This window comes from Motacilla alba, chromosome 13, assembly GCF_015832195.1.
Source record: "Motacilla alba alba isolate MOTALB_02 chromosome 13, Motacilla_alba_V1.0_pri, whole genome shotgun sequence".
Taxonomy (NCBI): Eukaryota; Metazoa; Chordata; class Aves; order Passeriformes; family Motacillidae; genus Motacilla; species Motacilla alba.
Window position 1 is genome coordinate 15,636,023 of NC_052028.1, and position 70,482 is coordinate 15,706,504.

Consider the following 70,482-nt stretch of genomic DNA (forward strand, 5'->3'; position numbering starts at 1 on the left):
ACCAAGAGTTCCTCGTGTTGGACACAACACCCACCAACCCCAACCCCCCTGAGCTGGTGCTTTCCATCCCCAGCAAGCCCCAGGCACGAGGAGGTTTGTGTGCACTCTGGATTTTGGGGGAATGAGTGATCAGGGAGGTGCTGGAGCAGCCGAGTGATGGTTTCTGTCTAAGCTGGGATCAGTTTGCACCTATTACAGATATTCCTCATCTCTGCTCTGCTCCCAGCTCGGTATTTGGAGTTCCAGATGATTCTCCTGCATGCTAAAACCTCTTGTGGTGTGTGGCCAGGCAGTGGGGTTTATTTATCAGCTGGAAGCACCTGCAGGGAGCAGCTGCATTTCCCATTCTGCTGTGCTGGGAAGTGTCCCTCTGATTGATTCTTTTTAATAAACATCACACAGATGAGGGAAAATCCACATGGAAAATGCTGCTGTTTTCATTTACACAGCCCAGTGCAGCAACTTTTAAGAGAGAGAGATAAGGAAATTGTACCACTGTGTCAAAATCTACTTGGAAAGGGAATCAGAAAACAATCACAGTTTAAGGGAGAACTGCATCAAATTCCAGGAATAAAGGGCACCTTTTTATGAGCTGAAGGTCTCTGAATAATCCATTATCTGGAATCTGCAGAGGATTCAATAGGAGAGCCATTGCTGTATTTCCTTTATACTTACTGGAATTCAATTTCATTTTGTATTCTTCTTTGACATTAAAATATTGATGTTTACATCACTGCTACACCTCGGTGCCAAAGCTGGGAATGGGAAGACAGTGGACTGCAGATAACATGTAAATTAGGGGGAAATAAGTCCCCTTCTGGGAGATTTATGGCTCCCAGTGGTTTGTACTGCTTAGAAAAGGAATCTCCTGTTTTTACAGCTCAGGATGGGAATCTGTTTAGGATTTCAGCCCTTGACTGAAAGAGCCTTGCACTTTCTTTTTAATTTCCTTGCAGTCAATGTTTCTGGTCAGGATAATCCTTGAATTGACAGGGCTAGAGAATGTCATCTTTCTGACAGAATAATTCAGGTTCTGTGTGATCCACATCAAACCTCCCCACCAGCCACTGCCAGCTCCCCAGGCTCTCCAGAGTGAGCCTGGATTCAGCTCCCATCTTCCCAAGGGACAGCCTGGGATAGTGGAAGGTGTCCCTGCCCAAGGGGGGATTTTTGGGGTCTCTCCTCACCCAAACCACTCTGGGATTCCATGACCCACAGTCAGCACTTGCCAACCCTAACCCTGAGCAATTCTGGGAATGCAGCACAGCAGTTCACCTCATCCTGATCTAAATCAGGATTTCCTGACTGCCTCAATCACTTGTTACAATGGTAAAGTACCCTGGTTAAAAAAAAATAGATTGATAATTTTATTTCTAATTTAATTTTGCTAAATCCAGCCGGTAACTCAATGCCTCTGCTGGTTAAAGGATGCTCTTGTATCAAATGTTCTCCCTGTGTAGGTGCTCACAAACTGGGATTCAATTGCCTCTTAATCTTCTTTCAATGAGCTTCATTGAACATTGTAATATCAGTTAGTTGAATCTCCCCCAAAAAAGGCCATTTCTTGATAACTGATTTTCCAAAGAACCTTAAAGCCACAGGAGCAATGAAAGTGTCCCCATTCCTCCCTCTTCTTTTTTATTTCTGGCCTCTACTAAATAATAATAAAAAAAAAAATTGGCAAGGAATTTCTCTCATTTCCAAGGCAGGTTGATGATGTGAGGAGTCAAAACATTGGAAGTCCCCCATGGAGCCAAGGCTGGCACTGAATTCAGAATTAATTGGAAGAATGAAAGAAATGGAATAAATTCTGAGAAATGTGGACAGGAGAGATCCTCAGAGATCTCTGGGAAGGGCCATTAAATGCTGGCTGGTTCTCCATTAGCACTTTCACACTTTGTAATTGCTTTTCCCTCTTTGGGGCTGTTTTAAGGGATCTCTGTCCCCCTTTCCTGGTGGCAGCAGAGCTCCTGCCAGGCTCCCTCTCCTCTCTGAGTGGGAAAATCCTTCCTGAGCGCCTCTGAGTCCCTCCCCTGGGATTTCCTGGGGCAGGAATCCAGGGCTGAGTCTGGAATCACAGTTTAATCAGAGTTCTGTGGTGTGGCAGGAGCCACACCTGGTCTTTCATGTTCCATTTCCTCAAGGACTCACCTCAAGGTGCTTTTTCTTCTTTTTATTTTTTCCCTCTTTTTGCCTCTGAGGTCTTCGCAAAGTCTCTCTTTTTCTGTTTGCACTTTTAAGAGACTCCAAGGCATCCAGTGCTGGGTGTTGCTGCCTCTGCAATTCCAGGTTAGACACAGCAAGGGATGGGGTGTAAACATCAGGAGCGGTTTCATTCCCCAGAGAGCCACCAAAGCTCAGCAGAGCTCAGCTCCCAGGCAGCTTTGTCAGGTGTTTTATTGACTCCTGGCAAAGAGGGGAGCCTGCTGACCTCTTCCACTGCTGATCAATCCCAATCCCACTGCTCAAACAATCCCAGCGCTGGTGAGGTTGGAAAAGAGCTCCAAGGCTCTTTGTCACATCCCCACCTTGTCCCCAGCCCTTCCTAGGGCACCTCCAGGGAAGGGCACTCCAAACCTCCCTGGGCAGCCCCTGCCAACCTTTTCCATGGAGAAATTCTTCCTGAGGGAGAATGAACCCTTCAGGGAAGTCCCCAGCCTGGCTGCAGGGCTGGGAGCTCCTGGTGCATGAACAGACATCTTCCTGCCCTCTTAAAAGAGTTTTTTTAGTTTTAAATTTTAGTTTTTAGAATTGTTTTCTGTTTCAAATCTCACAGCAACGCTGTGGAACACCACCAGTAGCAAATGAATCAGGGACTTGGGAGCAATGCTGGGCTGAACCTTGACTGTCAGCTTTGCTCTGCTGCCTCTCCCTCTTTCCTCAGTCGTTTTGCTGAGGTGTCAAAAGTGACAGAGCCAGTGGATGTGTGAAGTCACAGCCCCTCGCAGGGGTGTGTCTGGCTGGGAATTGACAGTTCCCTGGGGATAGACAGTTCCTTGGGAATCTGCTTCCCTGTGGAGCCCTGCCCTGCCACGGGGAGGGTTGGAAATGGGATCACAAGCAGTGTCTGATGGAGAACACTCCTGTCCCTGTCCCTGTTATTCATCCTCTCTGTGTTCCCAGCTGTCATGAGGATATTTTCCTTCAGGTGTTGCTGGGTTTGGAGTTCTCAGTCCCACAGAGCATTTCAAACCCATGGAGTTATTGGTGTTTTCCCATCTTCACTCCTCCCCAAACCTCTCACACCAATCCATCCCCAAAAACAGCCTCTTGCTCTTCCACTCCCACTTCCACCTACTGCCAGGGGCCAGCAGCAAAATAAAACAAAATAAAACTTCCATTCCATTTCTTTGGGATGTTCTGAATGCAAAAAGCCTTGGTGGAAAAGAAAGGTTGGGAGCCCGTGGAATTGCAGGTCTTACATCTGTGCAGCCCCAGGTGGCTTTGAGGGAAGGCTGGGGGAAAACAAACAAACAAACAAACAAACAACAACAAAAAACAAAAACCAAAACCAAACCAAAACAAAAAAAACCAACAAAAACCCCCAAAACCCCCCGCAAAAAACCCCCCAAAAACAACAAAACAAAACAAAACAAAAAAACCAACCAGGTGTAAACATTGACAAGTCAAAGATGTGCTGCTCTGAAAAGTTTAAGGATGCTTAGAATAGATTCAGGAACATATCACTGCACACTGGTGTCTTTTTTCCTTGCTGATATGTTTCTTATTGCCCATTCATCTTCTAATGAGCAAACTGGTGGAATAAATCACTGTTTCCAGCAGCTTGGTGTGTCATTCTTGAGGGAATGGCCTGGAAATGCAGCACAATGCTGTTTATCAGCTGTTTCCCATTCTCTGGCAGACAAAGACAGATTCCTGGAAAGGGCTGCTGGAGCTGTTCAGTAAAGTTGTTGCCCATTTTTTGGGGGTATTTGAAGTTCTGAATCAGCCCCTGGGCTGTTGAGGCTCCACTACTCATCCTCACCCCTGGGAATATTGATTTTTTTACACCTCAGCTGCCTTAAAATGACAGCAGGTGAGAAAGTGAGGGGGGAAACCAGGATTCCCAATGGAAGGGCTGAGGCAGGTTCCTTTACACTGCCAGTGCCCTTCAGGAAATGAGGATTTGGATCTGTTGTTCTTGAGGGAAACACTTCATCACAAGCTGAAATGCTTTGCTGGATTTTCTGACTGAGGGGGAAAAAAGAAGGTGGGAGCAAAGAAAACAGCACTGAGGAGTCCAAAATAATAAAAGAAAAAGGGAAAAAGAAATATCAAGGATGACACACAGAAGAAACGCAGAGCTGCAAGGAGAAATAAAATGTTGGGTATTAAATTGGGAGGGGGAAAAGGAGAATTCAGCCATAACTGAAGGAAAATAAGAGCAGCACAGGCCAAAAAACACTGGGAATCAAAGGCAATATATCCCTGTCTTAAACATTAATTAATATTCCAGTGAGTGAGAATGAATTATTTGTGCTCCACAGCCCATTTCATGTTTTCCTGGTACACACCCAGAATGCTGATGCTGGTTATTGTGATTATTGCCATTGTTAGGAGCAGTAGCTGCTCTCTGGGGAGGGCTGAGAGCAGAACTGTCCTGTCCCTTCCTCCTCCTCCTCCTCCCTGCTGAGCCCCTGCAGGATGGGATGAAACCAGGGAATGGAATCAGAGATTTCAGCCCCACTGCCCCCAGCCCAGCCCTGGGGTCACCCTGGTGTGGCACCGGAGTCTGGGGCTGCTGGGCAGCAGCTGAGCAGCCACTGCTGCCACTGTCACTGCCACTGCCACTGCTGCCAGTGCCACTGTCACTGCTGCCCCTGCCAGGGTCACTGCTAGCACAGGGCTGGAGCAGAGGAGGAGGAGGGAAAACACCCTGTGAGGGAATCCTTATGGAAGTGCAGAGTGGTTTGGGTTGGAAGGGACCTTAAAGATCTTCTCATTCCACCTCTGCCATGGCAGGGACACCTCCTGCTATCCCAGGTGGCTCAGAGATGCAGGCTCCAGGTGGGGCAGCAGGGCTCGTTCTGGGAGCTGGCAGGGCTCATTTTGGGAGCTGGCAGGGCTCATTTTTGGGGAGCTGGCAGGGCTCATTTAGGGAGCTGGCAGGGCTCATTTTTGGGAGCTGGCAGGGTTCATTTTTGGGGAGCTGGCAGGGTTCATTTAGGGAGCTGGCAGGGCTCATTTTTGGGGAGCTGGCAGGGCTCATTTAGGGAGCTGGCAGGGCTCATTTTTGGGGAGCTGGCAGGGCTCATTTAGGGAGCTGGCAGGGCTCATTTCTGGGGAGCTGTCAGGGTTCATTTTGGGAGCTGGCAGGGCTCATTTTTAGGGAGCTGGCAGGGCTCATTTCTGGGGAGCTGTCAGGGTTCATTTTTAGGGAGCTGGCAGGGTTCATTTTTGGGGAGCTGGCAGGGTTCGTTTTTGGGGAGCTGGCAGGGCTCATTTTTAGGGAGCTGGCAGGGTTCATTTTTGGGGAGCTGGCAGGGTTTATTTTTGGGGAGCTGGCAGGGCTCATTTAGGGAGCTGGCAGGGCTCGGGTCAGCAGCACAGGGGTGAGTGGGCAGTGCCCTGGGGAAGGAGGGCTCTTGGGGATGCTCCCTGTCCAGGCTGGGAGCTGGGGGTGCAGGTGGGGGAGCAGCAGGGGAGCCAAGCCCATCCTGCAGCTCTCAGGCTGCAGCACCACGGGCTGGGGCAGGCAATGACACGGGGACACGGGGATACGGGGACATGGGGACATGGGGACACAGTCCAGGCAAGGACACGGGGACACGGGGACACGGGGCAGCCAGAGCCAGGGACCTTCATTGCAGCACCAACCTGACCCTCCTGGACACCAAAACACAGCTGGGAGAGCAGCAAGCAAAGCACGGGGAGCTGATCCAGAACTCTGCAGCCCCACTCAGGGCTCTTTGCCCCCGGGGAAGGAGCAGAGAAGGACAAGGAAGATGTTCCTCTCAGCCAAGAATTTAATTACATGCCGTCTTTTGAGCCTGTCCCGTGCTCTGCACCCTCAGGGGCTTTGCTGATTTCTTTCCTCATTGAAATTAATCCCAATCACATTGTTTGGATGGTTGAACTCCTTGGCTGGCCCAGATGCCTCCTGCTCCTGCCAAGAGGCTGCTGCATACTAAAATTCATGTTCGTGGCAGGAGAATCCTGGTGATACAGATGATTTTTCTCAATAGACCAGAGCAATTGGGAAATAAGGAGGAGCCAGCAACAGAAAAGAGCAGTGCCAGATGGTTTGGAGGGTGGCCTGGCCATGGATGAGTCTTTTTCCAGAGGGTAAATACTGTTGTAAAACAGAAAGAGTGATGTTCAGGGTGTTTCCCTTTTTTTCCTGGGGATTTGTTCTCATCCTTGCACAGCTGAGCAGCTGCCAGCAGTGCCACCCTGCCCTGGCAGCACAGGGGTGGCTGTTGGACCCCGGGGATGTGGGTAGAGCTGCCCAGGAAATCTTTGATAGGAGAGCAGGTCAGGGAGATCTTTGGTGCTGCCTGGGATCTGGGGCTGGCCCCAGGGAAGGACAGGGCTGGGAATGCAGCTGATCCCTTGTGGCTCAGAGAGAATCACACAGAACCACAGAATCACAGAGAATCACAGAATCCACAGAATCAGAGAATTTACAGAATCACGGAATCCACAGAATCCACAGGATCACAGAATTCACAGAATCACAGAATCACACACAATCACACACAGAATTCACACATTCACAGAATCTCTGCGTTGGAAGAGACCTTCAAGATCATCGAGTCCAACCCAGCCCCAACACCTCAACTGAACCCTGGCACCCAGAGCCACATCCAGGCTTTGTTAAACACACCCAGGGATGGGGACTCCCCCACCTCCCCGGGCAGCCATTCCAGAACTTTATCTCCCTTTCTGTAAAAAACTTTTTCCTGCTTTCCAGCCTGTATTTCCCTTGGTGCAGCTCGAGGCTGTGTGCTCTGGTTGTGTCAGTGCTGCCTGGAGACAGAGCCCAGCCCCAGCTGAGCACAGGCACCTTTCAGGAGCTGTAGAAAGAAGTTTTAAACCCTTCTCTCCCCCCAGGGACATGGCTCTGGTGGGGTTTGTGTCCAGCAATCCCCAGTGCACGACTGCAGCTTTGTCCTTGCTCTGGGTTTAAATTGGGTTAAAACGCAGAAACTTCAGCTCTGCCCAAAGAGAGGAACCACCTGGGGAATTCTGCTTTGGGATCCATGAGGGAGCTGTTTCCAAGTGATGGTTTGGGTGGGTTAGCTCCCAGCTAAAGCCCTGATTAGTGTGAGCTGGCTTCCTCTGGCCCTCCCAGCTGGCTCCTGGCTGTCCCCACGTTCATCCCCTGCTCAGCCAGTGCTGAGCTCTCATTACAGCTCTGGCTTGGGCTCCAGGTTTTGCTGGAATTTGAGAAGGGAGACACCAACACTGATATCCATGGGCCAGGGGACATCTGTGACCTCTGCGTGTGTCGCAGCTGCTTGGAGCAGGGGCTGCTGTTTGCTTCAGAGCTGAGGCAAGCTCCTGCACAGGTGGCCAAAGCCTTCCACCAGCACAGGGAAGAAAATATTGGAGAGTCCCTTTTTTCAACTGTACGTAACCAACCATATCAAATTTATCACTAAATGTCACATTTTATCATAATCTAATCACCAGAGAGCAAGAAAAATGAGCAGACTTGTCGCCGTCAATAAACAAACGATTACTCAGACAATAACCAGGTTTATTTTCTTTATTTCTGGAAATATTTGAAGTCTTATGAAGATGCTCTGGAGAAAGGATTATTATTTATTTTGGCATCCAGACAGTTCGGTGATGGGAGGCTTAGAAAAGCTGAGGATGTTGATTTAGAAAGGATCTTACTCATTTTCATTCTGCAGGAAGAATCTGGGACATCAGATTATTTATCAGATTACAAATGCACTGCCTGTTCCATCTTGTAGCACGCAAGTCCTGTGCAGAATTGCATCCCTGGAAAGCCAGGGACGAGGAAAAACCAAAATTTCTACTTTGGCTTTTATTTTTAAGCTCACCCAGCTGTTCTGCTGCCAACTGGCCCTTCTTCCACGTCCCATTTTTGGGACGTCAGATGCTGGTGCTGCCAAAGGCAACCCCTCCACTCACAACAGGAAAAACGGATTTGACCAGCATCAGGAAAAGAAAAAATATATAAATATGGCTGTGGGAAATGGATTTTTAGAGAATCGTTATGGCTTGATGGAAGATTTCCATGGTGTTTGCATTTGTGAGCTCTCTATCGAGCTTTGAAAAATTTCGAATCAAATTTGAAAATTCTCTACAAATCCATTTCCCACATTTGGCCACAAGTCCTGAGGATGTTCTGACAGGAGGGAAGCCCTAGCTGGTCCCCAGGGGGGTGACAAAGGGCAGCCCTGGTGCCAGAGCAGACCTAAGGCTCCTCTGCTGTGGAATTTCACATGTCCCACTCTTCTGGGGACACGGAGATGTCAGGGAAGGAAAAGCATTTCCCAGTGAGCTGCGTGCCTTCATAACCTAAAGAAGATCAATAAAATAATTAAAAACATAAAACCTCTTCAACCTAAACTTCCTTCTTTATCAATAATCCCAAAACCCTCTAATTTTAAAAATTCCTCACACCCCCAGGGAGCCCCTGAGGGCCTCAGGAGGCTCTGGGGGTGTTGGAGGAAGGATTTTTGTGGTCAAAAGAGGGATTCATCAGCTGGGGCGAGTGATGGCAGAGAAGGACTCGTTTGTCTGGCTCAGGTAGAGACAGCAGTGACAGCAGCCAGGGAACATTGGCCAAATTCAGCTCCCACAGAGCTGGCAGGGCACTGCTGGTTCATCAGGGAGTCAGGGAACGGCTGGGCTTGGCAGGGACCTTCAACCTGAGAGCATTTCCCCTCCTTTTCCTTGGGAACACAGGGAAATCCCAGGAGCTCCTCACCCCCTCTCCACAGTGAGCTCAGAGTGGAGGGAAAACCCTTCAATGTTTCCTTCTCCCTTCACAAGTTCTGTCTCTCCTGCCCTGAATTTTGAAGCCCCTCTAGACACAAGATCCCAGCCCCAGTGATGGGGAAGAGCCAAAATGACTCCTCCCTGTCCCTGCTCTATTTTTTCCTATTTCAAATCGAAGAAGTTCTTAGCAAAAAAAAAAAAAAAAAAAAAAAAAAAAGTTCTTTTCAGTGCTGCTCTGACACAACAAGACTGTTCTGTGTATCTCCTCCTAAGGTTTTCTGCAATTTTCTGTGGCTCTGGTTTTCCTGGAAGCACTTGAGCTGGAAAATAGAGCCATTAGTCCTTAGAAAAAGTTAAATTAGAACTGAGAGAGGTTGAAATCTGGGTCTAGATTCATGGCTTGGGTCTGTAGCTGCTGGGGATCTTTGAAAATGACCTTTAACCCCTTTAAAACATTCATTTTAAAGCTTCTGCTACCTGACATTTCTGTGATAACATCACTGCCACATTTCCTCTAAACAGCTGCTGGCTGCTCAGGGGGTCTTGGTGACCTAAAAGCTGGTTTTGTGCAGCACTGACCTGCAAACAGCAAATGCTCTGGATTATTTTACACTTCCTGAAGTAAAATAAGATTAAAAAGCTGCTGGGAAGAGGGGAAGGGTGACAGAAGAGGGGACAGGAGGCAGTTCTGCCCCAAGAAGCAGAGTCTGCCCCTCACCTGGGCCAGCAGAACAAAGACCAAGGGGATTTCTGCTTTCCTCTTTTTAATTCCCTCATGCAAAATGAGCTGAATGTCCATTTGATCTTGCCAGGGAACAATGCTTTTTAAAAAGGCAGACAGTGCTTTCTTCTTGCCTTTTTCAATTAAGTTTACAACTATTTTCTACTGCATTTACCAACTACTTCAAAAGCCTGGAATTCATTCACCCCCAGAGTGGTTTTTGGCTCTAGTACAAACCAAGAAATGGAGGGGGGGGGGGGGGAAAAATAGTGCAGTGAAAAAATAATTAAAAAAACCCTCGACAACTTGCAGGTTAATAAGATTTCAGGTGGTGGAAAAAAGCAATAGCTCAGAGCTGCTGTGTGAGAGACTTTGGGCCTCTTTATTTCTGTTCTCTCTCTTATTTTAATGCAGCAGGGCTGAATTAGCCGTGGCAGATTTTACAGCCCGTTTGGTTTGCTGGGTCTGTGATGGCCCCAGTGGTTCTGGGCTCTGTTCCTCACCTCGTGGCAGGCAGAGCTCTCCGGGGCTGCTTCCCTAAAGAATTCCTTGTCAGGATCAGGATGAGAGGGAACAGCCTCGGGGCAGGCTCAGGGTGGACAGCAGCAGGAATTTCCCCATGGAAAGGGGGCTCAGGCCCTGGAACTGCCCAGGGAGGTTTGGGGTCCCCATCCCTGGATGTCCCAGAAGGGCTCTCCCACCCCAGGCCAGCCCCAGGCTGTGTCCTGCCCATCCCTCTCCATCAGTGGGGTCAAATGGGAGGGACAAGAGGATTTTTGGGGTATCCCCCATTTCAGAGAAGCACAAGTGCTTTTTGAATCTCCTGGGTCTCATCCTGATATTTACCAGGGCTCACGCAGGCTCTGCAAGGCAGATCAGGCTGGAACAAAAGGCAACCACAAAAAAAAAATCCTCTTTTTTTTTCCTAACCCCCCCGCTGGCAGTGGGTGGAAGCGCTCAACTTCCCGGCGCTCGGAGAAAAGGGAGAAGGGTGATGTGAAAAGGAGAGTGTCAAAGAAACATCCTCCATCCCCAGCTCCTCCCCCGACTTTGTACCCCCTTCCACCGCCTCCTCCCGCCGTGGAATCGCTGAGAACTTTCAGACTTTAAAAAAAAACCATAAAAAATGAGCTGTTCTTCTAAAAAAAGAAGAAGAAGAAGAAGAAAAAAAAAAAAAAAAAAAGTAGTGGGAGGTTTTCCCGCAGAATTTCCCAAAGTGCTGGGACTGCACATCCTGGTTTGCCATGGCAGAGGAGGGAGAGATCCCATCAAATTCCATAAACTTGGAATTTTCACAGCTGAGCTGGAGACTCCCGTGGCTGCAGCAAACAGAGCAAGGTCAGAGGAAATGTGTCATTTCAGGCCTCATCAGAAATCCTTTCAGCTCCTTCCCTCTGGAATGCCAGGGGTTTAACCTTGAGCATTAATGCAATTAATATGGGATCAAAGTGTTTGCTCTGCTACCTTGTGTTGGTATTTTCAGGGAATAAAAAGACTTTAATGAACAGGGGGAATAATTGCTCTTTATTGTGAACCTCTCCAAGTTAAACCATTTCCTTTCAGTTTTCTCAGCTCTCGAGTAGGAAGATTGCAGAAAATGGACAAAACTATTAAAGAGAGTTACAGCTGGCATAAAGGGACCTTGGAGGGCAGAAATGATGGGGCTGCATTAGGAAAATAGATCTGAGTGCAGCCCGGTTTGGGTTTACATCATAATTTGCAAAAGCTGCAGGTGACTGCAGGAATACAGACAGGGGGGAAAAAAATCAATGGTGTGAATTATTAAAAACCAGAGGGCCTGTTCCTCTGTTAATGTGGATTCACTTGGTCCTCAGCATTGCTAGGACACACAGAGAGCTACAAGGAGCTTCAGCAAGACAATTTTGAAGGGGAATACAGGAGTGAGTAAAAAACCTGCCTGATTGTATTTGGGATGAGCACAGAATTCGTTAGCAGGGAAGCTGGGAGTAAATCACCCTGACTCTTACAAGAAGCTGAAAATTTCCTTCAGCCGCTCTGCTTCATCACAGACATTGTGTGTGGCACCAAAAACAAATTTGAAAGATGTTTTGTAAAACTAAAAATAAATCCTTGGTGCAATTTGCCACCGAAGCCTGCAGCAAGGTTTCTCAGCATCAGGCAGGAGCCAAAGGAAAGCATTTGAAACACCTGAAATTCCTTTAAAACAGTCATTCTGTATCTGGAAATCAGGCAGGAAGCAATCTGGGGGGGTTTCAGTCAATGGAGGCTTTTCTGCTGATCTCAACACATCCAAGAGCTGCCTCTCTGTCTTAGAGCAGGACAAAAGCTCCCCCAAACTTCCCTCTCCTCTTGCCAGCCAGTCAGTGTGGAATTATAGGAGTTAAATGGGATTTTTTTTTTTTTTCCAATTCTGGAGCCAAACCTTGTTCTTATGGTGTTCCCAGTCCAGGTGGGTGAGATCCTGGGATGAAAGAAAAAGGAAAGAAAAAGGAGGGGATGCCTCTCCTTCAGCTTCCTGCTGTGAGCAGCCCTCGGAGCTAAAGGGATTCATGTGGCAGCCTGGGGTTAAATGGGCATGGAAATGGTCATTCTGTGTCTCACAAATATTAAAATGTTCACTCACAACTAAGGAAATCCAGTGTCAGGTGAGAGCTTGCAGCAGGCTCAGCCTGGTCTTCAGCAGGGAAAGGAGAGTGTGGCTGTGCCTGGCTTAGGAAAACCCAGCTCAGGGCATCCAGCCCCGAGGGAATGGGTTTGGGGCAGACACAGACGTGTAGTTGGTGATTTCTCATCCCCCCCGGTGTCTAAAGGAATTGGGATTGGGACCAAAAGGGGCTCTTTGCCTTCTGTTCCTTGGGCTGTTTTTAAATCCTGATCCAGGGAGAGGAGGAAGAGCAGACTCACAAAACAAGGGGGAGGCAGAAGTGATTTCTGTCAGAGCAAGTGGAACCGTGCAGCAGCAGGGGAGGAAAATAAACTGGAAAGAAAAGGAAGGAAAAGAAAATAAACCGAAACAGACGGAGCATTTAATCTCAATTCCAGTGTTCTTCTTTCCAGTGGAAGCTGAAGTGAGTGGTCTTCAAACAGCTCAAAGAAATAGAATTCGAAATGAAATTTCCCATCCCCTGCTGGCAGCCTGCTGTGGATGCAGGGGCTGCTCCTGCTCCCAAACCTGCCCTTCCAAGGCTCTTCCAGCCCCTGGGAGCCGCAATCCCGACCCTTCCCTTTCACCTCGAGCTGTGTTTCTTCACCAGGAACGACTGTGGCCCCAGGCTGCTTCCCTAAAACCGGATTTGTTTCTCTCAGCAGGCAATTCCCAGCCCAAGCCGCATCCCAGGCGATCAGGGATGCAGGACCAGCAATCAGGGATGCAGGACCAGCAATCAGGGATGCAGGACCAGCAGCATCCCCGCACCAGCTCCCCCCTGCCATCCCCCAATTACAGCCTGGGAAATGCTCTCCCTGCAAGTAATTAGGTTGTCTTGTGTAGTCCCTGCACGAGTGATTACAGCGGGATCCTCCCTCCCGTGAGCGGTGAAATTACCCTGGCAGCTCCAGATGAAAGCACCCTCGGCCAAGCCTGGGCGCGTCCTGAGGGTTTTTTGGCACGGTTTGATTTTAAAGAGGCACCAAAGCTCAGGCTCGTGGCACTTCAGGGCACTCACTGCCCCCAGGGCCCCCTCCCTGCCCCGAGCAGCAGAGAGCAAGTGCCTTTCAGGGAAAAAAAAAAGGAGAAAAAGGGGGAAAAACACAAAAAAAATTGAATACAGCATCATTTAAATGTCCCTAATCCCAGGGGAGCCAGCAAACCTGACCCCAAGAGCCGTCCAGCAAAATCCGTGGGGTCAGCAGCATTCCTGGGGTCTCACTCACAGATTGCCAGATTTTTGTCCCCATTTCAGGATTTATGAACTCGTGCTGGCTTCAGGACTGGGAGAACCTCTCCCTAAAGGCGGAACCAAAGCAGAGAAGGGCTGGATCCAAAGCTGGGATTAAATTTGGGGCCCAAAAGCGTGCCTGGGTCCGTGCCCTGATCCCTGCGCTGAGGTGGCTCAGTGACCTCAGTCAGGGCTGAGCCAGCCTGTGCTGGATGGAATTCCAGAGGAATTCCAGAGGAATCCCATGGGCCGTGCTCCTGGCAGCCTCAGCAGCACCCCTGAATTCCCCCCACCCTTCCAGGCTGCCCAGTTTAACTCCTCAGCCTCAAAAAGCAGAGCCCAAACAGCGCCCAAATAAATGCAGGTGGTTGGGTGGGACAGAATTTCTTTAATTATGTCTTTAATAATTGTTAGATTTCTTCCTGACAGTGGATTTCCTGATCTTCCTGTGATAGATGAGTAATGCCATGGCTGAATCCCACAATTAAAAGGCAAATATCCTGTGTATAGGTTAAGAGAAGTTTTATAGATTTATAGCTATTGTTTCATAGATTTATAGTTATTTTTTATAGATTTATAGTTATTGTTTCATAGATTTATTGTTATTGTTTTATAGATTTATAGTTATGTTTTACCCCCTCGTGTTGTTATCAGGGGGTGCCCTGGGTTTGGGACATTTGGGAGGGTGGGATTGTTACCATGGCAACAGCTGACCTCCAATTGAGATTTAAGGAATGATCTCCACCACTGGGCAGTGGAGGAGGAGTGGATGGACAGAACTTTGGGAGGGGTTAAAGGGTTAAAAGGCCAAACCTCCATTGTGTGGGTGAGCACAATGTGGGAAAGGTCCTCTGCTCCTGGTGCTGTAACATTTTCTCTACTCAGTCTTGTGTTGTGTTCTTGGTAAGGTTTTAATAATCCTTTTACATTTCTGTAGTGAGCATCATTCCTCACGTTCTCCTCCTTGGGGAGCTCTGGGAATGGGGGCTGCTCCTGGATTTCACATCCAGGCAGGGCTGCCCTGCTCTCTCATCCCTGCCCAGGCTGTGCTGACCAACCCTCTGAGATGTGGAGCTCTGAACACCACCCTGGCTCTCCTCCAGCCCCACTCCTTCTCTTCCTACCCTATAAACTTCCCCCCTGCCTCCACTCTCCCACATTTTGCTGTCTCGTGTCAATTTTAAAGGGTTCCCCAGGTGCAGTTTCGTTACCCGAGGCAGAAGTGAGGCAGATTTAACCACAGATTGCCAGGACAGCCCTTCTTCCCCCGTGGGGCTGTGGGGTTTGTTATGGATGTCCCTGAGGGGCTGCCTGTGCTGGGGCTGGGATGGAGTTAGGGGATCCAGGACTTGGAGCATTACAGAGCTTTTTTTTGAAGGTGTGCACACTTTAAAGGGAGGGAGGGAAATTATATTTAATCAGTTTAATAATGGGATAGATAGAGATATATGAATATATTTATACAAAATATGTGAATTTTCCCATCACAATCCCTTGCCCCATCCCTGGAAGTGTCCAAGGCCAGGTTGGACAGGGCTTGGGGCAATCTGGGATAGTGGGAGGTGTCCCTGCCCACCCCAAACCATTCTGGGATCCCGTGATTCTGTTATTAATGTGTGCCCACACGAAAATCAACAGCTTCTCCATCACGTAATGCCAAAATTTCACTGGAAATAAAAGGGCTGAAGAGCCTTTTTCACAGGCTGTGCTGTGCACGGTGGATGCAGCAGGGAAAAGCAATAAACCCAGAGCTGAGGAAGGCATGGAATAGATTTTTCTCCCCTCCTTTGTTTATTTAGCTTGGGGAGGTTAACGTGGCACATCTTAGTTGGTTTTTATTTTCAGAAAAAGCCTCACTGGTGTTTTTTAAAGCACGGCCAAGGCACAGAAGGGAGCAGCTCGTGGGGTGGGCTGCAGGGAGGGGTGGCACAGATTAATGCAATTTGTACGAGCCCAAGACTTGAACGTCTTAATTACTCATCTGAAGGGCTCGGTGATGATGCCAATTGATCAAAAAACCACCGGAAAAATTCCTTCTCAAGGGATGGCATGGAGCAGGGAGGGAATGCTGCATCTTTAAACATGAAGTGACTGCAGCACCTCGGTGAACTGAGCCTGAGTCTGAGCTGAGCTGAGCCCCGCGGGAGCCTCTGCTGCTGACAGAACCTTTTCCTCTGCAAAAACCCCAAACCTGCTCCTCTGCCTCTGCTGTGCTCCTCCAGACCTTCAGCCTGAGGAGGATGTGGGGGGAAAAGGGGTCCTCTGGAATATCCTTTACTCCAGGCACTAAAAATCTGCTCCACCTGAAACCTGCTCCGAGCCCTCAGCCCCTGCCAGTGCAGGCTGTGCTGGAGCTCTGCTGAGTCCTTGTCCCCAAATCACTGCTCACAGGTTCCCCAAGGATCCACCCCCATGGCAGGAGTGCAGGGACAGCCCTGGCACCCCCAGGTTTGGGTCACCAGCAGCAGCTGGGGGGATGTGGCTCAATGTCCTGGGGTTGACTATATGATGGCTTTATATAGTCAATAAAATAAAAAATAAAATAAAAAATAATAAAATAAAATAATAAAATAATAAAATGAAAACAAAATAAAATAAAATATTTTTATTTATAAAAGAAATATATTTTTATTTATAAAAGAAATATATATTTAAATTAAAATAAAAACATCATATAGTCAAGCCAGGACATTCATTTACACCCCTGGCTGGGTGAGGCAGCTGGAATTTGCTGAAGGTAAAGGGGGAAAAGTGTTGGGAGTGTTGGTGCTTCAAATGTTTTTGGGAAAAACCAGGTTCAGCTTCCCCTTCATATATATGAATTTATGAAAACATATCTGAAAAAAAGCTGGGTTTTTTCTCACTGTCGAGGTACTTTCATTCCTTCCACTATAATTTCTGAATTCCCTTCATCTTTTATTTTTTTCTCAGCATTTATACTTGTAAATTCCCAAAGATTCTTCAGCTCTACCACAAAAATCCTGTTTTTAGCAGGAGAAATCGTCTTCCTCCTCACTGCAACAATTCCTTTTTTTTTTTTTTTTAATTGATGGTAGGCAGAAGTTGTTTTTCCAGCGAGCCAAAACTCCATAATTCACCCAGTAATTCTGCTATAAAAGTAGCCCCATCTTCCCCTTGGATTCAGCTCTCTTGCACACCAGACCAGCCAGTCTGTCCTGCTGCCAAATGCTATATTTACATTTCCAAACTAAAATCTGTTTCTAATACATTTTTATGGGGAGTTGTGACCCTTTATATTTATTGTTAATGAGCGTTCATCTCTGTAATGGCCTTTCATCCCAAAGGATGCTGAAGAGTAATTGTAATAACCTGGCATACAAAATATACACAGAAATCAATTCACCCAGCACTGCAACGTGGCCATGGCTGGTGGGGCAGGCAGGGGGGGCTCAGCAGAGGGACAGGGTCCCAGGTGACAGGGACAGCTCGTGGCCTGGGCTGGCTCTGCTCCCCAGGCCTGCAGGGCAGAGCGTGGAGAAGGAGTTCCACAGAATGACGGAATCACAATCTCTGGGTTGGAAGAGACCTTCAAGATCATCCAGTCCAACCCAGCCCCAACACCTCAACTGAACCCTGGCACCCAGAGCCACATCCAGGCTTTGTTAAACACACCCAGGGATGGTGACTCCACCACCTCCCCGGGCAGCCATTCCAGAACTTTATCTCCCTTTCTGTAAAAAACTTTTTCCTGCTATCCAGCCTGTATTTCCCTTGGTGCAGCTCGAGGCTGTGTGCTCTGGTTGTGTCAGTGCTGCCTGGAGACAGAGCCCAGCCCCAGCTGAGCACAGGCACCTTTCAGGAGCTGTGAGAGTGATGAGGGCAGCCCTGAGTCTCCTTTTCTCCAGGCTGAGCACCCCCAGCTCCCTCAGTGGTTCCTCACAGGATTTGTGTCCCAAGCCCCTCTCCAGCCTTGTTGCCTCCTCTGGATGCAAATTTGGTGACTGCAAGGTTTGGGGGCTTGGATTTTGGTGCTCCAAGGCACACACTGACCGGCAGGGACGCGGCACAGGCGGAGCCCCAGCTCCAGGCACTGGGTGCCACCTCTGCCTGCCCCAGGGGCTGGCATCTGCTGGAAGTGCTGCTGGCATTGCCCCGTTTGCCCCAGCAAATCCTCCCTGGGTTTGCACTGAGCTGTGCTCAGTTTGCCCTGCAGCAGCCTCTGGCAGGGAGCTGTGGGCTCCAGGGCTTGCTGGCACCTCACAGCCCCAGCAGGGTGGCTCGTGGTAGCCCCAGGGGCTGGTTCTGGCCACTTGTGCTGGAGAACGCTGTCCTTGCACAGCCTGAGAGGATGGAGGGACAGGAGCAGTGAGGGACAATGCCACAGGAACCCTCCACAGGTGATGTGTCCCAGCCTGTCCGTGTAGGATCAGTATTTTCCTAGGGGCTGCTCTGTTTGCAGGTTCCCACTCCTGCTCCCCCCAGGGGCTCACACTCTGTCAGAGCAGGGGAAGTCCCAGGGCTGCTGTTGCTGCCCCTGGATAGAGGCAGCACATCCAGCACACAGATCCCTGCAGTGACATTGGCATCAGGATCGGGATCAGGATCGGGATCGGGTCGGGACCAGGCAATCCCTTTGGGGCAGGGCACTGGCTGTGCAGGATGAACTGTGTGCCCTGTTGCTAAGAGGCTTTTCCATGTCCCCTCTCTCTGCTTTTCCCCATCACCATCTGCCTGCTGCAGGACAAATCCTGCCCTAATCCTGCCCAGCCTTCCCCAGCAACAGCAGTTCAGCCACAGTGGAGCCGCAGTGCCCACCCTCCTGAGCTTCCCGTGGATTATTTCCTGTGAGGAAACAACCCACAACCTCTCAAATGACTTGTCATCCACCTCCCCAGTGAAAAAATCATTTTAGCATTTGAAATCAAAAGGATTTGACTTTCTTTTGCCCCTCAAAGGGCATCAGTGCAGGTGGGAAGGAGAACTGAGTGCCAGAGACCCCAGCCCTGCTGGGCACTCCTGCCCCAGTGCTCCCAGTGGCATCCCTGTAGTGCCCTTGCCACTGCTGGCATTTTAAAAAACCAAAGGCCAAGGAGATGGAAGGAAAGAGCCTTTCCTCCCCCATCTCCTCCAGTAAGTCATTTTCCCTGGCCTATTTTACAGGAACTGAAAATCTATTAGAGGAATGGCTTAATCCGGTTTGACTGTAATAATTAGGGTGCTTTAAAAACCCCTGACTAATCGTATAAAACGTGATTGTAGACAGCTCAGTGCACGACCCTTACACTTATCACTGGAGGTATTATTACAAACCAGAAACAGCTGGCAAGCACGGGGGAGGATAAAGGGAATAAAAAATCACATGCAAAGGGACAGGGCCTGTTCCTTTTCTGATCTCAGGGCAGCGCCTTGAGCCGTCCCTGGAATCCAGAGCACAGAGTCACCTCCAGTACCCCGGCAGACACAGCTCAGCTGTGTGTGCCACTGTGCCCTGCCAGCCCTGTGGGCACCTCTTTTCCTCGCTGCCCTGGTTTTGCAGGCAGTCCAAGAGGACTGGAGTCAGTCGCTCCCCTCAGGGCACTGCAGATGTTTGGAGGGGCTGTTCCAAAGCAAGGCAGGCTCCAGCAGGGAGGAGGATGCAGTGGCTCAGGGTCATGGGGTTACAGCACAAAAGCAGCTCCTGCTTCCACGCCTTGCCTGGTGCCAGTCTCCTTTCCTCTTGCTCTCCATCTTCCTCAAGCTCCAGCAGTTTCTCCCTTCCCTTCTCTTTCTGGCTCTGGGCTCAGCTGAGTTCCCACCACGCCATCTCCATGCCTTTGGTGGAGTTGTTTTTTTTCCCACCTGTCCTGCCAGTGGTTCCCCAGGATTGCTGCCTGCCCAGGATGCCAGCTCCTGCCAGCTGAGCTCATCCCTGTGCTGCCAGCTCTCCTTCCACCCTTCCCACTGCTCCAGGGGGGCAGACACACGGCCCAGGCACCCACCCTGCAGCACTGACAGCTCTTCCAGGCCCAGGGGCCCACAAGGGAATTTTGGGGGGTGTTCAACCTCTGCCATAAGGGAGAAGATCACCCAAAGAGTGATCTGGCCAAGTCCAGAGCAGCTTCCACCCTGCTGCAGCAGGGTCAGGCACAGGGTGGGAGGCTGGGGCTGATGGACTTGGCCAGCACAGAGGCACAGGGAGGGCTCTTGTTCTCAGACCAGCCAGGGCTGAGCCTGAGCCTGAGCCTGAGCCTGAGCCCTCACCCAGCACAGCTCAGGAAAACATTGCTCTCCAGAGCCCCTCAAGGCTGCACAGAGAGCCCACAGCCCTGATGAGCCCAGGCTGTCACCAACACGCTCTCTAATCAGAGCTGAAAACTCACTGTCAACCTTGAAGGAGGCTTTTAAAGACTGAAATAATAAGATGATGCACTACAATTCCAATTTTCTCCCTGTTCCTGTGATTAAAATACGTGGCTGAATCTTGGAAGCTCAACTGCAGCTTGTTGAAGCTGTAATGACAATATTCACAGTGGTGGCACTTGCAGCAGGAGTTTCGTTTCTTTTACTTTCCCCCTGAGTCTTTCTTAGTTGGTTTTTTTTTTATTCTGCTCTATACAGATTTTGATCTTTCCCTTATTAAATAGGAATGGTTATCCCCACTGACTCACTTATCTAGTAATAGCTAGAACCCTTTTAATTCAAGTGATTTGATTCCTGGGTTTTTCTGATTCAAGTAAACACACAGAGTATTACTGGGAGACTGGCAATAGAATTGCATGGTTAAATTATCCCCTGACTCAATCCTGCACAGCTCTGGATCCTTTCAATATATTTCACAAGTACTCAGTGCTGACCTCTAACACCAGAGTGGTTTCTCTCCTGTGGTAGCTCAATTTCACAACTCTGAATACACTTTTTTTTTTTTTATTTGAAGGAAAGCTATCCGAAGGTTTTTACAAAATGTTCTTTAGCCTTTGGGAATGAGTCAATTTAATGCCAGGCTATCATTCCATTTCAAAGAGCCAAAGGATTTGAGGCAACACAATCTGCTTTGTGAAGCATGTGAGATGAATACAGCTGTGGGTTTGTTACAAACCAAGCTGCAGAGTTTGGGTACAGAGCTCAACTTTCCCAAAGTTCAGCTGTGACCCTTGGTTTGCCAGCTGGATTTCCTTGAACCCCCCCATTCCAAGGAATGCCTGCATCAAGAAAAGATGGTTAGGGGGACATTGCTGCCAGGCAAAGTTCCTGTAATCCATTGGTTTTAAAATGGGGAGGAAGTCCATGGGAAGGAATTCCCACTAAAATGGAACGGAGCTCCACTGTAAAGCAGGAGAAGATGAGCTGCAGTTTGATTACTATTTTCCTACTGGAAATGGGTGAGAACATGTCAGGTCTCAGCCCTGGATTGGGGTGACCCTGAAAGATGGAAAAGTCTCTGCTCCAATCCGTGCCTTCAAAGAAAGACTCAGCAGTCCTCTGTTGTCCGGTCTCAAGGTTGTTTGTTGTTGGTTATCTAAAGATTCTTCTCCTGAGCTGCTGTGGCCCGTTCAGCAGCTCAGACAAAGGCACACTGCCCTCCCAGGGGCTGCTGCCATCTTTTATATCACACATTCCGTGTTACATGTTTAGACTTTTTCCCCAGTGCCTGCTATCTATATTGAATGGTGACTTTCTACTCTAAACCAATCTGTGAGTGCCAACATCACCAAAGACATGGAGGCTAGGAAGGAGAAAGAAGGAGGACAGGGCACACCCAAATCCCTCCATCTTAGAATCCCTTACCCCCATGTACAAAACTTGGACCCCTGCGTACAAGGCTTAAATCCCCCTGTACAGCACTCAAAAATCCTTCCTTTCACTTTGTGATTATCTCTACTATACTACCTAAACTTTTGTGTGGCTTGTGATTCTTCACACAGAGCTGGTGATTTGCTCCACGGGCTCAGATCCAAACCCCACGTGTGTCTTTGGCTGCTGCCAGGGTCTCAGAGCCCCCTGCCAGCGGCTCTGCCCATCCAGGGCACCCAGAGGGATGTCCTGGGTTCCCACAAGAACATAGGGAATAAAATCCAGGCATTAAAGGGGAAAATGGGAAGCTCTGGAAATGCCTCCTGAAATCCAGAGTCACCTTGGGGTTGGTGCACCACACAAATGCCACCCACCAGCTGCAAGAAAAGCCACAGGAGCCACTCTCAGTCACATCGAACTTTATTTTAATCCCGTCAGAAAAGTTCAAGAATTACACCAAAAAATACTTCAGTCTCTGCTACCTACTGACAAAAAATACACCACAAAATTATAAACTGTTCAGTGGTTTTGCTGGAGTTGGGGTTGTTGGTGGAGGGGGTGGTTTGTACATTTTGAGTGAGAAATGAATTTACAGGTGGAAAGGGAAGGGAGGAGAGGGAGTCAGACAATGGTGTTTGGCACTACAGTTTTAGCTACACTATACAGTTATTTATCATGATGCCTGCAGGACTGAGGAGTTCTGCCCTCACACACTGCCCAGAGCCTCTGGCATGGAGGACAAAACTGCCCAATGCGAGGGAAGAAGGGGCCAGTTCCTAATTTCCATCCCAGTCTAGCCAAAAATCTGAAAAAGCAGCTCAGACAAGGTGAGCCTTGCCCTGCCTGTGCACTCTGCTCTTGCAGCTCTGGAAAAAGAGAATCCTTGGGGGTTTTTGAAATCCCACCAGCCTGCACTAATCTCAAGTGCCATTTGTGGGGAGAGGATGTGTTACTCTGGGCAGGACTGGACTAAATTGGGGTCTGCTCTGGGTTTGCAAGCAGAGATTTATTTTTATCTCTCTCTAGTGACCTGGAATGACAGGAAATGCTGAAGCTGAAGGAGGGAAGCAGGAGCAACCCATTTTGTGGGAAAATCAGGGGCTGAAAATTAGATGCTCAATACTATCAGAATTTTTGAGAGGCTCTTCTGATCATAATGGCATTTCTTTGAGTTTTGGTGACCCTCAGGAGAGAGGTCCCAAAGGATGAAGCCTCAAGGAAATTGCCAAAGCTCATGCAGGGAATCTATGCCAGAAGCAGATGCAGAGTCCTGAACTCCTGACTCTGAGTCCTGTGCTCAAAAGTTTATTCAAGATTTCACTACAGCAGCCTCTGCCTGCTCCCATGCTGCTCCATCTCCAAGCAGCAGCCTGGATTTCAGCCTCAGAGCCTGGCCATGGCCAGCAGCACTCTGGGGGCTCATTAGGAATGCCAGGAACTTTCTGGATTTCCTTGGGGCACTGTGCAGGGTTGGTGTTTGCACGTGAGCATGTCTGGGGAAGGAGGGGATGCTTGTGTTTCTCTATCAGTGAATGAACACTGACACTGGATTCAATCTGACAGCAAAATATCTCCCCTTTGGCAAACCAAACAGCACCACAATGTCTTTGTACCAGGTTCTCTCTACCCCTCCTGAAAGGATTCCAGCTCTTCCCTCACTGCACGTGGAGCCTCTGTCACTGCTTTCCAGCACTGACAAAACTTGGTGGGATTCTTTTCGCTGCTTTTATCCTCTCTGGCTGTTTACCTAACTTGCTTTTTTTGTTTTTTAATTTATTTTTCTAACAAATAGTTAAGCAATGATTTAAAAATATTTTTACATCGTTAAGGTACAGTCAACATCAAACATGCCTTTGTACAAGAGCTCGACTCGGTTACAAATCAACGAGAACAACGCACAAAAAGAAATATCCATGGAGCTGCTCCTGCACTCGGGTTGGATTCCCTCCTGCCCCGCAGGGCACGCTCAGGTGTCGTCCCCCCGGCCCTCCCGCTCCAGCTCGTTCCCTTTAATGCCCTTCTGTCTTGGCAGCCTTGTTGTCGTGGCTGGCCGAGCCCGAGGGCAGCCAGGGGGACACGGCCCGGGAGCTGCTCTGCTTGGCCATGCTGTAGTGGCTGATGACGGTGTAGAACCGGCCCCGGGAGTTGGAATCCTGTGCCGAGTAGTAGGCGTCCAGCGAGGCGGGGATGCAGCGCTTGTGCTGGGAGGGGGAAGCACAGAGACAAGCACAGGGATGTCATCAGCGATGCTCTCAGGGCTCCCGTTGGCACTCACGCTGCCCTGGAGAGCACCGAGCCGGGCTGGGCACTCCAAACCTGTTGCTATTGGCAACAGATGGCAGCAGATCTCAGAGATGCGGGGCTGTGCAGGGAGGGAGGGACCGAAGTGGGCAGGCTGAGCTGCTCTGCTCACCTGCTGGCCCCAGGCCAGAACTCATCCCCAGGCAGGCAGAGGCAGCAAAAGCTGCTTTGTGCTGCTCTGTTAGAGAGTGTTACCCTGAGCTGTGGGATGAGCACCTGGTTGGGGATGGCAGGAGGCACAGCCCAATGGGGCAGCTCTTTTCACAAGTTCAGGTTTGGGTTTGATTCTGAAATTCGTGACTCCATGAAGGCACCTCAAAGCTCATCTCATTCCAAGCCCCTGCCATGGGCAGGGACACTCTCCACTATCTCAGGTGACTCCAAGCCCTGTCCAGCCTGGCCTTGGGCACTGCCAGAGATCCAGGGCCAGCCACAGCTGCTCTGGGCACCCTGTGCCAGGGCCTGCCCACCCTCTCTGGGAAGGATTTATTCCCAATATCCAACTAAACCTTCTCTCTGACACTTCGAAGCCATTCCCCCTCGTTCCCCCTTGTGAAATGTCTCTCTCCATCTTTCTTGTAGCTCCTTCAGGTACTGGAGGCCACAATGAGCTCACCCCAAAGCCTTTTCTTTTCCAGTCTGAACAATCCCAATTCTCCCTTTTTATATAACCTCAGAGAATAATTCACAATGATTAATACACCAACATTTTACTCTGTTTTCCAGCTCACATATTATCCCCAGTGTGGTCAAGACTCCTGTGAATTTATGAGTTTATTCACAGCGAGAAGTCAGTGAATTATTTTGCAAAATATGTTTTTTTATCTCAGCAGACCAGGCAACCAGTTCCGTGAATATTCAATCCAAAATCACTGGGTTTTAGCAATTGTTACACGGGTTTGCTCTTGATAAAGGCTCAAGAGCACCTAGAAGTGAACTACTTGGGCAAGTTTGGATTTCCTTCACAAAGGACAGAGTGTCAGCACTGCAGCAGTTTGCTTTGCATTACAATGTATGCCAGTAAACATCAGTTACTCGGGAGTGTGGGAAGCAGGATCCCAGCTGCAATAAATCCATTCACAAATATGAGGGATTGTTGCTGAACATCTGTCTGCAGTGTTCACCAAATGCTAATCCCAACAATTACACTGTAACAGTAGCTGATGGAGTCAGATGCATGTCCACATTTCCCAGAACACTTTTTCCATTTCAACACATTCCTGCCAAATGTTCTGTTTGGCCTGGTCAAAATCAAAAAAAAAGCAGCCTGGGCTGTAACCATGCAGGCAATTAGAGCCTGTCATTAGCTCAGGCAATTCATCCTTCTGAAGTTCCTTACCTTATAAACAAATCCATCTGGGCAACTGTGGTCGTAAGTGAAGGCTTTGTACACCACAAGGAACACTATGCAGGCAAGGAATGCAAGAGCCAGGCTTATGAGGATGGTGACCTAGAAAAGAGGGATAATGTTACTGTACATATGTTAAAATGGCATATGAGCAACTCATAATTAAATGACTTATAGGAACAGACACTGGAACAGACTGCAGCCTTCACTCCACCGTGCAGTACTTAACTAAGCATGGTAATTGACTGAATGCTGGATCCAATATCCTGCATTCCCACATCATTCCCATCCCCCCACAGACTTTCAACATTCCTGTGTTTAACCCCTTACAAATGTATAGATTTTGCTGCAGTATTCGCTGCTCTCAGCTCTGGCTCAGCAGGACCCAGCAGCAGCCAGAATTCCCATTCCAGCTCTGATGTGTGAGGATGAAGTGCTCCATGGCCAGGGCAGATCCCACTTTTCTGGGAGCAGAGCAGGTGAGCAGGGAGGAGCAATGAGCTCTTTGTAGCTCACATCCCTTTGTGCCTCCTGGGCAGCTCCACCAGGATAAATTGTGCCCTGCAGGGGAAAGGGGATCCTCCTCTGTTTCTCCAAGCTGTAAAAGGACAATATCCTGACTACTGACAAAACCCCACAGCATGTCCAAGAGCAGATGCTGGTGCTGGAGGTACCAGACACAATTCCCTCTTTGGGGCTCAAATATTTCCCCTCTCCTCATTGCCCAGCAGGTCACCCTGTCTGTTCCTTTGCTGGAGCTCCCTTCTCTCCAGCTCTTCCAGCTCCCTCCTAAATAGTTCATCCAAGAGCAAGTTTGCTGTCCCTACTCCATGTCTGGATGGAGGCCCTGATCACTGATTTTTGCTGAGCTGTCTGCTCCTCAAGGACTGAGCAAGGAGCTGTAAAACACTCCCATCCTCCCCTTTCCCAAAGCTTTCTTGGGTTTTATTCCACAAAAACCCCTCACATCCAAAACTCAGGCAAGAGAGAGCTGTGGAGACTTATGTAGCAGGAGAGATTCCTGGATTCACTGTTTAATCAGAATATTTTAGAATAAAAGGTAAAAAGGTGAGACTGGGGCTAAGAGGCTTTGCCAAGGACAAAGAGTTCACTGAAGCCCAGACCTGCCTTTGAATGTTCCTGCTTGGATTAACCTCTCCTTGGGGCCTCATCTGCTGCAAAATGGGTCAATTAAGCCAAAGGCAGCAACAGAGGGAGCAGAATTTACTGCTGGCTCCAGGAGAACACTGTTAGGGAGCCCTGGAGGGCTGCAGAGGGATCTGGCACTAAAGGAGTGCAGTTGTGTGAACTGCACCAGTCCGACCAAGGAAATTTGGGATCCACCTCCACTCAGAGCCCCCCAGAGGGGTGGATAGAAATGTTTCAGAGCAGCTTTATGGCAGCCCTTGGGTTCCCAGCCTAAGGGAGTCTGTCCCTTTTCATGGTGAGAAAGGCTCAGCTGGAATCAAGGCAGATGCAAATGGAATTTGACGTGATTTGTGTCCCCAAAAGAAGTTGTATTGCATATTAAAAAAAAAGTCCCTTTGGTATGGTAAAAAAGAGAGACTTCCTGGATTAAATATACTCTACTTTTTCCAACAGGAGGCCTGGGAAAAACAGATCCCTCCCCAAAAAGAGCCACCACAATCCTGATGGCAGGTCAGTGTGGAGCAGCATGGCCCCTGTAGAACACATGTAGAACACAGGGGCATCACCTCCTCCTCATCTGACAGGGGAGCTGCCGGGCCTGGTACTCCCTCTCATTCCAGTGTAGGTACTAACCACGATGACAAGGACACAAGTGTCCTCTGAGGTTAATTCGAAGGCACTAGAGCAAGATGTTCATCTTGTTCTACCAAAGCCAATGCTGAGGGGCAGCCCTGGCTAGAAATTCAGAAATAAGAAATGCTCAGCTCTCCAGTCTGGCTGCTGTGCCCCCAATTAAATGTACAATGAGAAAAGAAATGTTGCTTGAAACTCAGCCTGCAGAGGAAGCAAGAACTGAGCTGTCTGCAGTGAGAATAAATGTTTCTCCGTGGTTCTTCTGCTGAAACCCACGTGCATGCACAGCCTATGCAAATAACCATCAGAACTGCAATTTGAGGGGTTCTTTCCTCTTGTCCTCCCACCGAGTCCCTAAAAATAACAAATTCCCCTCTGCTCTGGCCAAGTGCTGACAGCCAGTTGATCATGGCCCTGTGCTGAGCTCTCCTCTCCCTCCAGGCTGTAACTGAGCCCGTTTTCACCCTCCTGCCTTTCCTGCTCTCACAGAATTGCTGTGACAATATTACACCTGCTGATAAATGGTGGAAAATCGCTCCAGATGAAATGTCATGTAAGATGTTAAAACCCAAAGGAAAGGGAAGAGAAATCCACCCCCGGATATTCTGGCATGCCAGAGCTAAGATCCACCTCTCCAACTATTCCAGAGCATACAAAGCTTCATTAACATTCAAACACCAAAGAATCACAGAGCTGCAATACCTAATAAACCTCCACTTTTTTTTTATGATTAACATGAACCTTGGCAGTCTCTAAGCAATATAAACACTCACAGAGGGGAAATAAAATTTAGTGAGCAGATAAAACCTAGAAGTGCTGCAGGCATGAATCTGTCACATGTGACTGCTCAAGTGGGTGGAAGAAGGGGGGGATTCGCCTGCCCTCTCCTCAAAATCTCACATGATTCCCAAAGGTTCCCTTAAGAAGGAACAGAGAAGAGAGAACATCGTTACCACACCAAAACATTCCTCCCATCCTCCAAAAAATGTTGGAGAGGCCCTTAACATCCATGAAGGATGATGTCGAGCTCCCATTAACAGCAGCACACTTGGGGTGGTTCCCCCTTTTCCCACAGATAAAGAACATTTTTTGCATTTTCACTCAGCACAGATGAATAAAAGGATCCATCCTCATCGGGCAGCAGGAGATCAGGTGCCAGCAGGTTTTGTGCCAGGCAGAGGATGCCTAATTGCAGTGGTGTTCCAGCTAACCTGGCTTTCATGCAGCCCGTGGAAGCATCCTCCCTGCTCTCTTTGATTTCATCAGCTGCCCAGGATCTCTTTTTTCATCAAAAATTCCCTTTTTCCCTCTCTCACTCCAGTACAAAGCCTTATTTAAAAGGCAACCAGAGAACAATGGCACATCCAAACAGCAGGGCATTTATTTAACAGCTTTTTTCCATTGCAAGGCTTTTACAGTTTTATTCCTTATTCATGTAATATATAATCATGGAATGGCTTGGCTTGCAGCAAGGAGCTTGGAAGCTTGGAGCTTGGCTTGGAAGGGACTCCAAGATCATCTCATTCCATGGGCAGGGACCCCTTCCTCTGTCCCAGGCTGCTCCCAGCCCTGTCCAGCCTGGCCTTGGGCACTGCCAGGGATCCAGGGGCAGCCACAGCTGCTCTGGGCACCTGTGCCAGGGCCTGCCCACCCTCACAGGAAAGAATTTCTTGCCAACATCCAACCTAAATTTCCCCTCTTTCAGAGCAGGTGGCACTTCTTAGATACCAGGCATGATTTTATTTCTAAATTTCTGGTAAATCAGTGTTTGACTCTGGACACTTTTCTCCCTGCTTATACACTTAAACCAGGAGCAGAGCCAAGAAGATGCCAACCAAGAAAAGCCCTGCTGCCCACAGGAAAAGCAGCCAGGCCCAGAGAAGAGATAAAAATCATTTATCACAGAAAAATCCCTCCAAAATGCTGCACCATTTTCCTACTTTCTGCAGCTGTAATGTGAATTAGGGATCTCAGAAGCCTCTGCTGCCCATTTTTGTTCCTGCACTCTTGTCAGCCTCTTCACAAAACTCCAGTTTCTCAGGAAAGGATCCCACTGCTGCTGCCATGTCTGGTTCTACAAGATACCTTCAGTGTTGCTGGGTATTGGGAAATTTTGTGACCTTTAATAGGCAATTCAGCTGAAGAAGTTCTCTTGGTTTTAATTTTTCTCTTTGTTGAAGAAGAAAGGCAAAGAACAAGGCAAAATTCGTTATGAATGAAACTGGCAGAAATTCTGTCAAGGTTATTTCAGAGAGGAGCTTAAGAGCTGCGCTTGGAGAGGCAGCAAAGCTTTTCCTGTAGTTTATGGCAATTCCATTACACCTGAAAACCCATCAGTCCCTGACAACCCAGTTAACTCGCAGAAAAAAAATCACAAAATCATCTAAGGGCATCCAAATACATCCCTGCACTCCTGAATCCATTATAAGGATTTCTGCTTGACAATGAAAAATTCAGGAGGGCAATTTTTTCCCCTTCATGCCATAACTTGTTCCAGCTGATAATGAGATGGAAGATTGACACCATCAGATTTCCACGTGGAAGGTACAGTTAAAGGATCAGGAGCTCCTGGATCCAGCTAGCCTGGTCGCCTCTGTGTATTCCAGGATGGGATCCAAGTGCAAACACCCAAATCCAGGTTGGTATTGCAAGGAAACTCAGGGAGGGAGCCACAGGCTGCCAGGACACTGAGATGGATCAGGTATGATGAGGTATCCCCCAAAGTCACCCCAGGAAGAGCTGCCCCACTGCTCAAACTCTGTCAAAGAACTGCTGTGGTGCCTTGCCCAGCACCCAGACATCCTGATCTACCCTGGCAGTGAAAATGATCTGACTGCGCTTCTTCAAAAATGCCATTTCACTTCCCACTGTTAAAAATATTTTTGTAATAAGTTGCTGATTCTGCTGATCTTCTGGCAACAGCGTTGCCTCTGAAATTCTGAAAGGCTAACTGCAAAAAAAAGTGACACAATCGGGTCTTCAGATTTGCTTAGTACTGCTCAAGGAGATGTAGGATTTGTTCTTTATTATTACAGCACAGCTTTATTCCAGATGGTGTCCAGATTCTTTAGAAGCATTGTTTAGGAGATGCTTTGTAAGAGGAAAATGTCCTTAGTCATGTCTCTACATTTTCAGGGCTAGGGGAAAATACTCCTTAGTGCTGTGAGGTTTCTTGAGGAAGTTTTAAGGTGGATGGGATTTTTTGGTCCTTTAAATTACATTTCAAAATCATAAACCAGCCTGGCCCCAGTTCTCATAATAACAGATGAGGATGGGATCATCCCGGGGGCCAAGAACTTCTCCCATCTGCTCCTGGGCTGATCCCAGGGGGCAGCAGCAGGGGCTGGGATTGTGCCCCCTCAGCTGAGACCCCACCTGCAGAGATGCCCAGCCCTGGCCCAGCCCAGCAAGGAGCTGGGGCTGCTGGAGAGAGCCCAGAGGAGGCACCAGGGGATCAGAGGGATGGAGCAGCTCTGCTGGGAGAGCTGGGATTGTTCAGCCTAGATAACAGGGGTGACCTCATTTTGGCATTTTAGTGCCTGGAGAAGCTACAAGGAAGATGGAGAGAGACTTTACAAGAGCCTGGAGTGACAGGACAAGGGAGAATGGCTTCACACTGACAGAGAGCAGGGTTAGACTGGATATTAGAAAAAAAAAATACTGTGAGGGGGGTGAGGCCCTGGCACAGGGTGCCCAGAGCAGCTGTGGCTGCCCCTGGATCCCTGGCAGTGCCCAAGGCCAGGCTGGACAGGGCTGGGATTCACATGGGATAAGTGGGAGGTGTCCCTGCCATGGCAGGAGGTGGCACTGGATGATTTTTAAGGTCGCTTCCAAGCCAAGCCATTCTGTGTCTCTCTGCTCCACTATTCCATGGGCTCCTTTCAGCCCACGCAGCCCAGCAACGAAATCCCAAAACACTCACAGAGAGCAGAGAAGCTCATTTATCCAAGTACCCCAAAGCCTCAGAAGAGTGCACTTGAAACAGCACTGGCTGTCTCTGAGCCAATTTCCCCTCCCAGCCATGTCCCCCTGGGCTCTACCCATCTCTGCACACCCAGCCCACCATGACAACACCAGAAAACCTCTCCAAGTCTGCAAATCTTGAAAGGAAACATCACTTTTCCAGGACAGCCAGCAGCAATTCCTCTGCTCTGCGCCTCCTAAAGCTGTGAGAGCAGCACGAGTGTGGAAGGAGCACACCGTGTTTCTAAGCAATTTGTCAAATAATTAAATTATGCACACAATAACTAGCTGGCTCAATTATATTAGCCAGTCTCCATCATGTAATATAATTTCTAGTGGCTGTTTAGGCACTAATAGCCTCAGATCTTTTTAACAGTGTCTGGTGCCAGCTGCGGGCTGCGTGACATCTCCCTGTGCCAAGTCAAACCCCTTGGATGGAAAATTCATGGCTCTGTTTCCAAGCCCCCGTTCCTTATGGAAGTTCTAAATGCCATTTTAAATAAAGCTGCTTCACCAATGAATATCAGTGAATTTCCTTTTAGGTAAATAAAAAGCTCTGTTGGGTTTGCTTTCTCTTTCCTGCTATTTAATGCCATAAAAATTCCTTCATCAAGCAGGCAGGTGTAGTGAGATGGGGTGATGTTGTTTCTAGGAACACCAAATAAATACATGGCCATTTTGGCAGACCAGATAGGCTTTTAAAGGTGTTTTTCCCCATCTCCTATAAGAATATTCTCTTTCTTTTTCAATTGTCAGAAGCCTTCCCACTGGAACTAGGTGATCTCTCAGGTCCCTCCTGGCCCAGGCCATGCAATGATTCTGTGTCTGTTCCCTCCAGAAGAAATGGAGCAGAGCCCCCCAATTAAACAAGTGGGGTGACCCAAGAGCTGCTCAGAAAGGAGCTTGTCTTCCCAAAGCCACATCCTGAGAACACCTGGCAGCTCACTTCAGGAGCTGAGCAATGCTGGAAGAGGCTTCCTTCCAGATCCCTAATTTGAGGTGTTTTTTCAATTAGTGGGACTGCAGCAGACAGAAACATCCTCTCCAAGGCTTCCTGACGTGCAGCCCTTCCCTGCTGCCCTGGCACAGCCTTGGCTGTGACATTTCCTCTGGTCACTCCACGTGGGACATGGCAATGGATGCCTCAGTTCATCACAGGCCCTTTTTAAATGCATTAACAGGAACTCAAGATGAATCAAGTCATCAATAAACTGTCTCCTTGCCTGCCAAGACTCAACCTCTGCACAGTCTCATGAATGCAAAATCGTCCCCTCTCCCTGCTCCCTGATGTTGGATTTGGTGCAGGGAAAGCTTTGGGAGCCTGAGCAAAAAGGGATTCAGGGATTAGCTCGTGGCAACACACCTGGAACTGCAGGTTGTGTTCCCTGCTCTGGTACTGCCTTTTCCTGACATCTGCCATCCCTCCAAACCCAGCTCCAGAGCTCACTCCCCACTCAGACAACCCCAGCCAGAGCCACCCACAGCTGCAAACATCTAAATTCCCCAAATCTTGGCTTTTTCTGAGGCAAAACCACCCAAAGACCACCCCCACGTCACAGCCAAAGATCAGGCTGGCTCTAGGGAAAAGCTGAGGTGCACTTGCTTTGTAAAATTACCTTCTTCAAAAGGTCAGGCTTGCATGAATTAAAGCACCTCTGTTCAGTGCGCTCTTGTGCCTGAAGAAAATAATCACTTGGAAGTTTGTTCCTTCAAGAAGAGCAACAAATTCACCTGTATGTCAGCCTTTATGTCTCCCATCATGAGTAGGAAATAATATTTCTGCATTCATGGTTCAGTACACCCATTTCTCCTTAAAAACTTATTATGTGGGTGCTTTATAGGAGAACAAAGTGAGGACTTGGTGAGCAAAGTGTCCCCTGGGTAACTTAAGAATTAAAAGCCTTTCCATTTTGAATTAGAAAGATGAGGCTTTATTGCTGCAAATGACTTACAAGAGCTACTCTTTTAAAAGCAAACAAGAGAAATGAGTAATCGAGGTGATTATGCTGCCTCCAAAGGCAGCAGGCCAGTTCCATTAGCTGTGGATCCAACCCAACAAGCTTTAACACATCTGCAAGTACCAACAAGAGGCAGCTCAGCTCTGCTCAACGTTCAATCACAGCCCGTGCTGCTTTAGAGAGAGCGAAACATTGCATGGAGAAATTTGTGTCACTGAAGCTTTGCACTTCCTTGATTATTATTTTTATTCTTTTTTTTTTTTAGCATTCAGTGGTCTGGCTACAGGACTCCAAATGCACTTCCCAACAGGCAATAAACTCTGCTTTGGTTTCACTCAGCTGAAAATTCTTTCCCGCTCCTCCATCCTGCTCGGTCTGTTTTGCTACAGTGGCCACACCAGCATTCAATATCTTTCATTTCACCTCAAATGCTGACAGGAAAATTGCCCAACGCTCAGATTTCCTGTGGGGTGCCAGAGGTGAGTGCAGAGTGGTGCTGGAGACGGAGATGCAGTGTAAGAAATCCTCCAGGCCCAGTGGGAACTGCAATTACATCCTGGAATTAGCACCAGGGGTATTTCCACGTGGTTGCTTCTGGAAATATTTTCAAGCATTTTGCTCCAAAGCCAAGAGTCAGTTGAGGTTTCTGCTCTTTTTTTTTTTCCTTCAATATATTTTATTTTTCCTTCAATATATTCTGGTTTGAAGAATGAACTTTCAACAAGTGTACCCCACAAAAATGCAGGCATGTGAATATTCTCTGTGACTTCCACTTTTAGAGATTTTCTGCAGAACAATTCACTTTCTTCTCTCCAAAAATCAATTAAATGGAAAAAAATCCAAACCAAGACTGAACAAATCTTTTCAGCTGATTACTGTTAGTGCTCACAGATGGCAAAAAAGAGTATCTATGTATGTAAAACCAACATAAAACAAGAATGCACGGTAAGGAATGGTCCATTTCCTATTAAAAATTGTATTTGGGTTTTTTCCTTTGCTTTGTTAAGTGGTCCCTAAGCCTGTAGAGAGCATTCTAGTTAAATCAAAATAGATTTTTCTTGTGTGTTTTAGACATGGATGTGACATTTTTGGGCCCTTGCCTGTACAAAACAATTAAGGAATTAGCTGGGAGTTCTTACAAACCCCCCAGACTCCTACCCAGACAGGGGAAACCCTGCAGGGTTTGTAGCAATACCTGGGGCTGTGATCAGACAGATCTGTTCCCTGGCAGCTGAGCCACAAATCCCCACTCAGCTCATCCTCCCAGCTCCTGATTGTCACTGATGATCACAAACGGCTCCATCAATCTGCCTCACGCAGCCTGGGAGAGTCACTGGGACAGATGTGACCTGTCCTCTTCTCAGAAATCCTCAGAAGAAGGATTTCTGAGCTCAGGCAGAAAGATGAGGAGCACCATTTCTCACCTGCTTGCATGCACACCACGAGTGAGAGCCTGGAACCACACAGGTGAGACTTTGCATGGAGGCCAGGCAGGGCTGGGCAGTGGTTTTTGGGAAAAGAGAACCTGAGACCTTCTCAATGCTCTGGAAATATTCAGCCTCCAACGAGGCAGCTTTGGCTCCACACTCAAATCATCCACCACAGTCTGGAGAACACTTAGGAGCAGTGAGAGCTGCCTGAAAGCCCTGCAGGAACTCACCCACTGCATCCACAGGGAGAGGAGATTGCCTGGAGACAGCGGGGAGCTCCCAAAGGGAGGGAATATTCCTCCAAATCAACCCCTTCCTACTGACACTGAGTGCAAGGCTCCAGAGAAAACCCCGGTTCCAGCCCTGCTGCTGGTGCCAGTGCCTGCTCCCTGCGCCTGCCACATCTCTGCTTTGTCCCTTGTTCTGCTGCATCCTGGAAACGGCGCCCGGCAATTCCCAGCAGAGGGAGAAATCCCTGCGCACGGCCCCGGGCACCGCTGCCGTCAGTCAGGGTAACGGGATCCTGCAGGGCACTCCAGCTCACATAACCCATGGGATGTGGCAGCTGCCGTGGAAACGCTGGTCCCGACAGGATTGAAAAGCAGAGGGAGTCCTTTCACCAGGAGTTGCTCCTGCCCCGTGGGAACTCAATAATTAAAGGAGAGTTTAAAATTTATTTACCTATGAATGGGTACAATGAAAAGCCCCAGCGGTTTTTCTGGGATTTCTTTGCGGGTTAGAGGAAGAACTATCAGCATAAAGCAACAGCCTACAGGTGAAAGCAGAACATCCCAGGAGGAGCCTGAAGGATCCATGGCATGGATGGGAAGTTTGGGAAGGGGGAGCAGGAATGGGGCTCTGTGTGTGCAGCAAAGTGTGAATTCCCTGGGGATTTGATGGCTCACCTTCCAGTGGGGGCACCAGGGGAGCATCTTCCATTTAGCAGAGCTGTTACCAACAGGAGATCATTCCCTGGCCCAGAAAAATCTTTGTTAATTGGGAGCCAAGCACTTCAGGTATTGGCTTGGGTTTGATCATGAACAATTCTTTCATCATTGTTTTGTAGGGTGCAGTTGGAGACAAAGAGATTTTGTTCTAAATCTTTCACATTAAGTCAGAGGAAAAGAATTGTTCCAGTATGAGCATTTCAACAACAGGAGCACTTGAATGGGTTCCACTACGTTTTAAGGACCTGATGAAAAGTGTGGGCAAGAATTACATCCACTGCTCCCTGGATCTGACTGTGTCAGAGCAGTTTCAGGGTGGAGGGAGGAGAGGGGTGATCTAATGATAAGAAATAATTGTCATTGCACACTCAACAGGGACAGATGACACAGCCAGTGACTCTGAGAATGCACCTTGCCAAATTGCAGCAAGAAGAATGAAGTTCTCAGTCTTCATCAATACTGGCAGATGACTTCTCCAGGTAGATAAATTGCTTGCAAAAAACATCTTAAATATCTCGACTTCTCCCCCGTACACCCACTCCCAACTTGTTCTGTTAAAGACAAGTACTGAGTTTAATTATTCCAACTCTGAAAACATAAACTTTTTAAAGAAACTGATCCATGAAAAGGAAAGAACTGTAGAAGACTTGAGAAGTCAGATAACTGTGGGAGGTAACTATCACCCAGCTAACAGTCAATAAATCATTACCTTCCTGCAAATATTTAATAGTTTCATGGCAGTGGTGAGGAAGGGCTCAGACTGGTGTAACAAAGAGTCCAGTTTGTGTAAAACCAGCAAGGGGCCAGCAGCTCCAGGAGCCCACCCAATGCTCTGTAGGCCTGCACAGAAAGGCCACTCCAGCACTTCTTCTGGTGCTATCCAAAGAAACCAGTGCTGCTGGATGGTTTCTGGGCTATCTGGACTGCTTGGAAGAGGAAAGGAGTCAGTGGAAACCCTGGTCTCCAGAGGAAACAAGACTTCATTTGGTGGGGAATCTGCCTAAAAAGCAAAAGGGATTCAATCTCTTTTCAGTACTGATAGAAATAAGGGCGGGGTGATTACTCACATATGAGAAATTGTTCTTTAAAGATGTACAATGGGGTGTCACTGGTGAGAAGGAGCAGGAAGCCTCAGAGGCAGAGGGTTAGAGCTGTCACCCCACAGGGGAATCAGAGCCACATTTACAAACCCTCCCCAAGGCACCTCAGTGTTGTCACAGGATGGCAAAGCCCAGGAACAGGAGTTCCCTTCAAAGCCCTGCAAATGAAAGGCAAACAGCAGCCACCCTTCCCCCTGAGCCTGGAAACCTCAGCTCACAGAGCGACTGCAGAACAAGATCCCTGCAGCTCAAAAACCTCCGAGAGGAGCACACTCCAAAGGTAGAATTAGCCTGGAGAAGGCAAGGTCTATAAATCACTGCCTGTCAGCTTAGAAAAATGTTCTCTTTGCTTCTCTGTGGAGGAGTAAAATGAGAAAAGAAATTTCTTTTCTGTATAGATGGCTCAACCGTAAGGTTATTTTAACATCATTTTCTCGTAACCCATCTACACACGACTATTTAAACAGTTTTATACAGGAGGTATGGGCTGACTCATGCAGCTGAAGAATCAGCCTAATTGGTCAAACTTCCAGGACAGTGTGTACTGAGCTGGAGAGAATCATAATCTCATCTATTAGGGGATGTGACAAGAGGCAGGAGCTGTCTCAGATTCCTGGAAGAGCTGGTGTGAAATAAGAACCGTTGCCTAGGGACAGTCTCTTCTTTATGATAATTAAAGAGCTCAGATCTGGGCTATTCTGCATGGGTGAAAAATATGCAAGCATAAGCTTAAATTCCAGCTTGGGCTTGTTCATTTGAGAAAGTTGTCTAATAATTCATTAGTTTCTTCAATAAAAGATACCCACAAGGCAGGGAAAAGGGCATCTGTGGACTTGGCTGGGAGGTTCATGTGGTCTCAAAACTTTTTCAAGATGTCTTGATCTTCTATAGCACAAAACCGCAGAATTGCAGCCTTTTTACCCAGGCAGCCAGCCCCAGGATAGGAGGAAATGGCCTCAGGCTGGGCCAGGGCAGGCTCAGGGTGGGCACAGCAGGAATTTCCCCATGGAAAGGGGGCTCAGGCCCTGGAACTGCCCAGGGAGGTTTGGAGAGCCCATCCCTGGAGTGTCCCAGGAAGGGCTGGAGGTGGCACTCGGGGCTCTGGGCTGGGGACAAAGTGGGGATTGGTCACAGCTTGGACTCGATGGCCTTGGAGGGCTTTTCCACCCTCAAAAGGACAAAAGAGAATATGATGATCATAGCTATATAATCTTTTTTAAAGCTTTTAAAAACGTAGCCAAACTGAGATCATAAAAGTTAAGTATTTACTGTGATTTGCTCTTAAAAAAACAAATGTAAGATGATTTCATCAGTACCAGATAACAGGGCAGCTTATAACCACAGGGCAGGGTTTTTAATAACTTCACTAAAAATATGCACTGAGACAAAAATGTGGTGCAATAAAAAGTACAAAAGGTAATAAATATCAGCTATTAGCTCATTTTGTCAGGAAATAATACTACAGATTTAATGGGATACACGGAAGCCTTATGAAAAGCAGGCAGGGAGAGGTTAGAGTCTTATCCAGTATTAGAGCAGAGGCTGCCTGATGAATAAGTTGACATTGAAGAGCAGAGAATGAAAATCATATGGATTTTAGGGAAAGGAAATAGCTCAAAAGTGAAACTGTGGTGCTGCCAGGCTCTATAGGAAGAGGCCCAGCTCCCACCTCTGCCAGGGCTCCCAGCTGAAGCTGTGAAATGGGAAAACTGCACCAAAAACGGGATCGGAAGAGGAAAAATGCATGAAAGGAAAGGTTTGAATGCAACAGCAAGTTGGGAATTGGAACAGAAAAAACAAGGTACTCGGTAGAAGGAGGAGATGAAATAGGATTTACCCATGAGCTACAGGTGTGCAAGGAGGAGATGTTCTTGAGTGCTTTTTTAAAATAACAAAGCCAGATCTTTCCTGGTTTTACTCTGCCTTTCACGCCCTTCAGAGCTGCAGGATTGAGTGTTAAATACCCAGTGAGGCACCAGAATTTACAACACCAGCAAGGCCTTTTACTGCGGGTTAAAGCCAGCACATCAGTCCGGGAGACTCTCAATTTATTGCTGCTTCTCAGGCACATCGTGTCGGGTTCTGATTTGTGTGGGACACTGGAAATGTTTCCAGGACTGAGATTTAACTGTGGGTAATTCACGTTACTCTGGTGCAATAGAGAGTTACCACTGGTGGTAAATAGTTACTACACACAAGGAGCTCAGAGAAGAATTCAGTGAGTACCAACAGCAGGTAAGAAATTTTAGATCAAATTGTGATGTCCATGGAAAAACAAAACAGCCAAGAACCACAAGCATTTATTCCCACAACTCTTCAGAGCAAATGATGCTTTGGAAGGAGAAGGAATGTCACTGGGCAGTGCTCACTTTCTCTGTTTTCTACTCAAAATCATTGATATTTCCTCTGGCTTTGAAAATGAGCACTCAGATCTCCCATTTCTATCACTGCCATGCTCTGTGGTTTAGAAAAAGCACCAGGTCTTCCCAGTGCAAAGGGAGGAAAAACTGGCAGCTACATATTTGGAGTCTAATTTTAGGAGGAACAGAGCCATTCTAATGTGCTGCAGTCAACAGGAACCGACAGCACTCAATAATTCATGAGTTTCTCTCCATGTTTGAGTAGAGCCTGTTGAAAATTTCCCAAGGAAACATTTTCCATCAGAAAATTCCAATTCCTGTGCAGCAGAACTGCTTACAGGACGGGATGTGCTTGGATACTTCTCTAATACCTTTTTCCTATGCATTTTGAAGTAGTTTTTTAATCAGTAGTAATATAATAATTATAACAAAGTATTTTAAATATGAAAAGGGTTGACTGAGACAAAAGGAATTTTAAAAGGCTAAACAAAATGTTTCAACCAATCTTCACTTGGATTTTTAAAAATTATTTTTAAACCCCAGCATTTGAGAAGAAAAAGGATTCAAACTTGATTTATTTTCAGTTTGGGCTGGAATATATTTTCATCATTTTCTTGGGAAAGCAAAGCATTTTCTACTTGAGATGTAGCTAAGAAGGTATTTTCATGCCTGTCCTAAAAAAACTCCTTACACTCATGCAGATAAACCTGTCTTTGACCCTGGTGATGAGTGAAGTGTTAAATTTGTTATGTCTTTCCTGTCACTTTGATTCAGTTATTTTAAAACGAATGGAATTTGCATCAGAAGGCAGCAGAACAACCATTTCTTACCTTTAGTCTTTCTGTTACCCCATCAGTGAAACTGACTGTGAATTCAGCAATTTTGGGCACTCTGAGTTTTCCTTTGTTCTTCTGGTCAGGCTGATATTCTGTTCTTGTTTTCACAATTACCTGGAAAATAACAACACTTTTGAGGCTTCTGTCCACAGCAGAGATTTTGGAATTGTTATCAAAGCTTTTCTATAGAAACCATGCCCTGGACCTACACAAGCACCATAAATGAACACGAGCCATCACCCCCTCAGGAATAAGAGAGGCAGATAAATCAGCAGATACACAGAACTAGGACAGTGAGCTTATCGCACTGAGCCTTAAAATAGCTGACAGCAAAATGTTTGACACCCACTTTTGTTTAGGAGTATTTCTTTTTTATATCCTGCTCAACAGGCAGAACAGCCCATCCTAAAGAAGAGCCTCACTAATTAAAAGCTCTGTCCAAACAAGTTCTGCTAAAGCCAATTTAAATTTAGGCCGTTTGGTGTCTCGTTCATTCAGGCTCCAGATTGTCAATATTTATCTTGTATTACCACCTTGGCTTTTCCCCTAAGATCTGTGTCTGATTAATCTAATCTTATAAAATGAGATGGTTTACACCAGTGCACAAGACCCTTCCACTTTCTGGCTCTCCATTCTGAGCTGCAGCCTGGTGGAGATGAGGAGCTCCAGGAGTGGAGGCTGCTCCAGATGAGAGTGACAGGAGTGATCCTAAAGCTCTTAGTTAGAAACAAAACCGTGCTGAAGGATTGGAACAGATTAAGTGATGCACAAGGTTGAGTTCCCAGCTAATCAAGGACTTATTTCCAAATGGAGACAGCAAAGTCTGCTTTGCACCAAAGAGAACCCCAGGTATTTAATCCTCCTGCATGTGGAAATCAGTGAGAGAAAAGCACTGAGGAGCCATAAGCCAATTTTCTGGATTCAAATGCAAATCATTAAAGACTGATGAATATTTACATCCTCCAGCGAATCCCTCTCAATAGTATTTATGACAGGAGCATTTGCAATATTAATATTTGGCAAGAAGAAGGGACAAAAAGCCACACAAATATGTTTCTATGAGCAGCTGGGAGCTCAGGATTTGTGATGATATGATGTCAGAGTTCTAGATACCAAAAATTTGAAACTTTCTGTACTGACAGAGAACATTACATTTAACCTGAGGCTGTGTAAAAAAACTTCTAAAATTGATTGATAACACTAAGATTACAAGTGTGTAGTTAATTAGAAGTGTGTAATACCACAAGGTGAAAAACTTAGGATTTGAAGTTTTAGAATATAATAATATAAATTGTTAAAAATAGGTTAGAAACTGTTGTAAAATAGTTGATAGGTTGTTAACATATATGAAAAAAGATAGAAATTTTAGGGTGGAGGCAAGCTGTTCTTCTTTACTTTCTTCTTCCTTTTTCTTCATTAGTTTAATTAATATTTTGTAATTAGACAGAAAAGTCCACACTGAGGACTTCAAGTAATTAGTTATTGAGTTAAAAGAAAAAAATAATTTAAGTGTCATTTCTTAATTAGATAGTTTAGCCTTAAAAAACCTTATAACAAAAACCAGTTAACCATTTAATACCTTATTAATGAAAACCTACAACAATCTAACACAGAAGAGGGGAAATGACCAACGGGGACAAGTTTGGGCAGGTTTGGGGTGAACCCTTGTTGAATCAAACCCCATTTTGCCCACCCTGCCCTGCACATTGTGGGCAAAATAAAGCAAAGCTCCCTCTGCAGCCAGGACAAAGTGGCCCAGGTCAGCTCTGAGCTGCAAACAAGCAATGACCTCATTTTCTCCCTCCAAAGGAGGAAAATGCACCCAGTGCAGCTGGCCAGCCTTCAGTCTGCTCCCTGGCCTTTTGTACAGCCAGTCCAGTAAATCACAGAGCATCGGCCAGCAGCACCTGCCAGCCAGTGTTTAGAAATTGCTCTCTTTCTGTTTGCAGACAATATCCAATTCTCCCAAACTCATGCTTCCTGCTTGATGTAAATCTTAGCTGCAGACAATTTTTTTTTTATTTATATGAGAGCTTTTCCACAAATTGTAGCACTGGGTCTTAATGAAAGACCATGAAGGCAGAATATAAGAAAAAAATCAAATTAAAACTTCCCTTGTTTCTAGCTATGATTTAACGTTCTTCATCATCAACACCAATTTTGTTATGGCTATTTTTTAAATTGTTCCATTGCATCAATAAGTAGGAAAGTTTGAATCATGCTGTCTGCAGGGATACAGAGTCTGAAAATGAACCCACACAGCCCTTCCTTCCCCAGGCATCACATTCAGGTCCAGCAGCAATTCTATCACATCTGGGAATAAATAAGCAAGCTCAGGCCCCAGGCAGATCAGAAAGTACTTGGAACACAATTTGCTGACTGTGCCAGCAGTGAAATGAGTGTGCACAGAGCCAGAGTCACCCTGGGCAGTGCTTTGCAAAGGTATCAAAAAGCTTTGGTAGAAGAGGGAAGAAGCACCTTTGCTAAGGGGCTTTTAGCAGGCAGAAGTTAAAAACCTGCTCTCCAGAAGTGTCTTTGTCAGACACCCACTGGAATTACTCAGCAGCAGAAAGGGCAGGCAGTGAAGTCTCCTTTTTTAGAGGAGTGCACAGAAATCAAATGACAAAGGTTAAACACAAAACTGAAAACCTGCAGTGGGGAGGACCATTCAATGTCGTGGCAGCAACGATAAAAATGCAATTGCTGAGGGCATGGGGTGTACATTGAGAAGAACAGAGCTCCTTCTTGCTCAGTCCCCCACAGGCTAAATAAATCAGCCTGAGCATGGATCCCTCTCTTGCAGAGTTAAAAGTGCAAATTTAGAAAAGGAATAATCAATCTTCTAAAGAAACCTTTCTGCATTTTTAGCCTTTATTTTTTTTTTTCTTTTTCTGTTTTCATTTTCCAGCTTTCTGATTTGAGTTGGGTGGGAAAGATTTGCCTTCCCCCATTCCCTGCCATCACTCCTTTTCCACCTTCTTTTTCCATTTTGTCAGGGAGAAAAAAAAAAAAATCCTGGCAGTGAAGTCTTCCAGAAATTCTACCCAAATTGCTGCTGAACGTCGAGTAATAAAAGCCTCCTGAGTCGGCAGTCGGGGCAATGCTCAGCGCTCGTTCACCAGCGGCTGCCCCCGAGCAGCTGCAGCCAGCCCGGATCCCGCTGCTGCCCTGCAAACAAGGAACATCCATCTCACACCACGACAGCTTTCCTGGGAGAGCTGCTGCCCTCATTGCAGCCCACAGCACCAGAACCATCCCCAGCCCCTCTCCTTGGCTCTTCTGGGAATTGCTCCGGATTGAAATCAGAGGAAAATCGGGGTCCTGGGGAGCTGCAATTCCAAGGAAACTGAAGGGAAAGAAATGCCATCTCCTTCCCTCCTCTGGGATGCTGGAAAAGAGCTGCTCTAAGGGGGAGCTTCCAGATGGATTTAGCTCAGGGAATCTCCCTGCAGATTATCTTGCTCCTGTGACCTGTTCTTGAAGTTTTCACACCATTTCCCAGAGATACAGCACCTTCAAGTTGCAAGAAGGGAGCTGCTCTTGCATATGCAGTAAAGGGGACACCAATAAATTACCTGGGACTTTCTTCATCTTATACCCAAAATAAAGCTGTCCTTTGAAAGTTGCTTCCTAGATGGGGTCTGCAGATTGTGAGAATATGAGCAGAGAGAAAAGGGTTATGGGACCAGGAAAAAGTCACATCTACTTATGGAAACCCTCACTGCAGTCCTTGCAGCTTCCTCCTTAACCAGGTTTGTTTAGAATTTGAGCTAATTAACCACCAATTCAGCAAAGCACTTAAGCATGCAAGCAGTCCTATTAACACCAGCAGGATGAGCCGGATATTTCAAGTTAAGTGTGCATTTAAGGGCTTTGGCCTATCTGAGCTGGCTTCAGGCTCCCTCCCACAGCCACTTCCAACAGGATGCTTGGGCATCCTGGGAATTCTTCATCAATGGCTCAGGGGCTCTGCACACAGCACGACCCCAGCATCCCATATTACTCATGGAGGAGTAGGGAAAAAAGACAAAAAAGAGGAATCTCAGTAATGTGCTGAGTCCCACTTGGTGGCTGAGTCAGGAGCTCACACCAGGGCTGGTTCACTGCTCACAATGCACTGTTTTCTCAGACCTTCATTAATGACAGAATGGCAGTTCCTGCAGATTCTCCACACAAATGTCACATTTTGGGAATTGGGGGCTAGCAATGGATGATGGGGTGGGAAGGCAGTGAGACAAGCTATGGAAAATGGCAGCTCTGCAGAACTGTCCCCCTCAGCCAGCCCAGGTCAGCAGATGCAGCAACATTCCATGTCTGGAAAGGTTTTGACATTCTGTTCTCTTCCTTGGATCTTCTGGCTCCTCACTCCAGCCCCTCAAACACTTCTGAAGAGCTCAGAGCAGCCTGCAGGGAATGGCCTGGAAATTGTGAAACCCCACCACAACAGGACCACGAGCCACATCCATCACCCTGCTCCACACCACAAGATGTGTCTAATGATGCTGTTTGCTAATACATTTATTGAGTTCCAAACCTAAATGCTCTTATTATTCCAGGCTTAATGCCAGTGCCATGACTGGGATCAATAGGAAATCTTTCCTCAGCTTTAATGGATGCAGGACCATGCACCCTCTCTGTAGTGATGCTTTGGAAAATTATAGGTGTGCTGAGGTGAGAAACAACAGATGAGAGTCTGCCTGCACCAGCAGGAAATCCATCATCCACAACCTTGAGAAGGTAAACAGTGGGAGAGTGCTGGGAAATCCAGGGATTTGGGCTGCTGGAAGGGAAAAGAAAGCAAGCTTCTAACCAAGTGGGCTATATTAAAAGCATTTGCTGTGAGGAGGAAGGAGCAGAGCAGATGTGAAATGTGACAAATTGAAAAATATCCCATTAAGCATGGAACCTTGAAAAGGATTTTCCAGCAAAGGGATGAAGTAAGTGTTTCAGAAAATGAACTGATATGAATTCTGAGCCTTGTCTCCAACTGGCTAAATGTAACATCATTTATTGCCACTTTATATTTGCATTTGAGCTCTGTGGTTTTCCCTGAAGAAATGAGTAATAATATTTAACATAACTGGCATTGTGAAAACTTTAAATTATTCATTTGGAAAAGGACATGCAGCCCTGCTGTAATTCCCACTCCACTGCCTCGGTGCATGTAATATATTGTGGTTCAGGTGCTGCAAAGCGCAAACCATAAAAATTTAAAATACTACTTCCTGGGATTATTAATAATGAAGAGTCTCTCAGTCAGAGTAGCTGTCAGATTGACAGAAGCGATAAACAAAATGTGTTGCTGCTACCAAGGAGAAAGGTTCCCTCCAAGTTCAAAGCTGGACTTCGTAGTGCCACAAAATGGTTGTAACACCCCCACCCGTTTCCAGGAGGATTAGTCAGGCTCACTTTTAAATGAAAATGAGACTCAGCTTCCTTCCTTTCCACACCTTTCTCCATTCCTTGCAGAAACAGAAGGGGAAATATCAACTTCTCACAGGCACCAATGTCCTGGTTTCCTTTGCCTTTGTTTCCCAACAAAGCATCAGCAGCTGAGCAGGACCTCAGGGTGCAGCAGGGGCCAGGTGACAGCAAAAGGTGCCCCCAGCCTAAACGTGGCACTAAACCTGCTGGGACTAGGGCAGGTTCTCCCCTCGTGAGCTCCAAGCCAAGCAATGGCCAGAAGCCACCACCTGCACGCACAATTCTCCAGCCTAATCCTCCCCCAGAGCCAGCTCCAAATGAGATGAGCACATTGCCGACAGCAGCTGAAGTTAAAATACTGAGCACTAAAAGAATGGAGGAAAAGAGATGGGAAAATCATGTTTCAGGGCTTAAAACAATCTCTGGCCTTGCAGGCTTAGGATGAAACATTGATAGGCATGAGCAGCTCCCTGCAGCATCTCCTGTACCTCCTCCAGACTGTTGCCCTGGCTACTGCCAGAAACGGGATAAAGTGGACAAATCTCAGATTACCTGGCAATCCCCATGCTGCAAATTCCCAGATTTTTAGAGAATTAGGTCTTTAAAGCTTCCTGAAATGGTTATGGCTACGTCTCATCCCACAGGAATGGCAGCTCTGCTTCCAAACCTATAGGATGGAGGCATCTCAGCAGGCAGACTTCCCAAAGGCTGATATTAAAACTGGCATTTGGGATGTAGGTAATGGCATCCCAGCCATTATTTAAATACATAAAGTGCCTGAAATATCAAGCAGCAAACAAAGTAGAAATATGAAAATTTTAAGGAAAAGATGCCTTGGATCAAATCCGTAGTCCCTGGAGAAAGTCAGGGTCAGTACTCTGCTATTTTTTACCCTGTATCAGCTCATCTAATGGGTGTTGTGCTGGAAATGAGTTTCACAGAGGGTGGTAGGAAAAAAGTGCTCTCCTGACTCAGTGCCAGGAGGATATTCCAGGCATAAGGAACATCACAAAAGGACAAAGACAGCAAATGTAATCAGTCCTGGCATCACCAGTGAGAGGCAGCACAGAATGCAAAGGCTGCACTGGGAGCTGAAAGCAGCTGAGAAGGGCAAGGCACAGCCCCAGGAACAAAAGTGGCACAGAATTTATTCAGCCAAGTCTCCCTACAAATCCCTGCGTGCCCATGAGCACCAGGAACCCACAGGAGGTGGTGTGAGAAAAACTGATTTCAGTAGGTTCATCGAGGAGAGGGTTCAGCAAAGCAGACAAAAGAATCACTCACAAATTGGCCAGGCTGAATTAGCAGAGCTCCACTGATTTCCCTTCAGCTGCCCTGATTTACAGCGGCCAAGATTCCTGCCCCGTTGTCCTTTCCAGACCAGTAAGGAACTGGGATGTGGGGCTCCTTTGACAGTCTTGCTGAAATCACTTCCACCCTCAGTGGGCTTTCATGGTAGAAAGAAGAACAGGCTCAGCCCAGCCTCCATAGCCCAGCAGCCATTCCCTGAGCCCATTCCTGCTGTTTCTGCAACATGCAGCTCCAGGAATTGCAGGGCAGACATAGCTGGGCTTAAGAGAGGTAATGGAGCTCACTAACCCAGGCAGCCTTAAAGCCCCTAATTCAGGCACTGATGGCAGAGCAGTTAAGGAGGGAGATTTCTGCCCAGGCTGCACAAATCCTGGGATGTTCAGAGTGAAGCTCTGCTGCAGCAGCGCATTCTCCGGATGATGGCAGGCTGCTGGAAGCTGCTCCAGGTCCCTCTGAGCACCTGTGAACAGCCCTAGTGGAGGGGGTTGGTGTGTGAGAGGAAGGCCAGCACGGAGTGACATCCAAACAGGAGCAGGAACTGCCAAGGACACGAGCAGGGCTGTCCAAAACGTGCAAACAACATCAAGGAGGTTCCCCAAAGGCTGCTCTGCCCGGGTGGGATGCTGCAAGGATTTGTTACAGCCTAGTGAGCAGGGGTGGTGCTCAGCTCTGATACACATCCAGAGGACAAAGGAATTGCACAGTGTAGGAGGGGAACACGAGAAGAAGGATCAGACTTTGCTAATTGTGGGGATGAGGCAGAGCATCCTAAGTGGAGAGAGGAAAGGATGAGGAAAGGCAAGACAGCACATTCCTTTTAATTAGTTATCCCCTTCCTTTGCTTTATCCATGTTATTCCCTTTCCCTTTGCATCCTCCTCCTCCTTCTTCCTTCCTCCCTGCCTCATCACTATCCCTGCCCCATCCCTCCTTTTGTTGCATCCCACCAGCAGAGGAGCAGGAGCTGCCTGTCCCCGGCTCCTGCAGAGCTCCTGCAGCTTCCCAGGAATGCTCAACTGGGAATGCTGAGCTGCCTGCAGCCCCAGCACGAGCAGCAGCTTCCCAGGAATGCTCGGCCGGGAATGCTGAGCTGCCTGCAGCCCCAGCTCCCCAAAAGCAGCCCCACGCTGCCCTGGCAGCTCGTGCCTTCAGGCTGCACAGAGGGCAGGCTGACACTGCTACCCAGGACTGAGCTCCAAGCAGTCCCCGAGGTACCGGAGCACTCATCCAGCTACTCTGAATTATCCCTGCTCAGCTGGCCAGGACCAAACGTTATTTTCTGTTAAACCAACAGGGACAGGCTGTGAACACCAGGGACCCTCCTGATCTCCAGGAACTCTGTGTAAATGAATGGCCTCAGCCACTCGGAGAGGAAAATGGCCAGGGGCAGGAGCACAGGGTGGGGAAAGCATTTGAAGAGAGCTGTTACATCTATTTTTGTTTTGTTTTGTTTTCCTGGGCTTGTGGCAGGAATTTGCCACTAGAGAAATCAATTCTCCAGCCTCCTGATGCATTCAAAATAAAGAACAATGGACCACATGATAAGCCTTCTGCAGCCTTCACCACAAAAGAGGTGCCGGATGTTTTTTACAGCCTGACAAGAGCTTTCATGCACTTTTGTGTTATGTAAAATTAGGATTTTACTGCCAGAGCAGAGGTATTTCCTGATGGATTACACTGAGGCGAGCCAAGAGACCAAGGGGTCCCCAGTTGTTGGTTTCATTTCACATTTCAGTGAACAGAATGGTCCCTGAAAAGCTGCACATCTTTCAGCATTATCATTGCAGGGACACAATCACAGCTGAAGCTGTTTGTCTATGCCTTGGAAAACAAGGCAACAGCTCCTCTTTTTCCCTTTGGTCCTAAAAGATAAAAGACTTCTGTTGGGATTTTTTTTTTTCTTTATGAATCAGAAGAAATGAAATTCAGAGGCATAAGAAGCCAGGTCAAAGGCTCGTCATTGTTGATGGGGCTATTAGTGCTGTTACATGGAGGGATCTCACCAAAAAGGCCGTGCAAAAATGATTTAGGAGCACCTGACTTTGCCTTCTGCTCCAGCAAGGGAACAGGGGACAAGGGAAATGCTTGAAGATGGTCAATAAATAGAAATGCACAGCAGGCTTAGCACCTTAGGGGGAAAATTCCTGTCCTGGGTCCATTTGTCTCCCTGCAGCCACACAAGTGCTGACAGAAGGATGAGAATGCTGATGCTGCAGGAGGAGCAGCACAAGGAGGGGACATCCTCCTTTGGTGGGAGAAGGAAGAACACATTCCAGTGGCCTGCAATTTTAAACCAGAAAGGTTGCCAAATTGAAGCCTCCTGAAATCCTGGCTGCATTTTTGCAACAGCAGCAAGGTGGAAGGCAGAGGGAGCTGCTAAGCTGCCAGTGCTTTGGAGAACAAGCCTGTTAGGAAAGCACCCCCAAAAGGACAGACAGGAAATTTAAGCACTCCTTTAAGAGTTTTCTCTTCTCACCCCCTGTATGATTTCTTCAAGGAATTATCTGAAAAGAGCTGGACTTCAGGGTTTACATCACATCAGTAAAAGCCTCGTTTTTATATTTTATCTCTGTATCCTTTCTGTGACAGAGGAACCAGACACAAAAAATACTTGGCAAGAGATTATGGAAGCTCTGGTGAAACACCTACAGAGGTTAATGCTGAGAGTCATTTTGAGTGACTCTCAAAGTGATTCAGCTACAAAAATGTCCTTAAAATAAAGAAAAATCCAGGAATTCAAGGTTCTTCAACCACAATTTTCAGTCTGTAGATTCCACAGGCTTTGTGGGGTGCTTTTAAGGATCCAACAAACAACAGGTTTGATGTTCTTCAACTTGCACGCAGGTATCTAAGACTCAACTGAAACAAAAAGCCTAAAAAGGAACAGAACTTGCAAATACACACCAGGTGAAGGCATTATCGTAGGGACAGCAGCTGGGCTGCCCAGCACAAGCCTTGTACACTCTTGGATCACTATCCAAAGCTGTTGCTGCTCCTCCTCTAGACAGAGCCCTGAGCTGCACCCAAACCTCCCTGCCCTGGTTTTGATGCACCCTGGATTGCCCTGGGTTAGATCCAGGTCAAAAGCTCAGAGTTTCCTTAACGAAGATCCCTTCTGACAGCGAAGAGAAGCTCAGAAAGGGGAATACTGGGCAGGGTTGGATTTTTATTTTTTTTAATGTTTCACTTACAGGGGCTGCCAGGACAATGCACGCTGTCTGTGGAGTGGCGAGGATGCGATGCAGGAGCTGGCCGGCAGCATTGCCTCCCTGCGCATCGCAGGAAAGCCCCGAGGCTGGAGAGCCCCGCGGAGCTGTCCCTCCCAGGCGACACCGGAGCTGTCCCTCTCAGCCAACACCGCGGCTCGTCGGGCTCTGCTGGCTCCTGCAGCACCCCATGCACCAGGCACAGGATGCCTCATGATCTCATTCTCCCGGGCTAAAACTCAACTGCTCGGGGAGAAAAGTCAATTTTAGGTGTTTTCTGAACCCAGTCTCCTGAAAGCGAGGCAAGTCCAAACAAGAATATACCCTGAAAGGCTTGAAGTCTACGTCCACTCCTCCTCAGGGGGACAGCCTGCCTGAATTCAGCAGCAGCTTTGCTTCCTCAAGAACAAAGCTGCAATTTGCCCCTCTCACTTAACCTCTGCCCAAGCTTTCCACCGGAGGCTCAGCTCCTTATTAGCAGCTCTTTAAACAGCCCCTCTGGCCCGGGGTGAACTCACCCCACCGGAACCCCTTCTACAGAGAGCAAAGGAAACAGCTCGTGAATTATTTTGCTTTTATCATAAATAACCTCTCCTCTCGGTGAAGGGATTTCCAGCCCGTTAACTGCGGGCCTGCTGCACAGAGGAGATGAACCACAGCCTGCAGAAATCAATAGCTCTGACTCTAATGAGTTCTGAATCACACTCAGCACGCCCGGAGATACATCCCACACTTCCAGCAAAGAAAAATATGGATGTTGGTAGATGCATTGGCAGTAATATATGCTAATGAAGGTAATGTAACCTAACAACACGTGAATTATTGATGTGGGCATGTTTAAACAGAAAAATCAGCAAGGAATCACACCACCCCGATCCACGCCAGTGTTTGCTCTCCAACAGGCAACTGGAACACACTCGTTACCACTTGATCAGCTTGGAAAGATCTTTGTTGGGTAATCCATGTCTCACCTGCTCCACAAGTCATTGAAATTCCACATTGCCATGTGACACTGGGTGATCTCAACGAGCCCTTTGTATTGGCATCAAAGGAGAGACTTTTACACACCTACAGTTTCCCCTGAGCTTTTCAGACGTTTATGACAAATCACATTGCTTTGCCCGAATCATTTTGCTTCATCTTATTGATCAGAGTCACACATAAGGGCTGGCTCAGCCTCTGTTTCACAACAGTTCACAGAAGTCCAACTCTCCTGAACGCAGCCGAGGTGCTCCTGACGGCCATGAGGCACGTGGAGAATGGGACCACGTCCTTTGTCTGGCACAGCTCTGGCTCCCAGGATGTCAAGGCAGTTGACTCAGCTCTATCCTAAAATAAACACGGTTTGTCTACCTAGACAGGTTTATCACATCCATCACCATGTTCTCCTAACGTATTTAGGGAAAATTCATTTTGTACCACAGTAAAAGCAGGATATATGTTCAATAACCATCAGTGTTAATTTTGCTGTTATTCCATTATCCTGCGAGATCTAATCATTCTGTCTGTACTTTGGGGTGGGCTGGCTCCACCTCTGTGGTATCTGGGAACTACATTGCAGACAGGCTTTGTTTTGGTGAGGGCTGTTGGGGAATAGGGATTTTTACAGTCTCATCATGTCCTCACCAGGTTATACTGATATGCATCATCCCCACAGGGATGTAGACAAAAGATTTCCTAGTTCACGCTGCAGCCAAAAAATCCCAACACAACCCGCAGCCAATCGCACGTTCCTGGGGGTTTTAGTGCTGCATTCAGGTGTGAGACTTGAGAGGGCAGGGGAGAACAATGTCCCCTGCCCGGGGCCAAACGAGTCCCTGGGCTGTCCCCCAGGAGCTCAGCCACTCTCCCCAGAGAAATCAGCATCCTCGGTGCCCAAATCAGCTTTACAAAGCCACAGAGAAGAAAACGGAGCTTAACTGAGATAATTAAAACAGCTGCTTATTTCGGCCGAGTTATCACATTACCTCCTCTCAAAGCAGGCCATTAATCTTACTGATAATAAGATTTTGCACACTGCTTCTCAGTTTCCCCAGCGCTTGCAAGGGAAACACACCAAGCTTTTATTTAGGAATATTTGGGGTTCTTTTTTGAGGAGAGAGGGCACTGGGGGACTGCTGCGTGCTTATTTGCCACGTTTAAACAGATAAACACACAGTGAAAGATAACCCCTTGTTTATTTATTGAATAAAAGTGCCACAATTCCCATCACCAGAGCCCAGTGACAACCAAGGGGCACGTCCGTGTGCGCAGCCATGCAGGAGCACATTCTGATTTTGTTTTACCTTTTCCGGAGCCGGGAACTGCAGGTGATTTACTTCCAAAGGCGTGATCAAAGGAACTGTCTGAAAACCATCTTCGTTGGATGGTTGTTTGTTGTTCTTGTCGTTCAAATTACTCCCCAGCTTCACCATCCTTGCACCCGGCTTTCCAGACCTGAAAGCGGGGGAGATGAGCAATGTCACCGGGGCAGGGGGGAAGGGGACAGTTCCTGCCTTGCCCTGCTCGCTTTGGGTTCAGGTGTCGGTGCCTGGGTTCCAGGGAATGTCACTTCACTACGCCAAAGCATTTGCCTTACGCAGACACCCTCTAAACGCCACAAACAGCCTCTAAACCCCACAAAAACCCTTTAAACCCCACAAACAGCTTCTAAACCCCACAAAAAGCCGTTAAATCCCACAAACAGCCTTCAAACCCCTCGCTGTCAGCCCAAACACGGCGGATCCCAAAGCGCCGGGAGAGCCACCAGCTCTGGTGGGAATGCCACCAACACGACTGGGAATGTCACCAGCAGCACCGGGAATGCCACCAGCACTACCGGGAATATCACCAGTGCTGGCAGGAGAGCTACCAGCATCACCGGGAATGTCACCAGCAGCACCGGGAATGTCACCAGCATCACAGGGAATGTCACCAGCAGCACCGGGAGTGCCACCAGCACCGCCACCACCGCGGACACGCAGCGGGACACGGGGACACGGCGCGTCTCCCACTGACCCCAGGAGGGATTTTGACACCCCTCTCCCATCTTTGCAGCCCCCTGGAGGGTTCCGAACCCCCTCCCCTGCACATCCCGGAGCGCTCGGGGGGTCCCCCTTCCCTTCTCCCCGGGAGCCGGCGCTCAGGGCGGGGGTTCTGCGGGCACGGCCGCGTTACTTACTGCCAAGCAGGCGGCGAGAGGCGGCGGCGGGGCCGGTGTGGAGCCCGCGGTGTCCGCGGGGGGAGCGGTGCTGAAGGGACAGCGCTGCGCTCGCTGCGGCTCCGCCGGTGACTGAGGCGGGCGGGGCGGCGGCTCCTTCCCCCCCCACCCCCGGCCCCCCCCGCGCCCTCAGCGCCGCCGCGGCCCCGCGCGCCCCCTGGCGGCCGCGCCGCGCGCCGCGCGCACAGCGCCCCCTGCAGGCCGCGCGGCTGAGGGAGCGGCCGGGTCGCCATGGCCGGGGAGGGGACACCGCCACCCGCGACGCTTCACGGCGCTGCCCGGGCACGGACAGCAGCGCTTCCGTGGGCGGCTTCACGGCGACAGAAGCCCTGCTGTCATCCTCTGGACCCTCGGTGGTGTTGAGTGCTGTGTCCCTCACAATGGGGCTGTGTCCCGTTGTGTGTGGGTGTCACGCAATGGCGTGGGATCGTGGAATGGTTTGGGTTGGAAGGGACCCTAAAGATCACCTGGTTCCCTCTCTGCCATCGTCAGGGACATCTTCCACTATCCCAGGTTGCTGCCAGCCCCATCCAGCCTGGCCTTGGGCACTGCCAGGGATCCAGGGGCAGCCACAGCTGCTCTGGGCACCCTGTTCCAGGGCCTGCCCACCCTCACAGGGAACAATTCCTTCCCAATATCCAACCTAAATTTCCCTTCTTGTGTGAAGCCAGTCCCCCTTGTCCTCTCACTCCAGTTCCTGATGCAGAGTCCCTCTCCTCGTCCTTTGCAGCCCCTTCAGACTCTGGAAGGTGCTCTGGGGTCTCCACACAACCTTCTCCAGGCTGAACATCCCTGATTTTCTCACCCTGTCCCCACAGGGAAGGTTTCCCTATCCCCTTTTCAGCTTCCTGGCCCTCAGGCACTCTCCCCGGTGCCCACTCAATACCTGACAGGAGGTTGGAGCCAGCTGGGGTCAGTCACTTCTCCCAGCCAGCAAGGAAGAGAGGAAACAGCCTCAGGGTGCAGCGAGGCAGGTTGAGATGGGATATTAGGAAGAATTTCTTCACTGAAAGGTTGGTCAGGGAGAGGCTGCTCAGGGCAGCAGTGGAATCACCATCCCTGGAGGTGTTCAAAAACCGTTTGATGTGGCATTTACAGTTTAACAGACCTGGCAGTGCTGGGTTAGTGGTTGGACTCAATGATCTTGGAGGTCTTTTCCAGCTTCAGGGATTCTGTGATTCTCAAATGTTGGGATGGCACGACAGCCCCGCAGCCACCATCTCCTGCAGCAGGAGGCTGAGCACTCCTCTTGGAGACACGGGATACTTTGGGATGACTTCAGCCTGATTTGTTTATAAATTTAGAATTTGCCTCCAGAGCTCGCAACTTGGCATTTTTCACGAGACCTAAATATACTCCTTGAAGGCGTGAACTGTTTCCATAATAAAGCCTTTTAGAATTGACTTGTGAAAACTCATTTAAAGCTGTATTTTGGCAGAGTGAGGGGAAGTGCTGACTGCAGTGGTAGAGCTTGTTCACAGTACAGAGGGAGGAGCTGAGGGGAAGGGAGTAGAGAAGGGCAGCTAAAACTACCTGCTACCAACATCGCCTTACACAGCCCATTAAAGTTCCTGTTTCCAACAGTTTCACCAGTTTTTCATGCTTGGGTTGGAGTTTTCTCTATCACATTTCTGGATCAGGCCAAACTTCTACAGTAAATTTCACCCAAGAGGTTTTATTCTGGGTTCCACAGATACAACTTAACCTTGAACAACTTTTGATTGGAGTGTTACAAATTTTTGGCAGGTAGTTTTTTGATGTTCTCAGAATATCTGGGGGGAAAAAAAAATCACTCACATCAGAAGGTTTGGGGAGTTCACATTCAGGAAATTCAGGAATGATTTGTTAAGCAGAGATCCCCTTAGATTTGATCCATCAGAAGTGTGTTGAGCTCAAGACTGAACAAGATTTCTACTGAAATTACAGCTCCAGACTGCTGCAGAGCAGACCAGGGAGAGATGCCTACAAGGAAAGCTGGCAGGCTGCATCCCACAGATAGGGAAAGTGTAGGATTTAGGGTCTATGGGTCTGAGGAAGCACATAAAAACACTATTCACTAAGGATTATTGATTAAATTACTATGATATAATGTTTAAATATTGCAGTAATACCAGAAATCAGCCATCCATGCCCACCTGGGATAGGATCTGTGCAGAGATGCAGTAAGTTATACACCCTGCAAAGTCCTTTTCCCAATGTCCCTCTGCTTTTTTGGCCCAGGATGATCAGCAGGAGCTTCAAAATGTGGAGGCTGTAAGAAAACCCAAGAGCAGACACTTTGCAAGTGATGGCAGAAGTCTGGTCTCATGCCAGACCCTGAGCCAAAGCCCCAAAGGCTCCTGTCACAGCATTTGGGGCTCCGTGTGCCCAGGGCTGGAGGGGCCCTGGAGCCCGGGCAGTGCCCAAGGCAGGGACAGCAAGGGCAGGAGGCTCAGGGCTGTTTCCAGATGGGTTCTGAGTAACTCTCGTGGATGGAGACACAAACGCTCTGGGAAGCCTGTTCCAGTGTTTAGTCACCCTCAGAGTAAAGTTGATTTTCTCATGTTTAAATGAAATTTCCTGTGTTTCAATCTGGGCCCTTTGCCCCTTTTGCTGTCACTGGGCACAGCTGGGAGGAGGCTTCTCCAGCCTGAGCAATCCCAGCTCCATCAGCCTCTCCCAGAGGGGCAGATGCTCCAATCAAGACAGTGAAATTACAGCAACTCTTTCCCCAAATCCCAGTATATTACATTATAGGATCTGAAGTGATTTCACCATCCACAGAGATGAACAGATGTATACTTACCTCCCATTGAACATATGGATTTGAGCTACTCTAGCTCCTCTGTCAGCAAAATGGCTATTTTAATGGAGGCATAAGGAAATATTATTAAATAATGCAAAGGAATCAGTGCATTGCAACTCCATGAAAATGACTTTGGGGTTTTCCACCTTTATCTGGTAATTACCAACTTGAGGGCTCTGTTGAAATGCAAAGTGATGTCTTTCATAGCTTTCAAATGCATCCTGTGATCTAAACGCCAAATAATTTTCATCCACGTCAACATTGGCAATGAATATCCTGCTTAGCCAAAAAATTACATTAATGACACCTAAGCTGGTGCTCTGACTTCAGAGAGGTCTTAAGCAACACTTCACAACCCCTGTCATGTGAAATCTCCAGAGCCACCTGTGCAAACCCATGGAAACTGGGGTTGCATCATGAAAAAATAAGATTGCAAATCATGAAAAAATAAGATTGCAAATAAGGTTACCTGCTTGTTCCACACCTCTATTCAGTTGAACTCACAGAGTTTAATATATTAACTTTTTTTGGTTGTGCCTGAATACTCTTCAGGCAATGAGAGGAATCCCCTTCCTTCTTGTGCATTGCTCCCACTGTAAAACACCTTTCCTGTAGCTGCAAATCTCCTGATAACCAAAACCAGAGCTCAGCTCTGCTGGAGATATTCCATGAGACTCAGAGAACCCAGCTCAGCATGGCCAGCGCTCCAGCACTGGCAGCAGGAACCACTTTTCCCCCAAAAGCCTTCTACTCCTGAGTGGCAGCAGCAAGAACCTGCGAAAAATGAGCAGATGCTGCTTTTACCTTTTGACTTCTCAGGGTGAAAGCACATTTTAAGCAACCTTTTTCAGTGGCACCATCTGAGAATTTTGGCAGTGTGGTGGAGGGAGATGAGCAGAGAGATCTCCAAAGCTTCCCTTGGAATTACATCCAGTAACTTCCATTTCCTCTATGAGACTGAACAGCCCTGTGACTATTTCAGGGCAGTGTGGCCCATTTCAGTTTGAAAATACTTCTTTGCAAAATCCCTCTCTCACAAACAAACAAACAAAGACGCTACCAGGAGTAAATTTACTTAGCAGGATGCTTCGTGGCAGAAATAGATGTCTGAAGTTGCCAGCAAGATGCTAAAAGTGAACATTCTGTAGGGACAACATTAAAGCAAGCCCAAGTGAGGATGAGAAATCAGAGTAACACACAGATTTTCTTACAGAGCCAATTCAGAGCCTGACATTTCCGCCCACACACCATAGCTCAGTGACAGGCAATAAGACACTGCAGCAATATGAGCAACAGGAGACTCCAGAGGAATAAACAATATATTTCTTCTGTCAACAAAAATATATGCCTCTCTTTATTCCTTTCATAAGTCTCCTGCAATTATTAATGCTCTGGGTTTGTGTGGCAGGGGGGCTGCAGGGGTGGATTCTGTGAGAAGCTGCTGGAAGCTTCCCCCATGTCCCACAGAGTGGGTCCAAGGGGGTAACACCTCTGGAAAACAGATTCAAGAAGGGGGGGGGGGGGTAGAACTGCACAGCTGCAGGCAGGAGAGAGGGGTGAGCATGTGTGAGAGGAACAGCTCTGCAGACACCCAGGATGAGGGGAAGGAGATGCTGCAGGTGCCAAAGCTGAGATTCCCCTGATGCTCAAGGTGAAGCCCAAGTGAAGCTGAGCCCAGGAAGAAAGGAGGGAAACAGGGCTTGGGTATAAACATTTCATTTCATTGCAGCTTGTAAACAAAACATCAGTCACAGCACAGTTCAGCCTCTCCTCACTTCAAGCCTGAACACATAAATTAACTTCTCTTCAATGTTAATGAATATTATTCTACTCACTTGCTCTGTGATCTACGAAACACTTATTGTCTCACTTCATAAAATACATTTCCTGCACACCAAGCATTTTTCTGTAGCACGTCCCTGCTCATTACTATAAGGAACAATATTTTATCTGGTTTCATATATTGAAAATCTGGGACCAGGCTTTCAATGGAAGCACTGGAAAATGTGTGAACAGGAAGTAGAGGTGACTAAGAAGAGAAACTACAAAACTTAAAGGCACTGAGTGAGGACAAATTTTCAGGAAGTCACAATAGTCATGATAGGGCAATCCTAGAAGTAACATCATCCACCTCAGACTGTTCTACCAAAAGATTGTGTTTGTTTCTCACTCTTTCACCTGAGTTCATGTCAAAATTAGTCCAATTCAGCAGTGAAAACCAGTACAGTGTTCTTCTCCTTGGGAGATCACAGACAACTTAGCATCATACTCAGGTTTTTTTTATCCTTTCTGTAGCTGAAGGAATTTAAATACAAGGAGGTGTAAAAAGTGACCATGTCTGTTCTAAGCTGGTTTAACTACTCATAGTCACTGCTGTGAGGAGTTCATCCATTCCACAGAGTTCCACCAGCACCACTGACTTCCTGTCACACACAGTAGGAGCCAGAAAACAATCATACAGAACAGGGCAAAAAACTAAAAGCCACGTTAGTTTATTACTCGTTTCAAAATCCAGGAGATTACAAAGATTCTGGTAGAGAGGGGACATTAGTCAGTGCCATCCTGAGCCTTCCTGCACAGCTCTTTCAATCTGCCTCTGTTCCTCCTCAAGCAGGAGTGCCAGGAGTGCAATAAATCTCACACATTGCCAGCATGGAGGGATCCTGCCATGAGCCCGGGACATGACACAGATCAGATTTGTTCCCAGCCCAGCCCAGCAACATCCACAGCTCAGCTGAGCGCTTCGGGTGAGACACAAATGTGGAGTCCAAATTTAGAGAAAGAAGAAGAGGTCCTCTCTTAATCTCCACATATTCAGCTCAAGAAACAGATAAAAGAGGTGCCACAGTCACTGGGAGGTCAAAGCACTCAGCATCTTCCAGGAGGTGATCACCTCCCTGGATCAAGGCATATTCCTTTCTCCCTTAGGGGCCTCCATAGCTTTCCCCTAATAAAATGAAACTGCAGCTACCCACATTAATTTTCCTTGGCTGAAGCTTTCAAATGTGAATTTTTCTGCCTCAGATCAGAGGGTCCTGATGCCATCACTAATGAGTGAGAAACTTCCAGTGAATATTTATTAAAAATCCACCGTGGCTTAATATACTTCAATAAAACTTGCTCTTTTCCTCCTAAAGTAAAACTCTCCTTAAACCATAGGTTCTCCTGCTGCTTCAGTTTGCTGGAAAGCCCATGATGTTAAACCCATCCATGGCTGCTTTGGTTATTATGCAAATTCCAACCATCAGAGTTATATAAGTGCTTATGCAATGAAAAGAAACATAATACACAAACCTGCCCATGTCACTGAGAGTTATTTACAAGAGCTATAAATCAAAGTTCTGTTTTGCTTCATATTTAAGGGCCTACTGCACAGGCAAAATGTCATATATGCCCAAAATTTGCTTTCAGTCACTTCCCCCTCCCAAAGAAAAAGAAAACTACAATTCAGCTGCCTGCTGAAGGCTATTCCTTAGTCAGAGTCCATGCAAAATTGTATTAGAAGCTTTGAAGTTAAAGCATGAACATTGACTACCTCGGAGGGCCCTAAAGACAAAGACATTTACTGGATGTAAATGTTCAGCGAAGATAAAGGTCACCTTCTACTTTCCCAAAATCAAACCATATTGGAAACTCCACATCCTGCTCTCAGGTTTTGCTTCAGACCCAAAATCTTTTCCTGGAAGGAATCAGCAATGAAATATTATTAACCTTGGTGATTGATTGTGTTGTAATGGCCAAATTATGATAACCTCAGAGGCCACGGGACTCTCAGCAGAGCCTCAGCTGGTGGGACACAGGAATCTGATTCATCCCAGCTCCAGAGCAGCGGGAGCATGAGCAGAGGAGCTGCGGGGCAAGCCAAGCCTCCAGCCTGCAGGAAATGAGGTTTTATCTCAACTGGTGGCTCTGGGCCAAATCAAGCAGGAAACCAACCCTTCTGAAAATGCCCACAAACTGGAAATTCCCAGAAGGGTCACTTCAGAAACATCAAAACACCATTCCCAAGTTCCCAAGGCTGCAGCTGATCAGTGACATGGTCCCTAGCAGCAGCAGCAGCACACAGCAAATGTGGGAGCTCCTGAAGCTCCCTGGCTCCTGTGCAGAGGGTGCTGAGGACACCCTGGGAAGGCTGCCCAGAGCCACAGCTCCACAGCAGGGAGTGCAGGAGCTCCAGCAGTCTGGCCTCAGCCAAGCTCTCAGTGCTTCCAGACATGGAAATCACTGTGGAGTTCAGGCTGCCAGCACGCCCCTGCTTCAGCTTTACAGCCTTTGGAAGTGGTAGCCCAGGGCCACCAGCTGGAGTTTCCAGCCTCCAGACCCTGGACAGGGAACTCCAAGGCAGAGTTGCCTGGGTTGAGCTGCTCCAGGAACCAGCCAGGAACTCCTCAAATGGGATAACTTGGACCAAAACATGTCAGGATGTGCTACTTCCAGCTGAACTTGGACCAATTAATCTCCAGCTAGCATTGGACACAAACCCCAAAGGCTTTACTCTCCACTGCTTACCTTCATCCAAAGTCTTTTGTATTTATGACACACAGGGAAAAGAGCCTATCCAGACCAGCTTTTGGATCATGAGATGAGTGTCTCACCATTATTTACAGATGACAGAAATTCAGCAGCAATGCCTTTGGCTGCTCTGTGTGCCCTGGCTGTTCCCTTCCAGCTCTGTACCACAAGGAGCCTCCTCAGATCTCCTGGCAACTGTTCACAGAGTTGAGATGAAGAAATGTCAAACTTTGAGAATAAGCTGGAGTTTGTGTTCTGTACAGAAAGGTAAATTATGCACTGAGACCAAGGCAAAGCAAAGACAAAGTGTGACCTCTGTATTTGCACATCTGCTTCGGTTCACACTCCAAGGGAGATTTGTTATTAAAAACTTCAGGTAACTTATCTGCATGTTGAAGAATGTGAAGGAAAAGCAGTGCTGCCCAGGAGCCACAGCAGGACAGTGTGACACTTGCTCTTGGTTCTGCTGTGAAGATTAAAGTCTTCAGAGAAGAATCAGTTCCTTTCTGAATCTCTACTCTGTGATCCAGTGCCCTGAAGGTCCCTTAATTTACTTCTCACCCCTTTTAACAAAGAGGGTTTCAACGAAGTTTTTCATGTTTATCCAACCCTTTTCCTCCTTGTTGAGCACGTTACTTACTTGGAGATATTTTAATGCAACACTGCAATTGCATTTCTTTTGCATTTTACACTTAAATGATGACATGAATTAAAAAGGAATGCGCAGAGATCTGAGTGGATTGGGGTGGTGATCTGGTTTGCAGAGCTTGAGCTGGGTTCTTCTCCAGGCCCTTTTTTCAGCAGTTTAACTGCTCTGATGACCCTTTTCCCCAACTGTATCTTTGAAATCTGGTCACTACAGCAGAAAGCCAGACTTCATTACCCAAAAAGTCAAAAATTGAACCTGAATCAGCAGTTTTTCCCCACTGCAACAGCTGTTCTGGCCCAAAGTGATTTGAAAAATGTAAGAGCCTTTCAAAGTACTGCCAAAGGAAAGTTCTGGATTAGTAGATCCCAACCAATTAATTATCTCATCATCACCACACAGACCCTTTAGACTGAAGGAGGTAGGTAGTGATGATTTAAGGCCATACTTATCTTTTATAATTTCTTTTAAAACAGCCCCACAGACAGAGGTCTGTATTTATCCAAAGAATCTTAATGTGTTGGCTAAACTTCAGGCAGAGATTTAGGTTAATGCACCTCATCTATCCTGTTAAAGTAGCAATTATGCATCTGGAAGAAAAGTGTTTCCAGGGCCCCTGAAGTCTGTGCCAGTAAAGCACCAACTGCAGCTGCAATTTACAAGAAAAGAAAAGTTAGAGGAACAACTCTACAATTTACAAACCAGGATTATAAACTAAATATTCCCAATGCAAACATTTCATTGATAGAATTGTGGGGACAGGGAGATCATCTCATTTAGTAAAAAACCCTCAAACCCTCCCCAAAATCCCACATGTGACTCTAAACATGTGTTTTGAAAATACCAAAGAACTATGACATTTTTGTTCTGCCAGAAAAATGATCACATCTTGATTGAATACTTTGCCTTCTCATTCCCTTTTCCGAGCTGAAATGTCAACTATTTTCAGTAAAATCCAAGTATTACCCAACCACAAACCAGAAGAGAACCTTGCTGCCACAGCTGTCCCTGAAAAGGTGCATTCCAGTTCCACACTCGCAGTTTGACCATGAAGGAAACAGAGATGAAACCTTTCCAAGTGCTTTGCTGCCTAATGACACCATCACCAGCATGTTATTACAGCTCAACACTCTGACACTGCAGTCATTTTATCTGCAAACACCAAGACATTATGGCAGGAGAAAACAAGCCTTTTATTGAAAGCAAGGAGGTCTCATTGTGACAGGTGAATGTTTTACTCCCGAGATGAACCCCATATCCGTAACTATTTTTATGCAGTTTTCATGTTCCATTTACACAATTTGCTGGCTTAAAAGGCTTTAACAGTCAATCAAGGGTTCAAGTATTAAGCTGCAGAACAGAAGAAAATTATATTGTGTTGTTGAAGTCAGGTAGATAAACAACAGCTCCTGATTGTGATGGTACCATTATGCGCCTCAGGATGAACAGAGAGAGAAAACATTCACCTGGTTTCATATTCCAAATACTTGCTGAGATTCATGTATAAATGGATGAAAGAACAGAGAGGGTTATTGTGTAATATTTTAATATCATAAAGTCAAATTTATGCAAACCAGGAGAAAAGGAAAGTGGGGTTTATGTCTTGTGTGGAGCTCTGCCTTACTGAATTTGTGTTTATTATTCTGACAAGCTACAAAAATAAAAGATATAAATACAGAGACAACAGTAAATGTGTATCTCTTCTTTTGCAAGAAAACTGTCACAATATTATGCTCATTAAAAAGCTTTCTAAAACTAATAGCTCAGTGAAACACTAGACTTAATGGCTTGAGATAAATATCTTGCAACAGAACTGTTTAAGCCACTGTAAAAACAAACCTCTTAAACAGCAGAAGCACAAACACCAGGCAAACAACAGAGAACCTGTGTTCCCTGAAGTCACTTTGCAGTCTTGCACTGACTCCGGGAAGAACTAGATCAAAATGAAAGCTTTCACTATGTTTATATTTCCTGGGGGGCTGAATCTTCCTTTATTTCCTTGCTACACCCAGCCAAAGATGGACTCATCCTACAGGAAAAAAAGTGATGAAAGTGAGTTGGTACATTCCCATTCATGTTAAAAACAAAGTCTCTATATCAAGTGGGGCAAATAAAGAGTGTTCAGATTCTTCAGATTGCACTTGAGGCCACCAGGGAAGGATTCAGCTCAAGAAGAAGGCAGAAAACCTCCCTTTGCCTGGGCAAAGCACAGAGCCCTCCCTGTGAGGATGGAGCTGCTCTGGCCCCAAATCTGAAATCTTGAAAATATTTCAGCTCAATGTCAGTAATACTTTAAAATATAACTGGCACTCATTATAATTACATGAAACAAGATTTAATACTATTTTTAATACTATTAATTTAATATTTTAGGGGTTTTTTTGCCTTTAATAGACTGTCTACATACCCTGTCCAGGTATGCCCCATTCTGTGACCTCTGGATCCTGTCAGAGCCTGCAGGAGAGCATCAGGGGAGGAAAATCATCATTTGCAGTCACTTGGAATTTAATCTTAATTGCAACATTCCAAGGAGTAAATAGGTAGCATTAAAATTCAAGTAGACTTTTGTTCTCTCAAAAAAACCTATTTATAGAGGCAATAAAATGCAGCATTAATTTTCCAGATTTATTAATCTAGGGAAAATAAAAAAGAAGATCAAAATGAACCCAGTTTATTCAGACTTGTTGATCCCTATCTAAATAGCTTCTAGAATTATTTCATTTGCTTCTTGATTAATGAAAAATTCAGATCAATAGGAGACTTATCTCCTAGGTTTGATGTTGTGCAAAATCTGCTAATTAGAAAGAAGGTATTAGAATTGATGGTTTTCACTGAAATAGGACTTAATCGGAGATTCTCAGTTAAAGCTCCTGAGAAAGGAGGTAAAATTACAATTAAGGGTAGAGTAAGAGGGGAGGAGGAGGGATTGGTTGGTTGGTGAGGTTTTTCAAGTCACTGGAAATTATATATAAAGAAAATGCTCTTTCTCTAAAAGAAATGAGTGGCTGAAAAGGGGACAGGCCCTGTCCATGAATCCAAGGTTAAACAGCACATGGTGATCCATAACAGAAAAGCAGCCGTTAGGGTAAGATGGCAAATCCACCCAGGAAATCATATTTAATCAGAATTTGGGATTTTTTTTCCTTACAATAACTTGAAATCTAATAAACTAGTAAAGATTTCTCTTCCTTTTTTCTTGACATTGTTCTTCTTTTTTTTTGAAATGAAACAGACAAATCCAGGAAGATTTTTTTTCCAATTCCCTGTCCTACACATCCATGGATGCGTGTGCCTTACACATAGATATATGTCCAACATATGCATGAATAGCTTTGCACACACACTCCTGCAATGATCTCAGCTGTGGGAGAAAGCACATGGCACAGCTTCCATGGGAGGAGAGATTTATTGGATTGGAACTTCTTAGCACAGAAATGTGACAGAGGCCAATGGAACCTTGAAAATGAATATGAATAGCACATGATGAATAATTAATATCATGTCATAATTCCAGAATGAATCAGAAATTGGGTTTAAAGCCAACAGAAGAAGTGTTTTTGCACACAACACAGAATATTTGCACAATAATTGCAGCAGAAGTTGTCGAAGCATCTTTCAGTGGAATTTCTCCTATTCAATAACATCCACGGGGGTAGAGATTTCTGTTCTGAACCAGAACTGCTCTTCTTTTGTTCTCATGAAGAAGATTTTTGAGGGTGTATTTTCTTGCCATGTGTGTGGAAATCCAATCCAACATTTTACCAAATAAGGCACTGCCTGGAATGGTCCTGCATTTTGGGATACACCCCAACATGCCCTCGCGTGGAAAACTTCCATCAGCACCAATGCAAGGGAAGTAAAAGGGCTGTGGCTGAAAGTGGCATTTTCAACTTGCCTGCTAGCTCTTCATGGATTAGTATATTCTTTTTCCTAATAATTCATCCAACTGTGAAGCCAGAAATTCCAATTCCATTTGTAAGCATACACTGTATTATCTTAAATTGTGCAGCAGCTACAATGCCTCTAATTGAAATTGGCTGAATGCAGAGCACCAGTTTTAATTCCCAAGTCATTTTCTAGTAATGAAAGAGCTGCATTCAGGGCACAGAGTGAGAACATGTTCCATGGTTTTGTTAAATCGTGTTACAGCAACCTTTGGGGAGCTTCTAATTTATTTATTGTATGTATGAAATCAACCACTATTTTCCTACGTGAAAAAATAAATTATTATTCATACAACTACTGCCTTGGACCCATCTGTGAATAAGTTTAATTACGTATTTCACATGTTCAGAAAAACTTGCAGATGTTTGATGTGCATGTCTTTAATGTCAGGCTGCAAACATTTCCACCATCCTTCCTCCAAATTAACACACACAAGACTCTCCATGAAACAAAAGGGTTTTTTCCAGAAAAGCTGGGAGTGCCTAAAGCATGGAATGAATTCCATTTGTGAGTTGTAAAACCTACTACCCAAAAAAACCCGCTGAATGGACCTTAAACCTTGGGATCTTCACTTGTATTAATAATTTATTTTCTACAGTAAAATAAAACATTAGCAGTTCATTTCCTACCTTCTCCATCAAACTGGCTGCAGGTCAACAGTCGACTTCTGAACCTTTCATTTTCCTCACACATTTTTGAAATCACTTTCCAGACCTTGCGCCAGACTTTGGACTGAAAGATGAAATGTGAAGCATATAAAAAGTTTGCATTAAAACATCTATAGGGAAGAACTTTGAACTCCCCACAATGACTATGAAGTCCAGCTGGGTTTGTCTGTTGAGGACTGGGAAAGAAGGGAAGAAGGAATGTGGGATAGATGGAAGAATCACTTCTACTTAAAAGTCAGAAACAAAAATTACTCCATGATTTTTCACATGAAATCTCCACCTCCTTTCTTGCCTAGAAGTCTTGTGTTTACCCAGGACTTGAGAAGTGCCCTTCTAGATGAGCACAGCTCATGAAAACATGTGTAGAGCCACTAAGCTTTCTTCAAAGTCATCCAAAATGGGGGGCAAAAAAAGATTGTGTAGTTTTCCAGGAGCAGAAAAGTTTCTCCTGTGGTCCCTCAGCAGCAGCATAACGGAGGCCCAAACTGAGATTCCTTAATAGCAACGCTCTTGCCTATCTCATATCAAATCCATATTAATTTGTTTTATAGATGTTGAAAACCTCTATTTTACAGGCATAAAGCTCTGTCCGTAGTGGGCACGTTTCAAACTTGTGCATTGGAAAGATTAAATTGGAATTGTGGACAAAAGCATTCAGGCAGAGGTGGCCTAACAAATGGAAATGACTGTTGACATGCTGATGTTTGGACTTTACCTCATCCGAGAAACTTGTTTAAATCTAAAGGTAATTCCTTTCTCGAAGACATTTATTGCTAAAACGTTCTATATATTCCTCGTTGTTTTTGAAGACTGTTCAATGCACCAGGAGAGCCATATTCCAGGATGTTATTAGCTGTTCCTCTGCAGTTGGTAGCATTTTGCTGTTTTTAAATCAAGTATCTCCGACGTGGCTCTGTTCTAGTCCAGCTGATTGCTTGTACTTCACACATTACAGAATCTCATAATGAGTTACTGCTTAACAAATGTTCCTCTTAAAATTTCAAGCATTTGTCGAACTACTGAACAGGAACAGAAACACATTTGTGAAGCAGAAAGTAATTCTGCATTGCTCCAAGGATGGCGTTAATAGCTCGGGTTCCTGCCTTCACTTATTTGTAACCCTTGGGATTTCTTTGTTTAAAACATGAGAAGAAGAGGAGCTGCAGGGCTTTTTCCTGCTGGGTTTCACCCCAAGGTGTGTTGCACCCTGGCCCCAGTCCAGCAAACCATTTCAGTACAGGCTTTTTAAGTCAACAGCATACTCTCATTTTTCAAGGTAAGCACACACTTAAGTGCTTTATTGAATAAGAGCCAGAATTTTAAAGCCTCCAGAGAGGGAAGATAATACCATTTTTTCTTTTCTGTAAGTAAGGTCTTCAGTAACAGGCTACCAATTCCATCTTTTAATCTCCCTCATGCTCTCACACACAGAGAACAAGCAGCTTTCTCAAATGCCAAGACAGCTAATTGAGCTGCCACACTTTATACCTTTTTCTTCTTTCGTTTAATGACTTTATCAACGTTTCTTGAAGGGATGGGAAAGTCGAAGGTGTCAGCCTTAGCCTCTCCAGGGTCACCTAGAAAGAGTTTAGAAAGCATTTTTTGAGTATTTACAATATGTTCCTCAGGAAGATGTTGATCACTGGCACAGGTTGTTGTGGCTGCCCCATCCCTGGAAGGGTCCAAGACAGGTTGGATGGAGCTCTGAACAGCCTGGTCTAGTGGAAGGTGTCCCTAGGAAGGGGGTGGAACTGGATGATCTTTAAGGTCTCTCCCAACCCAAACCACTCTATGATTCCAGAGAGATCCTTATTTCTGGTCACCTTACACGGTATCAGTCCTTACATCCTGCAGCTTGTTCCCTTCTTCTTTACTCCATTATAACCTTGGGGCAAGTGAGCGTCTCTCAAACGCCACAAAACAGATTTCAAAACTACACCACACCCACACATTAGACAACAGGTTTCTGGGAGCTTTTAGGTCCCTCTCTTTCCCAGAACTGGACACAGCAATCGAGGCGTAACCTCGCCAGTGCCCAGAAGAGGGGAAGAATCACCCCCTCGGGTTGTGCTGTTCCCGCTGTTCCTGGTACAATCAAGACAAGGCTTGAGCCACCTCCTGCCTCAGAGAGCCCGACACAAGGGGGCTGTCCCGGGGTGTCCCGTACCGCTGCTGCTGCGGCTGCCGGCTCTCCCCTCGCCGCCGCTCCCCGCTCGCCTCCCGCTGCCGCCCGGCCGGGGACTGCGCCCGGTCCGCGGCTCCGGGGCGGCCCTCGGGCTCCCGGCCCGGCCCGGGGGGCTCTGCCCGGGGCTCTGCCGCCAGCCCCGGCCCAGGCGGATCACGGTGCCGCAGCGGTGCGAGCCGAAGCTGTTCACGTACACCAGCGGCACGGGCGGGCGGGCGCGGCGGCCGCGCTCCATCTGCGGCGGGGCCGCGGGCATGAGGGGAGCCGGGGCTGGGGGCTGTGAGGGTAACCGGGGATTGAGGTTTAGTGAGGAGAAACGAGGGTCGGTGAGGGGAGCGGGGGCTGAGGGGAACCGGGAGCTGAGAGGAGCCGCAGCTGAGGGGCCGGTGAGGGGAGCAGGGGACGGGAACCAGGGCTGGGGGGCGGTGAGGGGAATCCGGGGTCAATGAGGGGAACCGGGGACTGAGAGGAGCCGGGCTGGGGGTCTGTGAGGGGAACCGGGGGATAGCTCAGTGAAAGGAGCCCAGGGCTGTGAGACCAGCCGGGACCAAGTGGGCAGCGAGGGGTTGGTGAGGGGAGCCGGGGACTGAGGGGAGCCAGGGGCTGAGGGGCTGCATGTCCCCCTGTCCCTGGGTCAGTGCTACAGTTTAGCACACATCGCTGCTGCCCGAAGCCACGTATTGATACATTTCATGGAAGTTATTGATCTGTTTGTACCAGTGGTAAGGGAACTCCGGGCTGAAGGTTGTTTGATGTCTTGTTTGTCCCTACAGCAAGGGAACCCTGGCATCCCTTTGGTGTGGGTGCTGCTGCAGTGCCTGCACTGATACAGGGATTTCCTCTCCAAGCAGTGCACCTGCTCCAGCCACGTGTTGAACAATACTGAAACATCAAATACTTTTTTGTCCTTCAGGCAGCAACAGGATGCCTGGCGGATCAGTCCAGTCCATGCAGGTGCTCAGGGTCCCATTGCAGCCATGGGTTTGTTGGGTATGGACCGTGACAACTGGCATTCTCAAACCACTGAAGGACTCAAGTCATGGAATCATGGAATGGTTTGAGTTGGAAGAAAGCTTAAACACCATCCAGTTCTATTCCCTGCCATGGCAGGGACACCTTCTGCTATCCCAGGTTGGGCTCCAAGCCCCATCCAGCCTGGCCTTAAACACTTCCAGGGATCCAGGGGCAGGCACAGCTTCTCTGGGCACCCTGTGCCAGGCCTCACCACCCTTACACGGAAGAACTTGTGTCAAGTCCCACTGATGTTTTCTTTGTCGCTAAAATACTGCTCCAGATTACTTCCCAGAGTTCAGTTTGCACAGGGCTGCAGATTAGAAATAATAAATTCCTATTTTTCCTAATTGTTTCAGCAGCACTGGCAGCATGAATGGTGTTGCCCTCGGAAATGGATCCAAAGAGACCACGAAGCAAACCGTGCTCATTCCCTAGGCTTTGGAGAGGCTGAGTCCCTGTGTGTGTACAGAGAAGGGAACAAAGCTGGGGGAGCTGGGAAAGGGGCTCAGCCTGCAGAAAAGGAGGCTCAGGGGGGAACTTCTGTCTCTGAGGGGACAGCCAGGTGGGCTACCATGACAAAAGGGAGCGGCCTCAGGCTGTGGCAGGGGTAGCTCAGGGTGGACAGCAGCAGGAATTTCCCCATGGAAAGGGGGCTCAGGCCCCGGAACTGCCCAGGGAGGTTTGGAGAGCCCATCCCTGGGGGTGGCACTCGGTGCTCTGGGCTGGGGACAAGGTGGGGATGTGGCGCAGGCTGGACTCGGTGGTCCCGGAGCTCTTCCCCCCTCAGCGGTTCCCGCGCCCGGCGGCGCAGTGCGGGCGGGCCCCGCCAGGTGGCGGCCGCTCCCGCGGAACCGGCGCTGCCCGGAGCCGCCGCTGCGGCCGGGAGCGAGCGCGGCCTGCCCGGCCTCCCTGCGCTGCCGGCTCTCGAACGCGCTGCCCGCGAGAGGCATGTCGCGCATGCAGCTGCAAACGAGCAAAAACAACTGGCAGAGGCGCAGCCTGACGGAGTAATTCGTTGTTTCCCAGTTATAAATGGGCATCTCCTGCAGGCTGCAAAGGGTGTGGATTGAAAAGGAGGTTGTAGGTGTGATACAACCACCGGGTCAGGAGGCTTGAGATCAGCTGTGACCTCAAATATCAACTCCTATATCTGGGAAAGGTTCTTCCCGCAGAGGGTGCTGGGCATTGCCCAGGCTCCCCAGGGAATGGGCACCGCCCGAGGCTGCCAGAGCTCCAGGAGGGCTTGGAGAGCACTCCAGGGATGCCCAGGGTAGGATTTTAGGGCTGTGCGAGGCCAGGGGCTGGATCAATGATCCCTGTGGGTCCCTTCCACTCAGGATATTCTGTGGTTCTTCAATTCTCAATTCCACTCCTCCACAAACCCAAACTCCCTCCTCTGTCTAAACCTGCACTAACCAACTCTACCAGTGAGGCAGCAGCCAGTGAGTTCAGTTCGGGATATTAAACGCAAAAGCTTCATTAAAAATTGGTCCTGGCGTACAGACTTCCCCAGGTGCATCCATCCCAAAGCTCTGCTAAAGAAATCCCTTCTTTAGCTGCAGTGCTGCCCACACCACAACCCCCCAGTGAATGCTCACACACAAACCCACAGAGCCCCGTGTTCATTCCATGACTGTCTCCGCATTGTGCAGGAACACTCGCTGCTGTATCTGCCAGGGCAGGAGCTGCCTGTGCCAGCTGGCAGCTGCTTCCTTCCTCCGGCCTCCTCGGGGCACCACGGCTGCCAAGGCAGTGGTTTCTCAGCACCTGTACTCACAGAAATGCTTCCACCCTGCTAATGCAAACACACAGACCTCGTGGGGCACATTTTGTCCACTTTTCCCAACAGCACATTGCCAGCACTTTGATCTCAAATGCAAATTCAGCTCAGATCCTTTTTAGGATCTGCTGCTACCCAGAAAAATCAATGCCACCTAAAATCTCTCTGCAGATCTGTCAAGTTCAGCTATTTTAGCTGCACACTGCTCTTCACCCACCTTTCCACATGTGTGAACTGACTACCAGCTGGCCACTATCTCTGCATTAATCACCCTGAGCAAACATCTCAGCTTTTCACCACAGCTGCAACTGTCTGGTTAAAAATAGCCCAGATTCCAGCTTTCAGCCCGCACCTCATTGTGTGCTTTCTGTGTGCTCCCATGGCAGCTCCTCCATCTCAGGGCTCCTGAATTCCATCGTTTCACTTTTGCTTTGGCCAAGGAGGTGTCATCATCCCTGAGCCCTGACAGTGCTTTTAAAATGAGGCAGTTTTTGGTGCCTACAGCTGATGCCAAGGAGAAGGAAGGAAGGAGCCTTTGGGACATTGCTGCATGCA

The 70,482-nt window shown here is 47.5% G+C and overlaps 2 protein-coding genes across 2 annotated transcripts; both read right to left on the reverse strand.

Moving 5' to 3' along the window:
• Positions 1 to 21,632: 21,632 nt before the first annotated feature.
• On the reverse strand, positions 21,633 to 52,508 carry NSG2 (neuronal vesicle trafficking associated 2). The gene is made up of 5 exons (XM_038150386.1): positions 52,354 to 52,508; positions 51,479 to 51,629; positions 39,248 to 39,367; positions 24,869 to 24,979; positions 21,633 to 23,429 (listed from the first exon to the last, which is right to left on the reverse strand). Exons 2-5 carry the CDS (start codon positions 51,605 to 51,607, stop codon positions 23,238 to 23,240), a joined length of 552 nt encoding a protein of 183 aa, XP_038006314.1. The 5' UTR covers positions 51,608 to 51,629; positions 52,354 to 52,508; the 3' UTR covers positions 21,633 to 23,237.
• Positions 52,509 to 61,924: 9,416 nt separating this feature from the next.
• Positions 61,925 to 67,456, reverse strand: C13H5orf47 (chromosome 13 C5orf47 homolog). Its single transcript, XM_038150254.1, has 5 exons — positions 67,116 to 67,456; positions 66,437 to 66,525; positions 64,910 to 65,012; positions 62,743 to 62,789; positions 61,925 to 62,364 (listed from the first exon to the last, which is right to left on the reverse strand). The coding sequence occupies exons 1-5, from the start codon at positions 67,387 to 67,389 to the stop codon at positions 62,338 to 62,340; spliced, it is 540 nt and encodes a 179-aa protein (XP_038006182.1). The 5' UTR covers positions 67,390 to 67,456; the 3' UTR covers positions 61,925 to 62,337.
• Positions 67,457 to 70,482: the final 3,026 nt, after the last annotated feature.

What these genes read in the sequence shown, in the direction of transcription:
- NSG2 (XM_038150386.1), bottom strand. Translation starts at nt 51,607, where the DNA reads ATGGTGAAGCTGGGGAGTAATTTGAACGACAAGAACAACAAACAACCA. An exon ending in GGGTAACAGAAAGACTAAAG is followed by an intron (nt 24,980 to 39,247) that starts GTAAGAAATGGT and finishes CCTCTTTTCTAG; the next exon opens with GTCACCATCCTCATAAGCCT. An exon ending in CAGATGGATTTGTTTATAAG is followed by an intron (nt 23,430 to 24,868) that starts GTAAGGAACTTC and finishes TCCCCCTCCCAG; the next exon opens with CACAAGCGCTGCATCCCCGC.
- C13H5orf47 (XM_038150254.1), bottom strand. Translation starts at nt 67,389, where the DNA reads ATGCCCGCGGCCCCGCCGCAGATGGAGCGCGGCCGCCGCGCCCGCCCG. An exon ending in CAGCCAGTTTGATGGAGAAG is followed by an intron (nt 62,790 to 64,909) that starts GTAGGAAATGAA and finishes GCTCTCCTGCAG; the next exon opens with GCTCTGACAGGATCCAGAGG. An exon ending in ATGGGGCATACCTGGACAGG is followed by an intron (nt 62,365 to 62,742) that starts GTATGTAGACAG and finishes TTTTTCCTGTAG; the next exon opens with GATGAGTCCATCTTTGGCTG.